We start from the raw sequence: 72089 nt of genomic DNA, 5'->3' as shown, positions 1-72089 counted from the left end.
AATTGATTTCAATTTATTTTTTAACCTAATACTCTCAAATTTTCCCTTTTAATTGCCAAATCCCTCTCCTTTTCTTCCAATGTTTGAGTTTTTTCTTTCTTCCTTGGCATGATGATGATTTAGACATAAAAAATAATTCAAACATATGAATTATAATGATTTCTAAACATAAAGTCATGGAAACATATGAATTACAATGATATCTATTAATATAATATATTATAACTTTTCAAATCAAAATAAAATTTGTCCCCATAGTTATAATATATATTTAAAAACTACTCCACTAACATCAAATATGATGCAATGCTTATTAATAGTTGAAATAGCATAGAAAATGGTTCAATTTGGTAATTCCAACACCATGAAACTCACATTTCTATCATAAAAATGGAATATAATAGATTGCAAAATGGATAATATGGGTTGTTGAGCTATCATTTCACACGATACTTAACGATAGTAATCCTTTCAAACTCCTCTCTTGAAAAGCTACTTTGGGATCAACTCCAAGGTTCCAGGTGATCTTGCGAGTTATTGGAATCTACTTAGTGGAAGATAAATGTGAGTGTTCACAAGGATGCCTTTGCTGGTTCTGACCAATTTCAAATAAAATGTTAAATCTACTTGCAATCTCAAAAAAAGTAGCCACATAAAGAAATATATTTTGTATTTTTCTATTTATAATGAATGCAATTTTAACTATGCAACTGTATGAATTCCTAAATTAACCAAGTCTTTGTAAAATAATATAACAAAGATAGGGTAATAAGAAGTTTAAGAAAATGACTTGAAAAGTAAATCCCTAATGAACATAAGCCACGAAAACAACATGTCTACAAGTTAAGCCTTTGAAAAGATTGGTAGGTAACCAATGAAAATGGAACAATGCTTCCTTAATTCCACTGATGCAATTGTTGATGGGAATTTAGTAACCATAAGATGTTTCACTTTTTATCAGATTGCAAGGCCACAAAAAGTGCACTCATGCAAGACAAAAAGTTATGTAGGAATAATATGTTGATCTCTTCTCCAAATGAGTATGTTAGTGGAATTTGCAAATGTGTAGTAAACACCAGAACTAAAAGATTGCTCAATCAAAATAACAAAACCAAACTATTGGCTCCATTACACTCCATGAACATACATTCACAAAATATACCACACTCAAGTAAGGATAACTACATTTCAAAAGAGAGAACCAATAGAATATATTATTGCATCAAAATAATGGCTTGGAATACATATTTAATTGCTCAATTTATAGGAAATTTTCTCCTCAATTTTTGTTGAGAGTGAGAGATTCCTTCATACAAATATATCCTTAAAACTAATAAAGCAAATCTAATTATGTACAAACTGACTCTCTAACTCATGTTAAGTGGGACTCCACCCTTATTTATATCAATTAATGGGTGCATGAGGCTTTACATATCTTCAAACAAAGAAAGAATGAGAAAATTAGAAGAAGAAAGCCATTAAATGATGTAGGAGTCTGTGGAGATGCCAAAAATAGAAGCTCAACCTTCTCTGGATGTTTGTAGGAGTTAAACTACCATCAGAAAGCATATTCGATGCATGGAAAGCTCTAAATTTAGAATTGGCAATTAACTGTCAGCACACCTTTGAGTTCTTCAAAAAGTTCTAGTGCACCTTTGGAGAAGTGCATCTTGCACACCTTGTGCACCTTGGGAGAAGTGCACCTTTGGAGATAGGTTCAAAAAATGCAAAATTTTACCAAGTGTAAAAACTAAAATTCTAACTTCTAGGTTTTGTTCCCCTTCATACCAGAGCTATGTCTAGGTATTTATTCTTGAATTTCTCTATAATTTCTATCACTTGGGTTACATCTAGAAAATCTAAAGCATCACATTTGTCCTTTACTTTTTATCGATAGTTGCCCACCTCTATGCAAGTCTCTACAAAATATCCCAATTTTACATCTAATTCTAGAAATGCCTCTTCAATCTTAAATTCTTTTCTAATATCCTCATCAATGGAAGCTTCTTCAAAAGTATTCTAAAAAATTTCAACAATTGATTGTATAGTCATGAGTCTATCCCTTGAATCATCTTCAAAAATGTCAAGGTGCAAGCATCACTGCAACATAATATTTCTCTACTTCTAAAATTTGCTCTTGGGTTTGATCCTTGAGCCGATGAATATCTGCATGTAATGTCTCCATTACTTTATTCCCATATGAAATCTTCTCTATCCAATCATCTATCTTATCCAACTAATCTGGAGTAGACACATCCATCAACATCTAATACCTCTGACCCTTTATTGATTGCAACACTTGTGAGTCTTTACCCCAAGTATGTATCTCATCCATCAACCCAAAATCTTGGTTCAATATAGCAACTAGCTTGTCTGCATTATCCTACATGTGGTGTAATAGCTTAGGATTTTCTTGTATGATATACACACCTTTTTCTTCAAAAATTTCTTGCCATTGTTGACAAGCCTTCAAAAAAGGATCTATTTATACGTTTTCCTTAACCCTCTTATCGAGTTCCACACCTAGAGTATCCTCAAGATTTTTAGGATCCAATAGACCATCTACTTCACTCAATCAACCTCTTAGGAGTTCATTCTACTTTTAGAGGCTTAACAATTCAGAATCATCCTATTCTAAGTGCCTAAACACTTCCTTGATTCTTGTAGTGAACATGAATTTGGCAGTATCCACAGTGAGCTTTCCAAGAAAGACCTCTTTGATTTGATAATCTTTTGGGGTCAAATCCTCAACATCTACATGTAGAGGAGGGATAACAACATGGGCAAACAAGTCCTAATTTTGATCACTCATTACGAAGGCCAATGTTCATGCATCACCCACAATTGGCTCAGGTTTCTTGAGAGCTTCAATTAATTTTCTCATTTCCTCTTCCTTAGTACAATACAAATTCCTTTTTTGTATAACCATCACCTATTTTCTCAACCATCTTGGAGTATCTTTGATCATAGACTTATTCTTAGATGAAGAGGGATCTTGTACCACTATGCCCTTTCCTTTATCACTCCTCTCTAGAGTCTTCTCCTTTTGTAAGAGATCCATATGAGGCATCTCTATGTCTATTGAGTCCATAGTCCTCACCTCTATATCTTGGGAAGTCTGTTGAGGTTCCTCATCTATTTTCCCTCCTCTAATACTTCATCAAAAAGTCTTTTTTGTTGCTTTTCTATCTGATTAGCTTGTACCTATTTTTCATTATCCAGAGGGAGAGGAGTAACTAAACCTTTATCCAAGAAAGATAAACCTTAACTTGGTGATGGTGGAGAAATTAAAGGTCCTTATGCCTAAGGAAAAAATTGAATCCAATCATCTTGTGGAGGTTGAGTATCCCTTATTCGATCTCCTACAAGTTCACTGCCTACATGCATGAAATAAAAATATGACATCTTGAAGACATCAGCCTCTTGGTCATCTTTCTCATCAATTCATTGTTGTAATTGATCCTCTAAATTTGTAACCCAAATAGGTTGTGTAGGAATGGATGGTGGTGCTATAGTGGAGCTCCGTCCCCATTTTACCTTAGTATCCCTAACAAGATGAGTCCTTTGACTCAAGGTAAAGTTATCTTGTTTTTCTTCATCATCTTGTTCTTCTTCCTCTAAAATAACTTCTAGGACTGATGGAAAAGGAATAACCTTTCTTATCACCTTTTGTCTCCTTGTCCTTTTAATTAGAGTTTTCATCTTTCTTTTCTTGGGGGCCGATGGAGAGGCTTCTTCATCTAGGGTAGGTGGAGACACTTCCTATTATTACGCATCAACTTCTTGCCCTTGTTCTAGCCATGGCATTGGCAGGTTATCCTGAGTCTGAGTAACTTCTACATTCTTTGCCTCCTATTTGGGCTCAGCTTGCTGAGGGGAAGTTCTTTTCCTTTTATTTATTACCTTCTATGCCTTGAAGTATCTAACTTCTCTTTCAATCTAATGCACTATTTACAACCTTATTGGAGACTAAGTTGTGAATATTGGCACTATTGCTTTTGCTCCTCTACCTTTCACTGGGTGGGCTATAGCTTAGAAAACTACTATTTGTGGAATCGGTTCCAGCTTGAATGGTCTCTTAATCCATTCCTTGGTTAACTAGATGATATGCCTCATCTTATGATTGATATCTACATTTTCTTCTCTATTAATCTCCACATTCATGATAGGTCAATCATATATCTTATCTTGGTTATATAATGGATCTAAGACTTCTTCAGTATCTTGCTACACAATCTTTAATGAGACTTTCATTTTCAAGGCACTCCTTTCCAAATAAAGAGTCATTCTACAATAATCCCTTATTCAAATCTTTTAGTCATCTACTACATTCATCCAATGATCCTCTATGGTGTCTTCATATTTTAATTGTTTTCTTTCCAAGAACTGAACTCTACCAATGTTGTCAAAACATGGACAAGGGGAGTTATAATCCTCCAAGGGATATTGATCCCATTCTAAATCAAATTTTTTGATATCCTACTTTTGTTTGACACCAAGTGGACCTATAGTGATGGGCCATACCTATGTCTTTTTATGTTTCTTCCTTACTCTGTCATATGAAGAAGAGAGTTGTCATGCAATCTCTAGCAATATGAGTCTATCACACAGATACCTAGGGAGCTTCTTTGGATTTATAGTTGTACCTACTACCCTTAAATTAGTGAATATCTTAAATTGGATGTAGTAGGCACTTATTTCTATAATCTTTGCTACTACCTCTTTTGACATCCTTTTTGCATAGTCTCCCTCAATGAACCAAATGACTACAAAAATGAAAACATCATTCACTATTTTGTATTCTTTTTTGTTATCGGAGAGCTGTTTCCACACCATCTTGAGGTATACCACATCAGGCCATGCCTCAACATCTTGCAAGTTGCCCCTTTTAAACAACCCTGGGTAGTTTATTGTTCTTGCTACTAAAAAATACACCAAATAAGATGTCATATAGAACCTGAGGTCATTTTTGACTACCACCAACTATTCATCTAAATTCTCACTGAGAATTGAGGCCCAGTCAATTGGCATCTTTGTCATTCTAATGGTTTCAATGAAGTGTACAATCCATATTTTTAAGTGTCCTATTACTAGTAATCCCATTATTCTTCTTAGGGGCACTATGGAATGTTTGATTTCATCTTTCATATAACCTTTTGTCATATCTACTTTCCCTACTTTTTGCAAAAGAGGAGTCCTATGAATGAGATATGAGGATTGAATAGTTTATGTGGCTTCTTGTTCATGCTCTCTATACCACCTTTCTACTTGATGGTATGTCATCCTAATTACTATTTTTCCCTTAGAAGATGGAAAAATTTCTATATATTCATAGGCCTCAGATCTAGAATGATCTCTTTAGTTAATGCTTTTTACCACTCTTTCCTTTGAAACATAATTCTCTGTGAATGCCATAACCAACTTAGAAGATTGTACTAAAATTGGGTGTGAAGCTGCATTTACTAACCCCAATCTTACAAGTGTAGATACCATTAGCATCCTGTCATTTGGTTTATTGCATAGGATAGAGAATGCATTCTAGTCAATGTGTCCTAACTAAGTGTCTCAGATCTCTAAATGAGTATCCTAAAAGTGTGACTTCGATAGAACACCTTCAAATTTGAAGACCACCTTTTTTGGAGCCATCTTTGCAGTGAGGGAGGATGAGGAGTAAGCCATTTTATCTACACAAAATAGGATTCCATTAGTCTAGAATGTTGAAAATAAAACCCTAAACAAACCCTAGTTATGATGTAAAAGAAACCCATAACCTAAAAATTATGTTGAAAATAAAACCCTAAACAAACCCTAGTTATGATGTAAAAGAAACCCAGAACCTAAAAATTATCACAAAACACCTAAAAACCTATTTTACATCTCTGATGGACTAAACTTTGACACACCTTAAGGGAGCGTTAGGTGCACAATTCCTAAGAAAAGACCCTCAAAACAATGGTGTGCACCATAGCACACCTTGTGGGGTGCACTATGTGCACACCCTTACTTTGGATGTGGTGGATGCTTTTCCTCTGAAAGGGGCACATGTGCACACCTTAGATAGGTGTGCACATGAACACCTTTCACTAAGGTAACTATTGTTATTTTTTTAGTTTTATTAAGTTGGTGCAAAAAAATATGCACACCTTGTGCATCTTGGATAGGTGCACACCTTTTCCTTAGTTGTTTTTAATGTATTTGTGTGTGTGCAAGTGTAGGAGATGAAGATTAGAAAACCTCACAAAGTGTGGAGGTGCGTTCATTAAAGTCTAGAAGGAGAAAGTAAATTAAGAAAGAGGGGTGGGGTCCTAGAATTTTTAGGTCTAGGATGGATTGCACCTTCCTAATGGAAATGCTCCCCACTAGTGAACTTAGCACACTAGCACACCTTGAAGGGTGTGCTAGGTGCACTAGGTGCACTAGTTGGTGCACACCTGATCACCAAAATTCACTTTTCCCTCAAAACCTCTAGTTTATGACAATTGGGATTTTCAAATAGTGAGATAGACTAGGATTATATGCCAAGTAGGATCCTAAAAAAGACTTGAACCCCAAACAAGGGGTCTAGAAAACTAAAAAATATGCTAGGGGGTCCCCATTTCTAGGAGAAATGGGGCATGCATTGTGAAATCACAACAAATAGTGCCGACAAAAGGAAATAAATGACAAAGCCATTTCTTCATCAGCAAACATTCCTTTAAGATGTATCAAACACCAACTAAATCTTGAATACTCTAAGCATATTTCAAGTTACTTCATAGTCAAACCCTTAGAATCTCAAATCTCCAAGTTCAATGTGTGTTCACTGTATCCATTTTCTTCAACATCTCAAAATGCAATCTATCAAAAGCTTCCAATAACTTGGAAAAAATCTTCACTGTGTTAGTTAATTCATTGAGAATCCTCACAAAATATTTTTGACAATCATTTGTTTGACCAGATGAGAGAATTAGTCCCACGGACTCTTAAATGGGTTATCACTTTTCATTTGAAGTCCTGGGTAATCCTCTGAATATTTGCTTCATGTAGCTCGCATGTCACCATTTGATTTCTTCAATGAATTATTTTTTTTGATACTGGATAGCCTATTTAGAGTGCGTATCTCTATAGTTAGATTACCTTTCTTAGATTTTGTAGAAACCTTCATTCTTAACACCATTTTTTCTTTTTTATTTTCTTTCTATAACTTGACCATTCTTAGACTGTGTGGCAAAGAAATTGGTGTCATTTCTCAGATTCAATCTTTAGTTAACATCCCTTGTGTTCCTATTTTAAGAACTTTATGGAAACTCTCAAACCAAAAATGATCTTAGTAATTCCTTTGAGAAGACCCTTTTGTTTGAACCAATAGGGTTTGGACTATCCCTCGCTATCATTGACCTTGGTTCAAAAACACCTATGATAATTGATCTTTTAAATTTGGAAAGTGTTGAAAACTTTTTGATCTGCAATTCTAAATTCAAGACAGAAAGTCCTCTAATACTGCAAGTAACATCTATTCCTCAGTTTCCAAAAGAAACAAAATTAATCAAATATTTGACAAAGAAATACCTTTTCCCAAAAGTCAAAACCAAAAAATGGTTTAAATGAGATATGTCAAGATAAACTCTTGAGTGCACCTAACCTAAGGAGTGACACAACTTTGAAAGTAAAAAAAAACTAAAAGAAAACACAAAACTGAAAGAAAACTCACTTGCACAAATAAACACACTTACAGGAAGAATTATTATTATTATTTATATGCTTTTAGGCCTCAAAGTAATGTTTTAGGAACTTCCCATTGATTGGAAATCGAACCAATTTCGCTTGTAAGGAACTCAACCTAAAAGTATTTTCTTCCAGAATTTCCATGATCTAATAAGGACTTATCCACAAGCATTGAAACTTAGTGTGGCTACTTGATTTTTCTTTTTCCTTATCTCATAGAAGAATAGGTTTGGATATTATGAAAGATTTTATCGTGGCCCACTTATCGAACCACCTCTTAATGATAGCATGATGTTTCACCATATGCCAAGAGATTAATCAATCTAATCTGAAACCTATCAGAATCTTCAACATACCCACTAATGAATTTCAAAACAAGAATCTCGAGGTTAAGTAGGAATACTAGCTCTTGTCTGTAGATGATCATATATGGAAATGTTCCCAAGGCATTCTTGACCATGACTTGGTCTATCCATAGCACATATTTGAGTTGAGTATGCCGATCTTAAGGATTTCCCTTTAACAAATGTCTTATTATCATAATCAATGTCTTATTTGTAGATTCAACCACACCATTTCCTTGTGGATATTAATTTGAAGAAATTTTGATTAAAACCTAATTTTCTAGTGCCCATTGGGTAAGGAATATTGATGCCAAAGTTGATCTATTATCACACACTAGAAAGAATGGCATCCCAAATCTAGTAACAATGTGTTCTTCCAAGAAGTCTATAACCACCTTTACTATACAATTTCTAAGGGTCTTAGCTTCTATCCATCCCCTATAGTAATCATTAGCTATGAGAAAAAAAGTGTGTCGACTTGACAATGGTGAGTTCACTGGACCAATGAAATCCAGCCCCCACTTTGGAAAGGGGCATACCTCAAACACTGGTTGTAATGACATTGCAAGATATCTTTCTTTGTTAGCACTAGTCTCAAAAATGTGTCAAGTATGCACATGTTTAAAAGTATCTTTGAAGATTGTACACCAAAAAAACCTTATCTTAAAATCATATGGGTAGTAGCCTTTGCTAAACCATGCCTTGTACCATATTTATCATGAAATTGTTTCAAAACTTCTTTTACTTCATCTCATCCTAGACACTTTAGATAAGTCCCTTCATAGTTGCTTTTGTATAATTTTCTATCATGTAGCATGTAGGATTCACACTTCATTTTGAGTTCCCTATGCTATGAACTATTCATCCAATTGGGGTACTAATTTTTAAAAAGATGGTAAACAATATCTTGGTACCAAACATCCATTATTATACCTTAGTCAATATCAACTTGAGATACTATAATCTTCTTTTGATCTTCCACATTTATCTCACCATCAAATCAGAATTTATTTTCATCCTCGATCTGGTTATCAACTATCATTTTTGATAATCCTTGTCCTCTTACCAACTTCATGGGTTTGAAACTCTAAATCAAACTCTTGAAGGATTTCCATCCATTTCCCTCACCTTTCACCCAATTTATTTTGCATCCACAATGATTTAACTATAGGATCAGGCATAATTGCATATACATTACTCCTTAGTATATAATGGAGGAATTTCTTTACCACTTTGATTAAAGAAAAAGATTGTTCATCAAGGTTAGAATAGTTTAACTCATCATTTTTCAGAGGGCAACTCATAAAAGAAATGGGCCTTTCATCTTCTTTTTCCTTCTTTTGCATAAGAATCCCAACACATGAATTTTCTAAAGAAAAAGAGTATATTTTGAAAGTCAGTCCATAATCCAGACTCACCATTACTAGGGCCATGGAAATTGCCACTTTGATATCCTCAAATAATTTCTTAATCTCTAGAACCCATTCAATTTTTGCTCCCTTTTTGAGTAAATCATTAAAGGGATGAACTATCTCTACAAATCCACTTATAAAATTTCACACAAAATTTATCTTCCTAAAGAAAGACTTAAGTTCCTTTTGACTATGTGGAGGTGACAATTTTAGGATGGCTTGAATCCTCTTAGGATCAATAGAGATTCCAAATTTAGAGATAAAGTGATCTAGAAGCTTTCCTTTAGTAACCCCAAATGAACACTTCTTGGGATAAGTGTTATGCCTTACGACATCTATTGAATACCTATCTTAAATTAGCAATGTGAGTGCTTTGATCCTTTGAAAAGAAAGTCAAGTCATCCACGTAGATGACTATACACTTGTTTATTAATCCTTTAAAAGCTTCATCCTCTATGCCTAAAATGTGAGCACACTTCTATGAATCATTATATTCAAGATTACTCAAGAATGAGGTCTCAAATGGAAACTCATAGCTCTCTAGTCATGGAGTGCAAGGGTTTTGCAATGGAGGCCTTCAGTTTGACCTAGTTCATGCCCATGCAAGTACAACATGAAATGAGAGATTCAAAGATCCAAAATGCATGCAAATGGAGATGAAAACTAATCTATATGATAACAATGCAAGAACAATGCAAAATCTAACCTATGAAAGCAAGATCTAATCTTATGAAAGAAAATATGACTCTAAACTAACATGCAAATGCAATGATAAAAGCCCATGATGAAATCCATGGGTGCAAGAGAGAATGAGACAAGAAGATAAAAGTTCTCCACAAAAAGCTTTAGCATTCAAAAACTCCTTCAAAAATTGCTCTCCAAACCTGCAACATAACAATAACATCATCCGAGTCTAAAATGAGGAGAGGGCTCTACCTTCTAAAGGAAATTATGGAGGTGAGAGGCTTCTCACAACCAATATGGGATAATAGAGTTTGATCCATGTGAGACGAAATTCCACCAATGAGAAAAGAGGAGTGGTTGAGAAGAAAGTGAAAAGATAAGTCCCACTTAGAAATATGTGCATTTAAGTGTAGAAATTAAATAAAAGAATTTATTTTATTTCCTTTTCATCAACAAGAGATATTTAAGTGGGATTTTTATTTAATTAAAAGGGAGCAAGTTCTTTTAATTAAATAGGAGATATTTAATTAAATTAAAAGAGGGGTTTTTCTCTTAATTAATTAAATGTGGATGAATTATTTAATTAAATGGGGACTTATTTTATTTAATTAAAAGAGGAGATTTTCTTTTAATTAAATAAGACTTAGGATAAAATGATCAACCTTAGAAATAAAATAATCAAATTTGATCAAGAAAATTGATTTGAATTGATTTAATAAAATATTGCAAACCATTGATTCAAGAAATTTGATAAATTGATAAATTGAATAATGGGGGCCCATAGTCTAGGCGACCATTTTAGGGTGTATACATTTGCCCCTCTTTGACTAATGTGTGATCGATTTGGGAACACATATAGTCAAAGAAAGAAATTGAATCAAAGATTGAAGTTAATAATTATTGCCCCCTCATGATCGAAATTGAAATGAGATAGAGGAGAGACAAAAAATTGATAAATTTGATCAAATCAAACAAAAGATAAGGTTCTTGATGTAAGATGAAAGATATAAGAATCATTGAACCAAGGTAGATCATCAAGCATGAAATATTATGCCCCAAAGGTGATTTTAGAAGAAAAGAAGTGGGGGATAAAGAAAATGGAAGATAGGAGTTTGAAAGATATGGAAAGAAAATAGAAAGAAGAAAAGAAAATGCCCCAAAATCAATCAACTGTTTAAGATAGAAATTTTGATTGAGATCATGAAATAAGATAAGGAAATGAAGATCAAAACATGACCACAGTTGATTAAAAGTCCACAATAAAGATGAAGGGAGAACCCTCTCAAGCTCATAATGCAGCCTAAAAATGCAAACTAACATGAAGTCTAATAATGCAAGCTACATGAAAATGCAATGGTGTACTTGCAAAAGAGAAACTATAACATAGGATTTTGTGTTCATCATTCATTAGAGAATGTAAAGAACTTATTTTCATCATTGGGCCATTATTAACGAACATCAAAAAACACACACAATCATCACTAGTCACAAGTGCAACTATGAAGATACCTTTCTCATTTAATTAAATAATTACATTTAATTAATCAAGATAGGTGTATTTATTAAAAGTGATTTAATTTAAGGATTGGTTCTGAAGTTGATGATACGAAGACCAATTGCTAAGCTTTTAAGGACTATCTCTAGAACAGAGCTTAATCCCAAGGAATCCAAGCAGAGCACCTAGATACCTAAGATTGAAAGCATTTTAGAAGATTATCTCCAGAATGGAGCTTAACCTTCAAGTATCTAGATAGAACACCTAGATACCTAAGATTGAAAGCATTTAGAAGATTATCTCCAGAACGGAGCTTAACCTTCAAGGATCCAGATAGAACACCTAGATACCTAAGATTGAAAACATTTAGAAGATTATCTCTAGAATGGAGCTTAACCTTCAAGGATCCAGATAGAATACCTAGATACCTGAGATTGAAAGCATTTAGAAGATTATCTCCAGAATGGAGCTTAACCTACAAGGATCCAGATAGAACACCTAGATACCTGAGATTGAAAGCATTTAGAAGATTATCTCCAGAATAGAGCTTAACCTTCAAGGATCTAGATAGAACACCTAGATACCTGAGATTGAAATCATTTAGAATATTATCTCCAGAATGGAGCTTAACCTTCAAGGATCTAGATAGAACACCTAGATACTTGAGATTGCAAGCATTTAGAAGATTATCTACAGAACGGAGCTTAACCTTCAAGGATCCAGATAGAACACCTAGATACCTGAGATTGAAATTATTTAGAAGATTATCTCTAGAACGGAGCTTAACCTTCAAGGATCCAGATAGAACACCTAGATACCTAAGATTGAAAGCATTTAGAAGATTATCTCCAGAATGGAGCTTAACCTTCAAGGATCCAGATAGAACACCTAGATACCTAAGATTGAAAGCATTTAGAAGATTATCTCTAGAATGGAGCTTAACCTTCAAAGATCCAAATAGAACACCTAGATACCTAAGATTGCTAAAAGATAACAAAGTCTAATCATGAGTCATAGAATCATCCCCAGAACGAGGCTTGATCCTCAGGAGTCAGGGTTTAGACTGTCCCAATACCTATCCATCAAACTCTAAGAGGAGCTATTATAAGGTTGATCAATTGATGAAAACATAAGATAGATAGCACAAATGCCAGATAGAAGGGAATAAGATGCTCGAGTGATGAGATGCCCCAAGTGATGAGGACATAAGATGGGAATGAGATGCCCTGAGCAATAAGTATTCAATGATGTAATCATCCTGCCCCCTCGGGAGTGAAATCAAAAGATGACACACCAAAAATATGATGTGAAGCAGTATATAAATTTTGAGATTCAATAGAATGTAGAAGAAATCAGAATGATCTAAAGAAAAGATGAGGAGATCAGAATGATCAGAAGAAATTAAAGAGATTAGAACGATCTGAAGAAATGTGGAAGTTGATCTGAAGTGATTTTGAGGTCCAAAAGTCCAAGTTTTATTTGAAAAGATTCCAAGAATCACAAAGTATCAAAAGAATTTGGATTGCCCAAAATTTTAAAATGAATTTTTGAGCCACTTAAGTGTGTCAGATTTTGAATTCGATTCCGAAAAAAAATGGGTTCTAAGCAGCCAAAGTAGCCAAAAGAGTGATTAATCGATCATTTGTGTAGTTGTGAAGAACACGATACTTTGAAGAGATCAACAATCCCTCATCAGAGAAGGTGAAAGTAGATTCACAATTGAATCGCATGCTTATACAAGTGAAGTATGCAATGTGAGACTATGTTAAATATAACCCTAGGTTTGATTACCAAGCCTCAATATTTAATCATCACCGGATATAGAATAAAGCTCATAGGTCATACAATTCCCACTGACATTGCAATCATTGAAATATGAATATAACATACCTTATTGGTTTGTCAGGAATAAATGTAAGCATTCGAGGCACAAGAAGCCAGAATGACTAGATTATTTGTCCCTTTTAATGTAGCAAGTTAACATAAGCATCAAAGCATAAATGCTAGGATGACCAGAATGTTGCTTGCATGATAGGCACACCAAACACACAGGAGATCCCTCTTATGCTAAGCATTTAGTATTCATTCTATCCACAACAACCCTTGCATTCGTAATCTGAGATAGAAGTGTGCTAGATATACTCGTAGTGACCCGTACGTTCACTTAGTAGGACGAGTATTAGTATTTACTATAGCATGAAGAGTTCACTCCAACAAATAAGGAGAAGCACCAACGTTATTGACATATTCTTATAAAAGGAGTCAAGGTACACACAGCCATCCAATACGAGATGGAGGCTCTTATAGTGGACACCTCTTTTATAGGAGTAGATCAACTTATTGGAACTAAACCACAAATAGCAAGCAAAGGAAAAGATCATGCCTCTAGTCATTACTTCTCTAGTCAAAGATGACATCATTGAGTTGCTCGAGGAGATATGATAAAGAAAAACAAAGAAAATAAAGAAAATGCTCAGCATATCCAAACAAGTACATCAGTTTTGAGTTCAATGTTTTGGGATTGATGTCAAGTGCTAATGTCCAGAATACATTCGAAAGAAATCTCTTTAGTAGAGTGACAACAGTAGGCAGACACAGTCAGAACGACTGGTGACTGATGTAAAAGAGGAATCTTCATGATGAAGAACCTAAAGAGGACTAGGCAACAATAGGCAGACACAGCCAGAACAACCAGTGACTGACGCAATAGAGATCTTCCATAAATGAAGCTGGAGATGTGACCTAAGCAACAGTAGGCAAACACAGCTGAAACAAATGGTGACTATTGTGAAAGAGATTCTATGAGGAAAATCTCAAAAAGTGTGACACTAGCGACAGTAGGCAGACGCAGTTTGAAACAACTAGTGATTGTCATGAAAGAGATTCTATGAGGAGAACCTCAAAAAGAGTGACACTAGCGATAGTAGGCAGACGCAGTTGAAACAACTAGTGACTATTGCAAAAGAGATTCTATGAGGAGAACCTCAAAAAGAGTGACACTAAGGGGGGATGCCCCAAGCTGTAACAAGACTCAATCCATGGATACATGAGCAGGAAAACCAAGAAAGCAAAAGCATGAAAGCGACTGTACAAAATAGCTAGAAGATGCGCTGCAAGATGGAGCATTGGGAACAAGAGGTGCTTGTTTACCAGGTTTTCACCTTCTTGGTAAGATTTTTTTTTTTTTTTTTTGCTACCATGATGCCTGTTTCTAGGTTTTCACCAATGGAACTTTTCTTATTTTTCAATTTTTTTGTATTTTTCTCTTTTTTTGATTTTTTTGTATTTTTGAGATTTTTCACTTTTTTTTGGTGTTACCAAGGTGCCTATTGCTAGGTTTTCACCAGGGTAACAATTTTTTCAGGACTTTTTTCTAATTTTTAGATTTTTTTAGAGATTACTAGCTCTCAAGAAGGATCACCTTGATTTTGTTCTAGTGTCTAGCAAGGTGTAAGATGAGATGTAGTAGCAAGCGAGTGGATAAGCAGAGATGTATGGACAAAGAATATGAAGCGGTGAATGTTACCCTCAAGGAAAGCCTTCACAAGATTACCCAAGCTAGGGAAAAGGATATAAGCTCATGGTGTAATGAAGGGAATCATGTAAGTAACCAAAGAAAATGACCATGTCAAGAGATTTCTAAGAACTGAGTTTTCTTCTTTCTTTCGTTGATCAAGACCAAAGGGTTAATTGAATAGGATAACAAAATTTGTTATGGAGGTTATGAGTGAATGACTTCAGGAATGAGGACATTTGAAGGATAAGCAAGATCATGATAGGATGTCATGGATGGAAGAATTATGCATGACGCCTATTTGCTAGGTTTTCATCATGGTACTTATCCAAGGTGCAACAAGAAGTGGTTTTCACCATAGGACGGATTTATTTTTCTTTACTTTTGCTACCAGGGTGCCACAAGAAGTGGTTTTCACCAAGGCACTTTTTCATTTTTTAAATTTTTTTTTTTTGGGATTTTTAGAGTTTTTGGAAAGAATTCAAGCCTTCTTCAATTTGAATAGTGCTCCTATAAGAAAGATAAGTTATGATAAGCCAAGACCATAGCAAGGTATGCTCAAAGATGCTGATAAGGTAATGGAGGGAGATAGGAAAATGAGAGGTAGATGGAGGATACAGTTGTTGGTTTTGGAAGACTGAAGCAAGCAAGGATGACAAGCAGGCATAAGATTTAGAGAATCTCATGAGGGTGGATGAGATATTAGGCAAGATCAACATTGACACACACCTTCAGGGGTAGTGGAATGATGGAGGAAATATGGATGAAATAGATTGAGGCTTAGATATATGAGGTAGAAAAGCCATTTTGGAGAGGGGTGGAGTAGAAGGTTTTGAAACCTTTTTAGGAAGATGTTGGGAAGAAGATGGAGTGGAAGCCTTTGGAAGCTTGAATGTCAACTTTGATTTGTTTTCAATATTCAAGTCCTTCAAAAGAGACTTGGGAATCCATATAGCTTTTGATTTTTCATTAGATGCTTTGGAATGCATTTCTTCAATAATAGATTTAAGAACCCATACTTTCTTTGGTTGAGCTCTTTGAATAGTGGACCTTTGCAGTCTCTTTTGCATATTTTCCTTCTTGACATTCACATGTCGATTAGGGGAGACATAGTGAACTTTTGAGGATGGATTCATGCACTTGTGTTTGAGTTGATCATCCAAATTGCTTCCAAAGGACTTAGGACTTGTGAATGAATGAGGCAAATATGACTGGTTTAGATGGAAAGATGAACGTGAAGAGTTCAAGTATGTGTATCTTTGTTGATCTTGTGGTAGGGTAGGAGGAATGTGTAATGAGCTGATAGTGGTAGTCAGAGATAGAGGAACATAAGGTCCCAATATGGATGGAAGACTTGAAGGTTTTAGCTTAGATGGGTAGGGACCAAGGATAGATTTAGAAGATGTGAATGGACCATGAGTATGGATATCAACATCTTTAGAGTGAGCAATATGACCAAAGTCATCAATAGATTTATGATTAACTATTATAGGAGCAATACCTTTGACAGGAGTATTTAAAGCTTGAGCATAGTTTGGAAGTGAATGTAGCGAGGTAGAATAAGAGAGTGAGGGAACACTTTTCTCTTCAAAAGGAATTTTGGGTAACATAGGAAAAGTATGCTTCTCTTGGTCTTTTATAATCTCCTCAAGGATGGTGGAAGGAATATCTTGATCTTGCTTAGTAGAGGTGCATGACATGGGAGATGGAGGACTATGTGGCTCTTGAGATGGAGGCACAAGATCTTGGAAGACTTGAAAGGGGATGAAAGAATCTTGGTCTTGATCAACACTTGTTTCTTCATCATTTAAGTGGCCCTCTTGACATGAAACCAAATACAAAGATGAGGGATTATCTGAATTTGTATTTAAATATATTTCTAGAGTCTCCATAATAGGATCTTGAAGGGACAATGGAGGAATAGTTGGATTGGGGATAATAGGAGGAGCAACACATGGAGGTTTTGGATCTTTGCTTTGTGTAGTATGGGAGAGGTTTGCAGCTAAGTCAAGATTAGCTTGAGTTTCCTTTAAAGGTAGTCCTTGAGGGTACACATAGTCAACTAGGGGAGTAGTGAATTCTTTTGGTGAGTATGTGTTGGAAAGATTGGACAATTTAGAAGGTTGATGTATGTTGGAGGAAGTAGTAGTTGCATTTGAACCATTACTAGACATGGTTTTATGAGGTTGATCCTTCTTGAGAGTAGAATCTTTAGTATATGAGAGCTTAGATTTTTGAATTATGCCATTGTCAAAGAGATCTTGGATCTTGTTTTTCAGCTCCTTAAAATGGGAAGTTTTATGTAAATTATGTCTATGATAGGCACAATAGTTACTCATAAAGGAAACTCCCACCAAAGTGAGCTTAGGTAAAGTAATGAATTTTTCTTCGAGAAGTTTTTCCAAGGTTAATTCATAAGATTTTCCCAAAGGGGTGAAATCATGCTTTGGTTTAGATTCCAAAGGTTTTTCTTCTAAGATATTCCTAGATTTCTTGGGTGTTTGTGAAGTGTTCTCAGATATCTTGGATTCAAGATCACAAGAATGTGATTTTTGATTGTCATAGGAGGAAGGGAAAATTTCTCTCAAGGAGAATTTGTTTGATGATGCATTTTCCTCTTCTTTTAGTCTTTGAAGTTGAGCACTTATCGTGTCAATTTGTTTTTTTCATGTTTGTAATCAGAATCCCTTCTTCCTCAATAGGAATATTGGATTTAGTGCATTTTTTGTTAGCCATTTTGATGTACTATGTTTCAAGTTGTGACAATCAATTTTTAGAACATAAGTCAAGTTGCCACAGTCATAGACAATGACAAAAAGAAAAAGTTTAGACAAGGACCACACTAGAACTTAGTCTCAATGGGACAAGATAAGAGTGTTGTATACTAAGGCATGAATAGTCTGATTTGAAGGCTAGAACAGCCAAAGATTATGACTATCATAACATGGAGTACAACAAGCACTAAAGGACAAGAGCAAGATAACTGAGAGACAAGACTAGTTAAAGTATGGATTAAAAGTCATTAGCTAAGTGAGATGCCACTGTTTGAGGAATGTTTGTAGACAGAAAAATAGTAAACCGATGTAAGAAATAGACTTGGTACAGAGCACAAATAGCTCTAACAGACTAACTTGATAGTTTAGACTCAAGATTTCACATGAAGATCCTCTAAGAAGCACATGAGAAAGTACACAGGGCCATATAAAGACTCAAGATAGCATAAAGATTTCACACGAGGATGTGATATAGGCCACGCAAAGTAGTGCAAGGTTAACTTGGATACCATAAAGATCTCGCATGGAGATGTGCAACTGTTTGCATGAGAACTTGGACAAAGCTACGTGAAGAAGTAGTAGGACAACAAGTATTCACACAAAAGTTTGCAAACTGTGTGTGAAAATGGAAAGCAGAGTGACAACTAAACTAGATTTTGAAAAGACTTTGAAGATTTCAGACAGTTTTGGAAAAATTGTTGATTTATTGCAGTAACCAGGCAGATAAACAGGCATGTAGAACAACAAGCAGGTGATTTCAAGCACGTCTGAAAACAATGAGCAAGGGCAAAAGCAACCTTGCACATGAACAATCAAGTGACTTAGTTTGTGCTAATCCCTAAGAGAGCTAATTGTGTATGTTTTTAAAGAGTTTCACAATCATTGCACACATTCCTAGAAAATGAAAAAGTTTGGGCTCTCTAAGGTTTTTAGTAATGGTTTGACTCTGCAACTTTTATGACTCATAGGGGTGACCTCCAATCCCAGCGCACCGAGGTTTTGACACAGTCCAAGAACTTAATCTTCAAGAGCTATTGGGGATATCTGACAATCCACAATGAACCACACCCATGGAGATTTCTTCCACAAGGACATTTATATAGCGGTTGTCACTACCATGGTAAAAATGGCTATTACTGCTTGAGGTTCCATCAATGCAGTTTGCCCTATAGAGGGATTGTCTGCTATAGTTAACCCTCTCTAAAGGTGACCGACTCACAATAGTGTACCACAAGGGGACTTAGCTTCTAGATCCAAGGTTTTGACACCTTTTCACTTTTAGCCCAATCAAAGCAGACAGATTAATCTGACATGCTAAACTAAGAGTATCTCTTAAAGATCTATGATATCAACTCCCAGTGATCTATCAACCTCTCCAGAGAAAGGATGCCTCAATCAACAAGTTGAAGATTCATCTATTTGCGAGATGCTAAAAGTATCCTCCCCACCTACAAGGAATTCGTCATAGAGAGGATTTTCACTAGGAACCCACTCTCTCAAGATCCACAAATAGTTTTCATGAGGCCTAATTACTATGTGTGTACAGATGTTAATTCTCGAAAGAAAATCTATCCAAAATCAACCAAAGAGCACAAGGTGGTACACTTAATGATTTAACTAATGTGAGGTGAGTCTAAAGATGTGGAACATTTAACCCCTCACACAAGCCAAAATGAGTCCACAACTCAGAAACTAGTGAGTTCTAAAAAGTACAAAAGGGTTGCCTAGTGGAACATTTAACGCTTCTATCTTGTAGACCCCTCTCCGTTTAACATGGTGTTGAGCTTGCAACCATAGGGTGAAACAAGGGGCCGAAATATTAGTGAGTCCAATAACCCAAGATAGCTAATTAGATCTATCACAAGTAACTAAGCCTGCTAAATGGAAACTAATGGAGATCACAACATAGTATCAAATTATGCATGTGTTGTAAAATAAGAACATGAAAGGAAATACACACACAAGCTTGACACAAGAGATGTTCATTTTAACTCCAAATGAAGTGTTATCAGTAAAAGAAAATTACCTGGTAATCCTTGCAACACGTTTTTTCTTTGTTGTACCTTTCGTTTACACTTTATCGCTCACTTGCGACGAACAAAGCAACAAACTCATGAATGCAATATATGTCAACTCATGCAAAATCAAGGTTAGATCTGAAAATCTAATTTTTAAGAGTGATGATAATCAGAAAATAACCCAAATGAAAGCCCACATTATGCATTGATTCATTGTAAAAATGAAATGCAAACTATTCATTCAATGCCTTTTTTTTTAAATTGATTTTTGACTTAGTCATAAAGATAGGATCTACATGATATGAATTTGGATCCAAAACTCAAAATACAGAAAAGTAACCCCTATCAAAAATTAGAGAGCTTTCCAAAAATGCAAAATTTTTGAAAAGATCTTTTAATTTGTGCCCTAGGGAGTTGTTTTGTCAAAACAGACCAGTTTTTGTAAATCGAATTATTAACCCATAATATGACCTCTAAAATTGAAACACAAAGAACCAAACCTATTTAAAATTCTAAGAGCTTTCCGAAACTGTAATTTTTTCTGAAAAATGTGCTGATTTATGCCTGAAAATGATTTTTTATGAAAAATGAAGAAAATATCATAAAAGCTCGAAAACATTTTAGAAAAGTCTGAAAATTTGATCAAAGCTTCTTAGATATATCACCGCCCTAAAAAAAAATTTCAGATCAAAATACACATCTGTTTGAAAGATATGAGAAAATCTTTCAAATCCAGGGTTTCTTTGAATCTACAAATAGATTTGCACAAAAACTAGCAAGCAAAGGTGGGTTGCCCCCATAGTGGGTGCCAAAAATGTATGCCTAAAATGTGAGCACACTTTTATGAATCATTATATTCAAGATTACTCAAGAATGAGGTCTCAAATGGTGACTCATAGCTCTCTAGTCATGGAGTGTAAGGGTTTTGCAATGGAGGCCTTCAGTTTGACCTAGTTCATGCCCATGCAAGTACACCATGAAATGAGAGATTCAAAGATCCAAAATTCATGCAAATGGAGATGAAAATTAATCTATATGATAACAATGCAAGAACAATGCAAAATCTAATCTATGAAAGAAAGATCTAATCTTATGAAAGCAAATATGACTCTAAACTAACATGCAAATGCAATGATAAAAGCCCATGATGAAAGCCATGGGTGCAAGAGAGAATGAGACAAGAAGATAAGAAGTTTTCCACAAAAAGCTTTAGCATTCAAAAACTCCTTCTTCAAAAATTGCTCTCCAAACCTGCAACATAACAATAACATCATCCGTGTCTAAAATGAGGAGAGGGCTCTCCCTTATAAAGGAAATTATGGAGGTGAGAGGCTTCTCACAACCAATATGGGATAATAGAGATTGATCCACGTGAGACGAAATTCCACCAATGAGAAAAGAGGAGTGGTGAGAAGAAAGTGAAAAGATAAGTCCCACTTAGAAACATGTGCATTTAAGTGTAGAAATTAAATAAAAGAATTTATTTTATTTCCCTTTCATCAACAAGAGATATTTAAGTGGGATTTTTATTTAATTAAAAGGGAGCAAGCTCTTTTAATTAAATAGGAGATATTTAATTAAATTTAAAAGAGGGGTTTTTCTCTTAATTAATTAAATGTGGATGGATTGTTTAATTAAAAGAGAGGTTTCCTTTTAATTAAATGGGGACTTATTTTATTTAATTAAAAGAGGAGATTTTCTTTTAATTAAATAAGACTTAGGATAAAATGATCAACCTTAGAAATAAAATAATCGAATTTGATCAAGGAAATTGATTTGAATTGATTTAATAAAATATTGCAAACCATTGATTCAAGAAATTTGATAAATTGATAAATTGAATAATGGGGGCCCATATTCTAGGCAACATTTTAGGGTGTATACACGGCCATGGCTCATTGAAATGTAGCCCCTGCATTAATCAGCCCAAAAGGCATTCTTTTGTAAGCAAAATTCCCCTATTTAGTCTTGAAGGTCATATGTAGCCTATCCTCTTCATCAACCATTGCTTGGTTATATCCCAACTATGCATCCAAGAAATATATCATCTTAGAACCATTGATAATTTGTAATACTTTATCTGATGAGGGCAAAGGTTGGTTGTCCTTTTGAGCTGCAAGGTTCAAATTATGAAAATCCACACAAAGATGAATCTCTCTAGTCTTTTTCTACATAGGAACCAAGTTATCCACCCACATAGAATGGAAAATCGGGAAGATAATCTTAGCATCAAGTAATTTCTTGACTTAATTCATTATCAAAGGTTCAATAATGGGATTAACAGGTCTTTGCCTTTGATGGAAGGGTTTGGCATCTAGTTTTAATGGAATGTCATGTGTAATGATTTTAGAATCATATGTTTTGAGCTCTTCATAGCTCCAAGCAGTGAAATCCTTGTATTCTATAATCAATTTGAGCACATCTTCCCTTTCTCGACCATTGTATGGCTTCCCAACCCTTACCATTTTATGATCTTTGCCAATACCCAAATTATATGAATCACATTCCTCAATCCCCTTTTCTTTGACCATTCATTTTTTAGGCTTTGATTTATCATGATTAAAAATGTATTCCAATTCAACCATCCCCTTAGGGATAGTGTTGGTCTTCAAGTTCAGGATCCCATCTTTACCTTCAAGTTCATCATCCTTGGGTTTTTCATGTAGAGTTTCATTGATCTCTTCCCCTTTAAAGTGGCCATTGCACATGATAAATATGAGTATATGTTAATCATCCTAAAAAACTTGGAAGTTTATAATATTGTTTTGGATAGACAAGGTAGCAACCAATTCTACTAAAAATATTTTCAATTTTTGTTCTCTCGATTGATTTTAATGTGCTACTTGAATGGTGAGGGCATCTACTACCATGTGTTTCCTCTTTAGAATTTACTTTATGTTCAAAGCCTCTAAGTCATCCATTAGGTTCCATACTCTCTTTCGATAAGTGAGAAACCTCCTATCATTGCAAGAGTATATCAATTTCACTTGTCTTATCACAACTGGGAGTCTCCTTCAATTATGAGAGCTATGCTCCCCTTCTCTAATGCAAAGAGAAGCCTTGAATCAAAGCTTCATACCCTGAAACATTATTAGTACATGTAAACTATAATCAATATGATTCATAGAAAGACCTACCTTTTGGGTTGATTAACTTAATACCTTGGCCAACTCCTAATTTGCACTTAGTGCCATTGAACTTGAGTGTCCAAATGGGTTCTTCCTTGGGCTTTCTAACCTTGTGCTTATTTGTCTGTATCTTTTCTTTTACTTGGACTTTAAAATGTTTTTTCTTTGGATCCCTTTGTAATATTTCATGAGGTGGACTTGATGATTTCCCATTGTTAGTCCTTGATACAAGGGGTGTATGTTTTTTTGGCTTATCCTAAATTTCCCCTATCAATTTTGTAATTTTGTTCAGTTTGGGTTTAGGATGAATGACTACTAAATTCCATCCTTGACCTTTTATGTAATGTTTCCTTCTTTTGACTTTGATCATTCCTAGTGGAGGAGAAGAAAAACCTCCACCATTTGAAGAGGTATCACTGTATGATGCATTTAGATCTTCAATTTCCTCTTTAACTTTTTCCACAGATTCAGATATGTTTGTAGAATTTTGACTTTTTGTGGGTTCATCTTTTAGGACTTGGTTGTCCTTTATTCCCATTACCTGTGTTAATACCTTAGTGACTACTTCATGGAAATATGAACATTTGAACTCTAAATGTCTAACTTTATGCAATCTACAAAATCTTGGGAGAAGTAAGACATTTGGATCTACTTATTCACCTAGGTATTGTACGTTTGCCACCATGCATTTGGATCTACTTCTTCACCTAGGTATTGTAAGTTTGCCACCATGATGTCTATAAATTGCATCATAGTTTCTTCCTTTGGAATGGGAATCATGGATCTTCGATTGTGATTAGTTGAAGTTATATCAAAAGCCATTACTTTATAAGAGCCCAAATCTAATTGTGCAACCTCATTTGGTGCATTATATTCTATAATCATTATTTCTAACTTTGGCTTTGCATCTATCTTGATCTGATTATTCAACCCTTTCCATGGTAACCAAAATTGAGTAAAATCCATAGAAAACCATCCTCTTAGGCATTTTTTCCATTCTCTACTTAGTAGCAATTTGTATATCTTAGGAATTTCTACCACATATATGTCAATGATGTCTTGAATTTGGGGATCAATGGTTAACTATATTCAAAAATATTTCAAGACACCAATGAATTTTACTTCCATTTTGTCCAATTATATCACTATTTGATTAGAGGGCCGAAGAGTGACTCCCAACATTTCTGCTATCAAAAGTTGCAAGACATTACAAGAAGCCCCTGAAATAATTAGGCAATTGTGAAGATTCTTCCTGTATATCTTGATACTAAACAAAAAGGGAGGCACCTCAACCTTGTCTTTATACATAGTTGGCATGGCCTTTGAAGCATTCACCTATTGAGATACTATATTTTGAGGAACAATATTCATATTATGGGGTGCCTTTGTATGATCAAGAGTTTTCATCAATGTTTCTTGTTGATTAGAAAAATTTTGTAGCATATCAAACATAGACATGTTAGCCTTTGTTCGTTTCAAATCTTCCACCACACTATACTTTTCAGTAGACCAGGTGGAATTTTTCAAGATTGTAGGCATATTTCCTTGATTCTAATTTTGTTATCCTCCATATGGGGGCCTGATTGGTAGTGGATTGTTACTTAGTCTCAGATTTAGAGGAGATGGTTGCAACGTTGGAGGAATCCCATCTATCATAGGTTCTTTTTTACTTCTCAGATTGTAAGTATTTCGGCTATCATTTCAAAAAGCAAGCATATCTTCTAGTTGCATATCTGTTTCTTGAGTAAATGGGAAAGAAAATTCTTTGCTCACTTGTGGCTCCACTTCCATGTTCTATATAGAATCATAAAATTCTAGTAGTATATCATTAAATTGCATGGGAGGCACATTACCATTTTCTTGTGAATTTTGATTCACTTCTTGATTTCCATTGTAATATGAACCATCATTATTAGGTGCATTTTGACTATTTTCATATTGATTGATGTTGACATACTGAGAATTATTGCTATTTTTATCTATAGGAATGCTTCAATTATTTAGATGAGTGTTCCATTGTCAAATCTCTCATTGGAAACTATTTTTGCAATCGGGAGGATTGAAATTGTTTCATCCATTATTGTTTCCTACGTAGTTGTTTCCAGTATTGTTATTTCCATTGAAATTCCTATTGTAGTTTTGACCATAATTGTTGTTGTTATAAGGACCAACATTATTTATTTGAAAGATTTTATTTTTTCCTTGCGACAACCTGAAGTAGGTTAGCTCATTATTCATTTAAGACACGGTCTTCTTCATTTGATCAAACTCAGAGGCAAAAAATTTGTCTACTTCAATTAAAATTGCTGCCTTTTGCTCAAAGAAGGCAACTTTTGGAGGTTCATATCCTAGGTATGTTATAGTTGGGGTTTACAGAGCAAGTTCCTATTGTAATGGAACTAGATTCATTGGTATGAATTGGCTAGGCATCACAAGTGCTCCAACAGAATATGTTGGCATCATTATAATAGCTTGAGCTGGAAGCATCAATCCTCCTCCATTAGAATTGGCTTTCTTAGTAAAGGTAATTTCTTCTAAGAAGACTTTGTCCAATGTGTCAATATCTATCGTAGGAAGTCTTCTTAGAATAACAATAGTGAGATGATCCATAGAATTAAGGTAAATCTAAATTGTGGCTTCAACTGATATAGTGTAAGACATCTCTAGCTTATAGTATGCCATATCAAAGTAATTATTAAAGTGAGACTATCTTTGATGGGTCCCCTTTGATTGATATGAATTGATGATGCATTATAGCTAGATTGATAAAAGTTTTGAATTATTCCAAGAACAATTTTTTGAAAGTGTCCCAGTCTTGAACACATCCAGGTGACAAATTAACATACCAATTAAAGGCAACTTTTCCCAAAGAGTAGGAAAATAAGTGAAGAACCACATTAACATTAGCAATCTGCTTCCAATTACAAATTTCTTTGAATATCTTGATATGATCTTCAGCTATTCTTGTCTCTCCATAGATGAACCTTGGGAGAAACTTCTCAGGATTCTTAGGAAGGTCATTGAGTACACTCATTAAGTTGATTGGTGAGTCTAAAAAATTTGTGAAAAAGGCCATTGGAGGATTTGGTGGAATAATAAGTTGTTGTTGTGGAGGTGGAACTAAGGAAGATGATGAAATGTTGAATAGAAATGGTAGAATTAAAGGTAATCCTTTGTCATTGTGAGGCTTGCAAAAGTGGCTAAGCTCATGGAGCTCATGCGTACCAAGGGAAGATCTCAAAGCTCATTGAAATGAAGATGATGGATTAGGATCTTCCGTTTTGTGTCCATTTCTGCAAAAATGCAGCTCTGCAGAAGCACACTTCTCCAAAAAGTGTACCTTGAAATAATGATGGCTCAAAAAAATTTCTAAACTTGTAAAAATTACAAAATTTTAAAATTGCAAGTTATTTTCTTCTATTCTGAATGGTTGGTAGCCCTCCTTCAAGTGTCACTTCTATTGAGCTACCATTTTTCATGATGCTTAATGATAGGAATCCTTTCAAACTCCTCTAGTGAAAAGCTAATCTAAGATCAACACCAATGTTCTAGGTGATCTTATGACCTATTGGAATATCATTAGTATAAGATAAATGTGAGTGTTCATGAGGAGGCCTTTGCTAGTTTTGACTAGTTTTGGATAAAATGTTGAATCTACTTGCTATCTCAAAAAAAGTAATCACACAACTTTAAAAAATGCAATTTTAACTATGCAACTATATGAATTCCTAAATTAAGCAAGTGTTTCTAAAAGAAAATAACAAAGATAGAGTAACAAGAAGTTTAAGAAAATGACTTGAAAAGTAAATCCCTAATAGACATAAGACACATAAACAAAATGTCTATTAGTTAAGCCTTTGAAACGGTCCAAAATTTTTTTTGAACTTGTAAAATTTTTAAAATTTTAAAATTTCAAGCTATTTTCTTCCATTTTGAATGGTTGGTAGCCCTCCTTCAAGTATCACTTCTGTTGAGATATCATTTTGCATGATGTTTAATGACAAGAATCCTTTCAAACTCCTCTCTTGAAAAGCTAATCTAGGATCAACTCCAATGTTCTAGGTGATCTTGTGACCTATTGGAATCTGATCAGTAGAAGATAAATGTGAGTGTTCATGAGGAGGCCTTTGTTGGTTCTGACCAATTTTAGATAAAATATTGAATCTACTTGCTATCTCAAAAAAATTAATCACACAACTTTAAAGAATGTAATTTTAACTATCCAACTATATGAATTCCTAAATTAAGCAAGTGTTTCTAAAAGAAAATAACAAAGATAGAGTAACAAGAAGTTTAATAAAATGACTTGAAAAGTAAATCCCTAATAGACATAAGCCATGAAAAAAACATGTTTGTGAGTTAAGAATTTGAAAATATTGGTAAGTAACCAATGAAAATAGGAGCAATGCTTCCTCAATTCCATTGATGCAATCATTGTAGTAATTGTAAGATATTTCACTTTTCATTAGATTGCAAGGCCACAAAAAGTGCACTCATGCAAGACAAAAAGTTATGTGGGAACAATATGGTGATCTCTTCTCCAACTAAGTATGTTAGTGGAATTTGAAAAAGTGTAGTAAACAGCAAAACTACAAGATTGCTCAATCAAAATAACACAACCAAACTATTGGCTCCATTACACTCCATGAACATACATTCACAAAATATACCACACTCAAGTATGGATAACTACATTTCAAAAGAGAGAACCAATAGCATATATTATTGCATCAAAATAATGGCCTAGAATACATATTTAATTCCTCAATTTATAGGAAATATTCTCCTCAATTTGTGTTGAGAGTGAGAGATTCCTTCATGCAAATATATGCTTCAAACTAATAAAACAAATCTAATTATGTACAAACTAACTCTCTAACTGATGCTAAGTAGGAATCCACCCTTATTTATATCAATTAATGGGTGCATGAGCCTTTACATGTCTTAAAACAAAGAAAGCATGAGAAAATAAGAAGAAAGACACTAGATGATGTAGGAGTCTCTAGAGATGCCAAAAATAGAAGCTCAACCTTCTCTAGATATTTGTAGGAGTTAAACTATCATTAGAATGCATTTCGATGCATGGAAAGCCCTAAATTTAGAAATGGAAGTTAACTATTGGTGCACCTCCAAGTTCTTCAAAAAATTCTAGTGCACCTTTGGAGACAGGCTCAAAAAATACAAAATTTTACCAAGTGTCAAAACTAAAATTCTAACTTTTGGGTTTTGTTCCCCTTCATATGAGAGCTATGTCAAAGTATTTGTTCTTGAATTTCTCTATAATCTTTGTCACTTGGTTTTCATCCTAAAAATCTAAAGTATCATATTTATCCTTTACTTTTTGTCTATAGTTGCCCACCTCTATGTGAGTCTCTACAAAATCTCCCACTTTCAAATCTAATTCTAGAAATGTCTCTTTGGTCTTAAATGCTTGTATAATATCCTCATCAGAGGAAGCTTCTTCAAAATTCTTCCAAAATTATTCAACAACTTCTTGCACAATCATGAGTTTATTCCTTGAATCATCTTTGAAAATGTTAGGGCAAGCATCATTGTGATATTTCTCTGCTTCCAAAATTTTCTCTTGGGTTTGATTCTTGAGCCTATGAATATCCACATGTAATGTCTCTATTAATTTATTCCCATCTAAAATCTTCAATATCCAACTCATCAGTAGTATATACATCCATCAACATCTGATACCTCTAACCCTTTATTGATTATAATGCTTGCAGGTCTTTACCCTAAGTATTTATCTCATCTATCAACCCAAAATCCTGGTTCAATATAACAACTAACTTGTTTGCATTATCCCACATGTGGTATAATAACTTAATATTTCCTTGTATTATTTGTACACCTTTTTCTTCAAAAATTTCCCACCGTTGATGAAAAGCCTTCAAAAATGGATTTATTTGTACATTCTCCTTATTTATGTTATTGAGTGCCCACCTAGAGTCTCCTCAAAACTTTAGGATCCAAAAGACCAACTACTTTGTGCAAGTAACCTCTTAGGAGTTCATTCTACTTCTAGAGGTTTAACAATTCAAACTCATCCTATTCTAAGTGCCTAAACACTTATTTGATTCTTGTAGTGACCATCAATTTGGCAATATCCACAGTGGGTTTTCCAAGCAAGACCTCTTTGATTTGATAATATTTTGAGGTCAAATCCTCAATATTTTCATGTAGAAGAGGGATAGAAACATGGGTGGAAAAGTCCTAATTTTGATCACTCATAATGATGGCCAATGTTTGTGCATCACCCGCGGGTGGCTTAGGTTTCTTGAGAGCTTTAATTAATTCTTTCATTTCCCCTTCCTCAAAACAATACAATAACCTATTGTGTCTAACCATCACCTCTTTCCTCAACCATCTTGGAGTATCTTCCATCAAAGACTTATTCTTAGATAAAGAGGGAGCTTTTACCTATGATAGACATAAATTTGGCGCATGTTACACACCTAAAGGGTGCGCTAGGTGCACCATTCCTAAGCAAAAACTCTCAAAAAAAGGGTGTGCACATAGCACACCTTGTGGGGTACGCTATGTGCACACACTTACTTTGGATGTGGGGAATGTCTTTCCTTTAAAAGGTGCACATGTGTGTACTTTGGGTAGGTGCACACATCCACACCTTTTACTAAGGTGATTATTGTTATTTTTAAAGTTTTATTAAGTTGGTGCAAAATGTGCAACATGTACACCTTTTCCTTAGTTGTTTTTAACCTGTTTATGTGTGTGCAGGTGTAGGAGATGAAGATTAGTGCACCTCACAAAGTGTGGAGGTGCATTCACTAGAGTGTAGAAGGAAGAAAGTGAAGTGGGAAAGAGGGGTTGGGTCCCATGCTTTATAGGCTTGGGATGGAGTGCAACTTTGGAGGTGCATGCCTACACATGTGTGTAGATGTGTACTTCTAAAGGGAAATTCTCTCCACTATTGGACTTAGTGCACTAGTGCACTTTAAAGGGTGTTCTAGATGTGCTAGGTGTGTTAGTGCACACCTAATCACCAAAATTCACTTTTCCCATGAAACCTATAGTTTATGACAATTGGGTTTTTCAAACAATGAGCCAGACTAGGCTTTTAGACACCAAGTAGGATCCTAAAAAAGATAGGCCCTAGACTAGGGGTTTGGAAAACTGAAAAATATACTAAGGGTCCCCATTTCTAGGAGAAATGGGTCATGCATTGTGAAACCACTACATGGGCCTATCTCAATAGTCGCATTAGTGTTTAAGCCATTTTTGTGTCTTCACATAGTGAAATCTTGTTATAGTATGAGTGAACTATATAGTGTAGTCGTGCTATGTAAATAAACATTTTTCTCCCTTTGTCTCCATCCTATCACTTATAGGTATTCCTACCCCCTTCTTTCCCCATCCTATCATGTCTTATCTCTCCCTCCATCCTAGCCCCTTCTCTACATCATATCCCCTACTCTCAATCTCACTCTTACAATAATATCCCCTCTCCTTCTTCTTATCTCTCTCTCTCTCCATCCTATCCTCTCTCTCTCTACCTATCTCTCCATCTTATTCATTCTCTCTCTCTCTCTCTCTCTCTCTCTCTCTCTCTCTCTCTCTCTCTCTCTCTCTCTCTCTCTCTCTCTCTCCATATCCTCTCTCTTACTATTTCCTCTATCATAGATACATGTGTACTCTCTCTCTTTCACTCTATTTGTTTCTCTCCATCATATCCTATCTCTACATCTCCTTATACTATTCATTTTCTACCTCTATTCCTATCACCTTCTTTACCTCCCTCCCTCCCTTCCTCTCTTTTCCCTATGTAAATTTCATTGGTAGTGCATATTCTCTATAGTGTGTCTGCACTATAGGGTGATTTCATTATTGTTTACATAGTGTGCATGTGCAATAGGGTGTATGCAATATAGTGCATACACAATTCATATTGCATTAAATTTTACCAAGCCTAAGGCTTGGATATACATTGGAGATCCAATCCATAGGTTTAGTCATTTCAAGCTGGTGCCAAACATGATTTAGAGCAAGCATAGCAAAAATGTTTGACTTTTCTTGTGCGCTCCATAAGGTTTCACCTTTCTTCAATATCGATAAAATAAAATTACATTATATTGTAGATCTTTGTGTTATCTATGTAACTATATAATTTATTTTCAATTATACCATTTTAATCCTTTCAACTATAATGTATTTTGAATGTATATCCATTTTCTATCTAAAATCAATGTGTATTATTTGGGGGTTAGATTATAGCTCCTTCGTCTGATTTTGTAGCGAGTTAGTTTTTAAGAAACCACACTACTCTACACACAATAGAAAAAAGTTTTAATTTTTTATTAGTTATTAATGATATTTAGGGGGAGCATATATATAGTTTACATTTTTGAGATTTGTTCACTTACAAAATCTGTAAAAATTACACACACACACACACGCGCGCGCGCGTGCGCACACACACACACACACACACACACACACACACACACACACACACACACACACACACACACACACACACACATAAAAAAATTACCCAAAAAAATGTGATAAACAACATGGTGGTAGCTAACATCTAAACCTAAGCGATTAAAGAATTTCCAAAAACAAAAAAAAAATTAGGGGAACCACGTATCTCACTATGTTATGTTTTTACTAATAAAACACTACCACTTTCTGTGGCCCCCTTTTTTGAGAGCCTCAAACTCTGCTATTTCAAAATATAATCTTAGTTTAGAAACTAGATTTAGAAGACTAAAAATTTTTTTTTAGTCATATGTAGAAATTTTTAGTGTAATTATCTTAAATTATCAATGAAGTTCATAAATTATTGATTTCAAAAAACAAAGTGGCATCTTATACCCCCTTTTGGTACCACAACTTTGTGCACTTTCCCATGATATCAAGTGTTTTATTTTACTCCTCTTCTCTATCTAGAGATGATTCAATTTCAATAGTTGTGAACCTAATGGTCTCATCAAATTTTTTTGAGTCATGATCTCCAATGACTTAATTCTATCTTTAGTAACTTGTGCATTGTTATGTGTAACTAGTGGTGTATTGTCCTTTTTTTATTGTCAACAGGTTGAATTTTTTGAAGTCTGATTGAAAAGATCATTATTGAAGAAGAGAGATTGTTGATAAAGAATGTTTTCAATCATTTTTTTGTCATTGATGTCAAACTTTCTATTTTCTGGAATGATAATTGCTTATAAGATTCAAGTATTATCACTTAATTGATTGATGAAGAGGATTTAATCAATAAGATGTAACAAAAGTACCTAAGGGAAAGGTTGAGTTATGATTTTGTAATGAAGTACAAGGATCAATTAAGACAATGGTAAAATGATGTATTGATAATACACTTGAAGATACAAAGGTTGGCCACACTTAGAAACTCTAGAAGAATAAGTTATAACAAGATTGTTTGCAAAGCCTGACTAAATTCATCAATGGGTGTCGAGAAAGTTAGTTCATGCCAAGCAGATTATCAGTAAGTGCTGAGCAAATATAAAATCTAGTGTGTGCCAAGTGAAATAGAAGGTTCTGAGCAAGTTTAGGTGCCGAGCTAGATAAAATACAATAGGTGTTGAGCATCAGTAAAACTTAGTTGATGCCGAGTGAATCCACAGTAGGTGTCAAGTAACACAATATGTGCCGAGCATTAGAAATTCAATAGTGCCAAGATACTACATTATTTGAAAAGTCAAAGGTTTGCCAAATCTGAGCTAATAAGTTTGTTACCTTGAATTTGTGAACCAAATGGAAGATAAGGATGTTGAGCTAGTGGTATAGAATTCTAGGTTAACCAATTTTAGGTGAATATAGGTGGACTCTACAAGATGTTTCTAGAAGAAACAAGATAAGGGGAAGAAACATCATATCTTACCTAATCCATTCAAACCAAAAATAAGAGCAGGAAGATTATAGTGGGAAAGGTATTCCAAACTCCTACTTAAGGAGTTATAGGTCAAGAAGCAAGGAGATAGGAGAGAGTGTGTGGTGTCAAGGAAAAGGCATAGAGAGGGAGGAACAGAGTACAAAGACTTTGCTTCAATAGGTGATCATAGAGGTGATTGCATTAGCACAATGAGTATGGAGACTCAAGGAGATAAAGCTTAAAAGGAGGACAAGTTGTCAAAGTTGTAGAGACTAAAAGCCAGGCAAATTTGTGAACTGAATTGAGATCTAAAATCTGCAAGTTATGTTGTGAGTTATATAAAATCAAAAGACCTTATTATTACTAACTAGCAATTGTATGAGTTAGGAAAAAATCCTATGGACTTAGGTTTGTTTAATAGCCATTTTGTAAATCCTTTAATAGGGTGACATTCTAATTGAATGTTCTAAAGTCCTTTAACCAGGGTCACTTCTAATAGGGTGGTTGAAATCCCTTAATTGGGTCACATTTAATAGTGTGTTTTGTAGCTTTTAATAGGGTGGGCCTTTCTTAGGGCATCACTTCAAAAGAGTGAAAAAGGAGTAGCATATTACTAGTGGTTTTTCCCAAATTGGATTTCACATAAATCACTGTGTTATGTGTAGATATTTCATGTCATATTCCTACATGTTGATTTATCAATAACTTGCTAAGAAGAATTTTTAGCTTGGATGCATGGTTAGTTTAAATGGGCTCTCTAAACTTAGTGAAAAATTTTTAGTAGGACATTTGGACCTTGAATAACTAATTCACCTGTCCTCTCTTAGTTATGCTAAAACATTTCTAACAATTGGTATCAGAACCATCTTTGGTTTAAAAGTACTAGAAATAGAAAGATCATCATGTCTAAGAGAGAAGTTCTGAAGCTTAACAGAAATATCTTTACTGCATGGAAAATTTTAATGAAGTTGCACCTTGGATCAATAGGTGATCATGCAAAAACCTCAATCGAAGTGGAACATGTTGATCCAGCTAGTGCCCCTACTGTAAAAGATATGAAAAAAAGGAGCACAATCAGTCAATGCTGGAGATTGCCTCTTATCTTAGCTATGCTGAATTTGATGACACCAAGGGATGTACCTCTACATTCAAGATATGGGAATCCCTAAAAAATATTTATGGAGAAGATCAAAACATCCAAAGAGAAAAAAGAGAACGCTTTAGAGGAAAGTTTGATGACATGAGAATGGAGGAAGGTGAGAACATTGCTTAGTATGCCTCTAGAATAAAGGAAGTAGTAAGTGCAATAAGAAGTTTTGCTGGTCATTTAGATGATGAAACTATTATTAGAAAATTCTTAAGAACATTGCTCCCCATCTATGCTATTAGAGTATCATCCATCCAAGAGTTGAGATCATACTAGGAAACAAACTAACTCTTGAAGGTATAGTGGGAAGACTTACTACATTTGATTTATCCAACTTTAATAACTACAGACTTGAGAATCTTGAATCCACTTTCAAGGCCAAGCTATTTTTGAAAGACACTAAAGAGGTGAAACCAAAGAAGAAGAAAAGAAAGATAAAATATGCATCCAATGAAAACAACACAAATGAAGAAGATGTGGAATAGTTGGAAGCATTGTTGGCTAGAAGATTTCACAGAGGCAAAGGAATTTGAAGGTAAGTTGCCTATCATTTGCTTTAATTGCATTGAAATAGGACATATTTCTACAAGGTGCACATAGAAAAAGAACTACAGGGAAGGCAACAACAACAAGAACATAAGAGAAGATGATAGCAGAGATTACAAAGACAAAGGCAAAAAGTGCTACATTGTTGAAGAAGAGAATTCTGATGAAAATGATGATGAGGTAGTCTATGCAGCCATGAAGAATGAGTTAGATGAAGATGAGGCAACACCATTGATAACTTGCGTAAACAAGAATGATAGATGGATCATAGATAGTGGGTGCTCACATCATATGAGAGGAGACAAAAGTAAGTTTGTTACCTTAAATCAACATGATGGAAATAGTGTTAGATTTGGAAAGGGTGCTCCATGCCTAATCAAAGGAAAAGGTTCCATTAAGCTTATAGAGAAAATTTCATGCAATAATGCATATTATGTTGAAGGATTGAACTACAATCTATTGAGTGTGTCATAGTTAGGCAATGTAGGATGCAAAGTAGAATTTGGAAACAAAATTACCAAAATCTGATAGGAAAAGGAGACCAAACTAGGAGTAATTAATTTTACCTAGATATATAGGATGTAACCTATCTTATTGTAAGATTTGGATAATCTGATTAGCACTAGCAAAATGAAGAAAGTCAAAGGTTTGCCTAAACTGAACAAGCCTGACAATACAATGTGCAAATAGAGTCAGTTAGGAAAGATGACCAAGTCAAGTTTCAAAAGAAAAACTTACACTTCCAAAGAAGTACTAGAGTTATTCCATACTAATTTATGTGGCTCAATAGAAGTGCAAAGCTACAAAGGAGATAGATATATAATGTTGTTTGTTGATGACTACTCTAGAATGATGACTGTCATGTTCTTAAAGAAAAAATCTGATGCATTTCAAATGTTTAAGTGGTATTTGGCCAAGATTGAGAAAGAAACAAGGAAGAGTCTAAAGTGCATAAGATCTAATAGAGGAGGAGAGTTAACATCAAAAGAATTTGAAACATTTTCTAATGATAAAGGAATTAAGAGACAAACATCAACACCTAGAACTCCCCAACAGAATGGAATTGCAAAGAGGAGGAATAGATTAGTGATGGATTGTGTCAGAACATTAATGATGGAGAAGAATGTTGCTCTAAAGTACTAGAGAGAAGTTGCAAGTACAAAAGCCTACAACCTAAATTGAGTACAAATCAAGAAAGGTACAAAAGCAACACCTTTTTGAATTATGATATGGTCACTCACCAAATGTAAAGCATTTCAAAGTGTTTGGTTGTAAGTGTTATATTCTTAAAGATTATAGAAATGGAAAGTTTGATGCAAAGAGTGATGAAGGTATATTTCTTGGATACTCCACTAGAAGTAAAGAATATAAGTGTTTAAATACTAACACTAAAAAAATTGTGGAGAGTGCAAATGTAAACTTTGATGAGCATACAAAAGTTCAAGTTGATGAATCCATCAAGAAACTAGAAGAGTACAGATCTTTTTCAAATGTCTATGAATGAATACTTGCTGAAAAAGAAGTTGCTAATCAAGTTAGGAATCAACAACAAGTTTTAGTATTTGCCAAGTCACAACCTGTGAATGCCGAGTTGCACTCAGAAGTCGAGTGGTAGAATGAAGAAAATGCACATTCTAATTTTGAAATTAGTACACATGAAAGAGATACTGAATTACCTAAAAGAGATGTGCACAATGACTCTAAAGCTAAAAGATCAAACATGGAATCAAGGACAAAACCAAGACTATCCAATTATGTAAGAAGAAATCATCCTGCTGAATAAATCATTGGTGAAAAGGAAGCCAAACCAATGACAAGGAACAGACTAAGAAATGAATCATGTCTGCTAAGCAAGACTGAACCCAAAATAGTGAAAGATGCACTACTAGATGATGATTGGTGTAAAGCTATGAAAGAGGAGATTGAGGAAATAGAGAAAAAAAAAATTGGTCTTTAGTTCCAAGACTAGCTGATAAGAATGTGATTGGTACCAAGTGGGTATTTAGGAAAAAGCTAGATGAGAATGGTAAGATCACAAGAAATAAGGCCAGACTAGTCTATAAAGGCTATGCTCAAGAAGAAGGACTGGACTATGGGGAAACATTTTTCCCTGTTGTAAGGATGGAAGGAGTAAGAACTCTACTTGCATATACTTTTCTGAATCGTATATTGGAAGAGGAAGTCTACATAGAACAACTAGAGGGATTTGTTGATGAAAACAACAAGGATATCATTTACAAATTATATAAAGAACTCTATGGTTTGAAACAAGCACCTAGAGCTTGGTATGAGAGGCTTCACAATTATCTTGTGAAGATAGGATTTGAGAGAATAGATGACAACATCAACCTGTATATCAAGGCAGAAAAAGGTAAAGACATTCTAATATCTAAAATCTTTGTTAATGATATAATATTTGGAGGAAAAGATGCATTATGCAAAGATTTTTCTAATAAGATGAAACATGAGTTTGAGATGTCAATGCTTGGGGAAATTAAATTCTTTTTTGGATTGCAAGTACATCAACTAAAACATGACATTGCATTATCTATTGTTATAGTGGCAAGATTTTCTACAAACCCAAGAGAAAATCATCTTATGGAAGTAAAAAGAATAATGAGGTACCTAAAAGGAATAGACAACTTTGGCTTATACTGCAAGAGGATGGAAAAGTTTGAGTTGAATGCTTACAATGATGTAGATTGGGGAGGTAATATAGATGAAAAAAAAAGTACCAGTGGAGGAGTGCTCTTCTTAGGTAAAAGATTAGTCACTTAGACTAACAAAAAGAAAAGTTGTACCTCGCAGTCCACAACTGAAGCTGAGTATGTTGTTGCTGCCATCAACTACACCAATATTGTATGGATCAAGCACCTGTTGAAAGGTATGAAGGAAGAGGTAACTAAACCTGTGATACTCTATTGTGATAACACAAGTACCATCAACATATCAAAAAATCCTATGATGCATACCAAAACAAAGCACATTGCAATTAAGTATCACTATGTAAGAGAATTGGTGGAAGACAAATAGGCGAAGATGGAATGTGTCAACTCAAAGGAAAAAATTGCTGACATATTCACAAAACCATTACCTAAAGTTTCATTTGAGTATCTTAAAAGTAAGTTAGGGGTGATACCCCTATCCAAGGCTATTTGAGTAATAGAAAGACTACTCTACATCAAATGAGTTGATTGCTCAAATGACATAAATTGATGTAGAAGATTCTTACTTTACGTTTTGCCTAAAGTAATTAAAATACTGAAATTCCAAATAAGTCACAAGCAAGGTGATAGAGGGAGAAATTGGAGATACTACAAATGCTACACTTGCATAATAAGATGCTGAAACAATATGTTTTTGCATTGTTGTCAAAGAGGGAGAAATAGCAGAAACTAATCAAATCTACAAGATCAAATGTGTAAAAGAATGAATAGCAAAAAGGAAGGAGAAGGGAAATAGTAGCTAAGAGAGAGAAAATAACATAGACAAGAATCAACCAAGATGACAAGATCAGAGAAGGAGTAGAACAAAAAGGAGAAGACAATGTATCAGCAAAAGAGATATCCCTAATACTTTGAAAGACTGAGATACTTATAAAATTCAGAGGGAGTCATAATAAATTCAAAGTTGCTAATAGAATGAATAATTTGGGATACAAAGTTTTCTTTTTGGCATTTGACTTATTGTTTTAACCTAGTTAGCATTTTGATAACTTGGTTGATTAGTTTGGTTTTCCATCAATGCCAAAGAGGGAGATTGTTGAAGTTTGATTGAAAAGATCATTATTGAAGAAGGGAGATTGTTGATAAAGAATATTTTCAATCATTGTTTTGTCATTGATGTCAAACCTTCTATTTTTTGGAATGAAAATTGCTTATAAGATCCAAGTACTATCACTAAGTTGATTGATGAAAAAGATTTAATCAATAAGATGTAACAAAAGTACCTAAGGGAAAGGTTGACTTATGATTTTGTAATGAAGTACAAGGATTAGTTAAGACAATGGTAAAATGATGTATTGATAATATAGTTGAAGATACAGAGGTTGGCCACACTTAGAAACTCTAGAAGAATAAGTTATAACAATATTGTCTACAAAGCTTGACTAAATTCATCAGTGGGTTCCAAGCAAGTTAGTTCATGCCGAGAAATTTTTTAGTAAGTTTCAAGAAAATGCAAAATCTAGTGTGTACCGAGTGAAACAGAAGGTGCCAAGAAAGTTCAAGTGCCGTGCTAGATAAAATACAATAGGTGTCAAGCATCAGTAAAACTTAGTTGATGCTGAATGAATCCACAATAGGTGCCAAGTAATATAGTATGTACCAAGCATCAGAAAGTCAATAGTGTCAAGCTACTACATTATTTGAAATGTCAAAGATTCACCAGATTTGATATGATAAGTTTGTTACCTTGAATTTTGTGAACCAGATGGAAGATAAGGATTTTGAGCTATTGGTACATAATTCTAGGTTAACCATTTTTAGGCAAATACAGGTGGACTCTACAAGATGTCTCTAGAAGAAACAAGATAAAGGGAAGACAGATCTTATCTTGCCTAATCCATTTGAAGCCAAAATAAGAGCAGGAAAGGTATTCTAAACTCCTACTTAAGGAGATATAGGTCAAGAAGCAAGGAGATTGGAGCGAGTGTGTGGTGTCAAGGAAAAGGCATCAAGAGGGAGGAATAGAGTACAAAGACTATGCTTCAATAGGTGACCACAAAGGTGATTGCATTGGCACAATGAGCATGGAGACTCAAGGTGATAAAGCTTGAAAGGAGGAAAAGTTGTCAGAGTTGTAGAGATTGAAAGCCAAGAAAATTTGTGAATAGAATTGAGATCTGAAATCTAAAAGTTATGTTGTGAGTTGTATCAAATCAAAAGCCCTTATTGTTACTGTCTAGCAATTGTATCAATTAGGCAAAAATCCTGTGGACTTAGGTTGGTTTAATAACCATTTTGTAAATCCTTTAATAGGGTGACATTCCAAGTGAATGCTCTAAAGCAGGCTCACTTCTAATAGGGTGGTTGAAATCCCTTAACTAGGTCACATTTAATAGTTTGTTTTATAGCCTTTAATAGGACATCACTTTAGAAGAGTGAAAAAGGAGTAGTATGTTACCGATTGTTTTTCCCAAATTGAGTTTTCACGTAAATCACTATGTTATGTGTTGATCTTTCATTTCATATTCCTGCATGTTGATTTATTAGTAACTTGCTAAGAAGAATGATTAGCTTGGATTCATGGTTAGTTTAAATGGGCTTGCTAAACTTAGTGAAAAAGTTTTATTAGGACATTTTTTATGAGGCTAGTTATTGTCTTTTTTTTATGATAGTTTTAAATACTTTGTTTTATTTGCACCAAAACATTTGTGAACCTATATTTGTTTGAACTAATGATTAACCTATGGGTAGATAGTATGTTATATTTTGCCAATATTATATATATAATTTAGTATTTCATATAACCATCAGAATGTGTGTTCTCATATTTGAATTTAATTTGATAATGCTTATTTGCAAATATCTTTGCATAATAATTAACCTAATTAACAAAGGGAGCTAAAGATGATCAGAAGCATTAAAAGGGAAACATTTAAGATAGCCAATGGCATTCAAGGAGAAAAGAAGTTAAGCCACGGTGGAAAGAGTAACAATGGTACGAAGGGACATGGCCACTAATATGGAAGAGCTATAAAGAACTATTATATTTCTCTACATTTATTGACAAAGCAGTTGTGAAGACTTTATTATTCCCACCTTGAGCTATTATCTTTTCTTCCTTTTTCTCTAGCAGATTAAAAGTTAGTTTGTATTTCTTTTATGTTTCCGAATAAGCATCAATCTTCTATTTATAGAGATCAAACCAATAGTGTTAGAGGGGAGAATAAGTTTATGACAAGAAACTATTGACTCTTCTAGTGAGATTTTTTTTTTATAGTTCCATGTATTGTTCTCATGTAAGGAATTTTTAGAACATAATGAAATAGCTCCTAGTTCACATTTTGTGTTAGTAGATTAGTAGAAGCCAACCAAGGGGGCCCACTTCGGAGGTGGATTAGATTAGAGTAGTATAGATTTGTTTTCAAGCATTTTTAGTATAGTAGGTAGAAGTTATTAGTTCCTTCCTACAACATCATACTTTGTGAAAGTTCCTACAGTATTTGTAAGAACAGTTATAGTAGATGAACTAAGTTGGAATATATGTTAGCATTCCATTGCATTTCTAGTATTTGTTTTAGTAAAGAGTTAAGTGTGTTAGTTTCCTACAGCACTAGTGTAAGTTCTTTCCTTGCATTTTACTTTCCTGCAGCATAAGGATAATCACTCATTAAGAAACCTAGTGCACATACTATGCCGACCATTTCAAGTATATGACCCTGGGTTGACAAAATTAAATGCACCACATAGTGGAAAAAATAGTCCTTAGATTGAATGCACTATTTGTAAGTATGGCTCTTGGCATGACTATTATACACCTATTGTGAGGTGGATGATTTTTGGCATCGTTGTCGGGGATGGTGTCAAGCTAGGAGCATTCTTGAGTCATAGTTCTTAGTTAAAGTTTTTTACAAATTTGTAGTCTTAAAGCTTTCTTCACCAGTGTGAAGAATTCAATTGCATGAATCAAAAAGGAAGAGGACAAGATGAATATGGCAGATTTCTTCCATGGGAGTCTGTTAATTTGAACAAAGAAATTGAAGAAAAGAAGTTGAGTTGCCTTTTGAAGACACAAGCCCTATTTTTCCTACAGAATCATCCTTAAGAGTAGAACCTATAGATATGAGTGATCTTCAACCTTTTGCTAAAATTTTGACTAGTTTCATTGATAATACTGCTCTAAATCCACCAATTGTTAATAATCCAATACCCAATGTTCCTTTTCAATAGTAACCTCATAATCTAATACCTCTAGTAATGGCACAACCTACTTTTCTATTTCCTCTCCCAAGCCTCATAAATATTGATAATCTCAAGAATATACCTGCAGGTACTCTTCCAAAATTCTATGCCCTTGCAACCAAAGACCCTGATACTTTCTTGTTTGAATTCAACATACTCTATCATATTTTTAGCTGCAACACTAATTCCCATAAGCTCAAATTATTTCCAGCAACATTGAAAGAGTTAGCTTTATGATGGTTCATGGGCTTAGGAGCCAATGCAATAGGAACTTGAGATGAAATGCAAACTCTATTTCTAGATAAATGTAAAGAGTATTTCAAAGCATCTGGCTCAAGAGGAGATAATGTCTCCAGGATATCACAAAAAGAGGAAGAAACATTGGAAGACTATGTTTCACATTTGTTGTATACACTATAGAAGAACCCTCAACATGTGTTATCTAAGGATTCTCGAATGCTAGTCTTTCGGAGAGGTGTGAATGATAACTATCTAGAAGCACTAGACCTAATGGCTAGTGGTGATTTATATCAAGATTCTTGGGAGGACCTCAAGAAGATCTAACAAAACTATTCAAGGTCAACTATGAAGAAAGGCCAAGGACCTCGTTCCACAATCACTAAAGGAATCAACCAAGGTATTTCAAAGCTCGAGATATCTAACCTATTGTCAAATTTCAAGCAATACCATCATAAATTATGTCACTACACATCTCAACACAATGACTACAAAGAAGAAGTATGCAAAAGCTGAGTTACAACTAGTTGAATACTGCCCTCATTGTTAGAAGAAAAATAAGGATTGCCAATGCAAATTGGTTGCTAGCATGGAGAACTAACATCTTCCAACTGAGTACATCAACGTAGATGGAGATGATAAGCAAGTATTCTTTGTTGCTCAACACTAGCCATGGGCCCAATGTTAAGGTATGCCTCAGGACCCCTTGCAAAATCCAAATTTATATGATAATCAATGGAAAATCCATAATCAATGGAAAAACCATAATCCCCCATAATCCCCAAGGCTCCCCACAAAATAATCAACCTAATTGGAGTAATGCTTGGAAAAATAACCAAAAAAACCAATGGAAAAACTAGTAGAACCAATGGAAGAACCAACAGAACCAATGGCAACCATCGTAAGGGAATTGATAGTCTACAAACCAATGGAGGGGACCTCAATAATGGGCTAACCAAAATAGTAGTACTCCACAATTACCACTCCTAGCTCAACAATTTCCATTAATACCACCACCTATGAATCCTAGACCTCAAAAGTAGACACAATTACCTGCACAACCTTAACCAAGTCCAAATAACTAGCAGCCACAATAACCCATGTATATTGTTGATGCTCAGTAATATCCTGCTTACGCTCTAAATGTTACAAACATACATCTAAGATCTGGTACAACTTTACCAACACCTAAACCACCTCTTATAACTAAAATACCAAATACTCCTACAACATCAGAACCCCTAGTCTCTAAAGAGGTTGACCCAACCAATGTCACTATCTCAGCCCAAGCTTAGCTAGCTGTGAAATCTTATTTTCTAGAGAAGCTTTACAAAGTAAATCTATACAAACAAAGGAACAATCTTTTGATATTGTTGATCAATTGAAAAATATGCATGCCCAAATACCCCTATTTCAAGCTATTAAAGATGTTCCTATCTATGGAAAAGCCATTAGAGAAGCCTACCTAAAGAAGACTGGGAGAAAGAAAAAAGATCCAACTGCAGTCCATGTTGTGGGACAATTGGCTGACATTATGTTAGGAAAATTAGTCACTCCAAAATATCTTGATCCAGGTAGTCCAGTTGTGAATGTGAGTATAAATGGTTAGTCTATTAAAAATGCTTTAATTGATCTTAGTTTTTCTATAAATGTCATGACTAAGGATACTATGAAGAAGTTTAAAATAGAAGGATTAAGGGCTACTCCAACAATTTTGCAACTCACAGATAGTTCTACTATCACCCCTAATGGAATGATAGAGAACATAATTGTAACTTTAGACTCTCTAGAGTATCCTATAGATTTCATGATTTTGTCTCCCAAAGTTAATCTATCTAGTTACCCTATCATCCTTAGATGACCCTGGTTAGCTACAATTGACGCAAACATAAGTTGTAGATCAGGAAATATGACCATATCAAATGGTCCAACAACAAAGAAATTTGATTTGTATTCTCTAGAACAACCATTACTAGATTTAAGCACATTTGTTTAGATAGATTGAGGGGATGAAGAAGAAGAATTAAATTATATAGCACAACTTATGATGTTACATAGACAATCCTTTCTAATGCTATAGGAATAGGATTTAGTACTTTAGTGTATTCTTACTAACAATTGTGTGGTAGAAGAAAGATGTATCTAAAAGTTTTGTGCTAGAATTAACCACATATGAGGAATGTGATGAGAATTGTACTTTTCTCAAAGAACCATACATTCTTCATCAAATTTTACCATGTGAATTAGATAGAAGTCCAATTTTTGAAGCTGCTATGATAGAGTCTACCACTACTATTGAGCTGTCCAAAGGTCATAATCTTCATGTTAACCCTAAACTAACATCCACACAAATGGAACAGTTAACAAAGTTGCTTCAAAAGAATGAAAAGGCTTTTGCATGGGATTATGGTTATATGAAAGGCTTGAGTCCTACATTATGCACACATAGAATATACATCAATGAAGGGTGTCTACCGCTCTGTCAACCCTAGAGAAGGATAAATTCCAACCTTAGAGAAATAGTTAAAACTAAATTGTAAAAATTGCTTAATGCTGGTTTTATTTATCCTATATCTAATTGTAGATGGGTGTCAACCCTGGTCATAATGCCTAAAAAGGGAGGGAAATGGTGGATTTGTGTAGAGTAAAGAGAATTGAACAAGGCCACCAAAAAGGATCACTTTCCTTTACCATTCATAGATCAAGTTCTAGACACTCTAGCTAGAAATAAGTATTTCTCTTTTCTAGATGGGTATAGTGATTATAATCAAATCAATATTGCTCCTAAATACCAAGATAAAATCACATTCACATGCCCATGGGGTACTTTTGCATACTCTATTTTGTCATTTGGTCTATGTAATGCTCTTGCAACATTTCAACGAGCTATTATTAGCATCTTTGCTGATATACAACATAATTGTATGGAAATATATATGGATGACTTCACAACATTTGGAGTCACCTTTGAAGAAGCAATGATGAATCTTGAAAAAGTTTTGATAAGATGTCAAGAACATAATCTAGCACTTAATAGTGAAAAATGTTTTATGCTCATGTAGGAAGGTGTGGTACTTGGTCATTTCATGTCAACTGCAGGAATACAAGTGGATCCAGCTAAGATAGAGGTAATTCAAACATTGCCCATACCCACAAAACCAAAAATGTAAGATCTTTTCTAGGTCATGTTGGATATTATAGACATTTCTTAAAAGACTTTAGAAAAATAGCTAGTCCCTTGTATACATTATTGACCAAAGAAGCTGAATTCATTTGGACATTAGAATGTAATGAAGCCTTCTTGTAGCTTAAGAAGTCTCTCTCCAAGGTCTCCATACAATGGACACCAGGTCATCAAGACATATCCTCCACTACTTAGTCTTACCTAGGTGGACCTAGGTAATATGCCCTCGATATCTGCAAATATAGGGCTCCATGGGCTCTCTGGCATCCTCAAAAATTGGTCTACATACAGGAAGATGCTCCTAGGCCTAGATCTGCAAAACATATACTCCGGTTTCCATGGTCTTCTTCTCGTGGAAGATGACCTCGTGCATCTCATAGAAAAGGTGGGCCAGCATGCACTGACCCCACCCAAAGATCTCAGGTGCCTCTAACATCCTGTAGAGCATGACTCCCCACCCGCACTCCAAACCATGCTATCCTCTGTCAGGACATAGGAAACAACTCAAAAATATAGCCAGCATAGCTACCAGCCTATGTGTTGGTCCATTAGTGTGCATAAGCTCATCCTAGCTGATGGCCCTACCCCTGGTAGCTCTCGCCCGAATACAATAGATAGTGCCTCTATCCCTGCTCAGGTCACTGTATCATAGACAACCCAAGCACCATGGAAAGGGATCCGCAAAATCCTCCATATGTCCTCTGGTGTGATGGTCATCTCACCCATCGGCAAGTGGAAGGTGTTCATCTCCAAATGGAAATGCTCAACCAATGTAGTGAGAAGGCCATGATTCACCATCACGGCTAGAATCCGGCAAAAATAAGACAAACCCAATTGGGCAATGTGTGCCCGATCAGTGTCATCGAGACTTTGCAGTAGCTCTCCATATGGTGGGAAATATGATCTAAATGCAACATCACCAAAAACCTCCTGCACGCACAACAAAAAGTGACACACAAAACAATCAGTATCAAGTCAAAATGATGCATCAAAACAAATTACAATGCAATTTTTTAGCATGAAAATAAAACTTTTAAACATGACTGTCACAAATTTTGAGCAAAATTCTATCAGTTTCACACAAAAACATTCTTTCTTCGTGCGAAGAATCATGCCATCGTGCGAAAAAAGAGCTATCCGCACGAGAAAAGAGTTGTTCACATGAGAAACAAATTGCCTCATGCGAAGAATCTAATTCTTCGCACGAAATATAATGTCTCCCATGCAAAGATCCTCCCTGCCATGCATGAAGAAATAGTGCACCCTATTTCTTTGCTCGAAGAAAGAAGATCTTCGCATGAAAGTCGATAGGTCTCGCACAAAGAGAGATTAGACCCCCTAAAAACATGCTAAAACATGCAATAAATGACATCAAAATGCATGAAAGTGAAGTATGAAGGAAGGGAATCAATGACTCACCGGTGGTCCATAGTCTACTGGGTGGCTGTGACGTTTGGAGTACTCAAATCAATGATGTCTCACGCTAACTGCCATGTCTCTCTCAGAGCTCAAATCAATAGAAGACAAAAAGCACAAATGAATTGAAAATGATCCCTCGGGTCCTTATATAGCTGTTGACCAAATTTTTCAAAGTTCTTGGATTTGCGTGAAAATCACACCTTTGGCTAATTTGACCATTCTGAATCCATTTTCGGGATCAAATTCAAAATTTGACACACCTAAGGGCCTCAAAAATGCATTTAAAATTTTGGGGACCAACACGATCAAACGCTTGTGCAACCAAAATCTTTTTGATACTTTGTGATTCTTGGAATTCTTTCAACTCTACATTCTCCATATTTTCAAAATCCATTTTGGAAATAGTCAACTCAAGTCAACTATGGCTAAATCTACTCAAATTTTGGTCAAACTTGGTCTTTGCAACTTTGCAATCATTTCAAATCAACTCTGAATCTTCTTTTGATCATTTTGATCTCTTCTCTTTTCTTTAGATTGTTCTGATCTCTTCTACATTCTGCTACATCTCAAATTTCTTCTGTATCTACTGCTATATTGCTTCACATCTATTTCTGGTGTGTCATCTTTCAATTTTTCTCCCAAGGGGGTAGGATGATTACATCATTGAATACTTATTGCTTGGGGCATCTCGTTCCCAACTTGGGGCATCTCATCACTCGGGGCATCTTGTTCTCTTCTATCTGGAATCTTTGCCATCTATCTTATCTTTCCATCAGTTGATCAACCTTATAACAACTCTTCTTAGAGTTTGATAGACATGTATTGCAATAGTCTAAACCCTGACTCCTAAGGATCAAGTCTCGTTTTGGGGATGATTCTATGGCTCATTATTGGATCTTGTTGTCTTTTATCAATCTTAGGTATCTAGGTGTTCTATCTGGATCCTTGAAGGTTATGCTCCATTCTAGAGATAATCTTCTAAATGCTTTCAATCTCAGGTATCTAGACATTCTATATGGATCCTTGAAGGCTATGTTCCACTCTAGAGATAATCTTCTAAATGCTTTCAATCTCAGGTATCTAGGTGTTCTATCTAGATCCTTGAAGGTTATACTCCATTCTAGAGATAATCTTCTAAATGCTTATCAATCTTAGGTTTCTAGGTGTTCTATCTAGATCCTTAAAGGTCAAACTTCATTCTGAAGAAACCTTTTAAATGCTAATCAATTTCAGGTATCTAGATGTTTTGTCTGGATCCTTAAAGATTATGCTCCATTCTAGAGATAGTCTTTTAAATGCTATCAATCTTAGGTATCTAGGCACTCTGCTTGGATCTCTTAGGATTAAGCTCTGTTCTAGAGATAGTCCTTAAAAGCTTATCAATTGGTCTTTGTGTCATCACCTTCAGAACCAATCTCATCTTCACATCACACTTTTTGATTTTTCTTTGAATTGAACGTGCTGCTCACACATTAATTCAAAGAGGGGCAAAATGTAATACCCCAAAATTGGCTCATTGCCCTCTCAACCATTTCTGGTCTATTTCCAATCGATTCTTAAGTCCTATGTCACTAGGCAAATTCTCATTCTGCTACTCGCTACTTGACTTAATTGTCAGATGCAGAAAACCCTAATCTGCATTCATCATGCTTATTATTTAATTCCTATAGTATTTACTCATATTAGTCACATTAAACCTATTGATTAATATTTAATTTAATTATTAATTATTTATACTTTAATTAAATTAAATTATATCCTAACTAAGGCTACTATGGAATTAAATCTATTTAATTTAAAAAATATACCTATTTTAATTAATTAAATAAAATTATTTAATTAAATGGAGAACTTACTTCTAATTAATTAAACAAAGTTATTTAATTAAATGGGAAGTCATTCCTAATTAATTAAATGAAGTTATTTAATTAAATAAGAAAAGTACCTCTAATTAATTAAATAAAATTATTTAATTAAATAGAAAAGGTAATTATGAGAGCATATCTCATTTTATTAAATTAAATAGCTCACCAAAATCTCTCTTTAGTTCAAAAAAGAAAATTCCCAGTTCACTATTGATCAAAAAGGAATTAAATCAGTTAACTCCCTTTAATTTGAGAATCTTCCTTTATGACTGAACTTCACCTTTAATCTTGACTGTTGATTGAAATCGATCTCAACCGTTGATGGATTCCAAGAAAGTCTATTTAAGAGACCCTCATCTCTTCATTTTTTAGAGGTTGAATGAGAATTTTCATTGAATTGTTGCTAGATTGTGCATTCATTTGAGCTCATTATTTTCATAAGATATTCATTTTCTAGTTTAATCTCATTTAGCATAATATGCATACATTTTAGCATAGCTTTCTTTTACATGTTCTTAGATTAAATGTGCATACTCCATTCTAGATTAATATGCATTCTCGTATAGATTAGTCTCATTTTCTTTCAAATCCTTTGTTTGTAGAGGTTCTAGTTGCTTAACACCTCAAATCTGAGGATATCTAACAAGCAATTTCCTTTAGATAGAAGGCAACAGGTTGCCTTGTCGACTGATTTTTGGATGAACAATCCAATGTTCATTCTAGGATGAATCTGCGAATAAGGACCATGTTGAAGTGTGTGTGTTAAACATAGGCCACATATTCACTCATACAATCATGCAGCAATTAAATATCTCATGAACAAACTTGCTATAATAGGCTGGTTAGCAAGATGGTTGCTATTGTTGCAAGAATTTGATATCGCCATTATTGATAAGCTTGGAAGAGCCATTGTGGTAGCTGATTATTTATCAAGAATCTATCATCATGAGAATGAAACTACTCTAGTAGATGATGCATTTCTAAATGAGCATTTATTTCATATTGATGTTCAAACTCTATGGTATACAGACATTGCTAACTACATTGCAGCTAATAAAATGCCAGAACATTTCTCTTATAAGGAAAAGAAGATGCTTGTAGAGAAAAGTTTCCATTTCTCTTGGATTGATAATATCTTATTTTACACTAGACCTGATCAAGTTATGAGAAGATGTGTGAGAGAGGATGAGACATATGAAATTCTACATGCATGTCATAATGAGCCATGTGGAGGGCACTTTGCAAAAAAAATAATAACCTTGAAAATTTTAATAACTGGTTACTATTGGCTTAAGCTTCACAAAGATGTTGCCAACTATACATGGAAGTGTGACAAGTGTCAAAGGATGGGGTGACCAACAAGAATAGATGAAATGCCTCTCAATCCACAACTGGCATTAACACCATTTGACAAATGGGGTATAGACTTCATTGGTCCAATTGATCCTCCATCTAATGGGAAATCATATATCCTTGTGTGTACTAACTACCTAACAAAATGGGTTGAAGTCACAAAGTTGCAAAATTTCTGTATGAAGAGATTTTTATTCGCTATGGTGTACCCAATGAACTAGTCACTAACCAAGGTGAAAAATTTAATTCTAATCTAATCATAGAATTGATGAAACAATATAATATCAAGCACCAAAAATCAAGTCCCTATCACCCTCAAACTAATGGACAAGAAAAAGTCACAAATCAAGAGATAGAGGCTATCTTAACAAAAATAGTTCATTTGCACTGTAGGGATTGGAATAGCAGATTACCAAAAATTATCTGGGCCTATAGAACAACATGGAAGATAACTAAGGGTTCACACCATTTGAGCTCCTATATGGGAAAATAACAATTCTCCCCATTGAATTTGAACATAAAATTTTAAGAACTACACTGGAGCTGAACATTGAACTACCTGTGGCATAGAGAGAATGTCTTCTACATCTTAATTCCTTGGATGAAATGCGCAAGGCTACTCTAGAATGCACTAAAATTATACAGAAGCAAAGAAAGCAATGACATGACACCCAGATTAGCAATAAAAAATTTCAAGTTGGTGACTGGGCACTACTATATGATTCCAAATTCAAAGATATGCCAGGCAAGCTACAAACAAGATGGCTAGGTCCATATGAAATTATCAATGTCTTTGAAAATGAAGCCGTCCAATTAACTACCATTGATCTAGTGCCTTTTAAATTATTAGTCAATGGTCATAAACTCAAGTTATATAAATAGCTCCAAACAAAAGAGGACTTCCTACAATAGTTTCAACAGCCAAATTCAAATGTACACCAGGTAACTCTTCCTATAGTAGAAGGTGTTGACCTCTTGCTTGTAGCCCTTCAATATTAATTTCTTTGTGCATGCCCATAATAAAAACTTTATGACAACATAAAGTTCCAAATTTCTCCATTCATCTTCTAATTCTTCTTTTCCAACTCATCTCACTTTACCTACCACCAACCTACCTTCCACGTCATCATTTTCCAATGCTTACAATAAACACTGCAAGTTTGTTGATGTATGTTGTCAATGCTGATGTACTTTCTACCACTTTTGGTACATGACAAAATCACAAGTATAAACTTTTCAAATCTTAATTCATTTATAGTATGTTGATTTTTTTGGTTATATATAATACTGCATTATTTATATTATGGTGGCGTTATGCTAGTTCCATACCCCGTACTAAGTTTGACAAGTGTGGACACTTGTCCATATTTCGTAGGGCATAGGGAAGGTTACTAAAACCCAATGACATTCCTATTTATTCATGAAGATTTTTTTCCAAATTTTTATACTTCCTTTATGAAACTCAATTTCTATAAGTATGCAAGTGTCTGGGTGTTGTACCCCTTATTCTTGAATGATTCCTTATTGTCAGGTTATTACATGACCCATATTTAATTTTCAAGTGATCTAAATTCCATTTTTGGATGATTTTCACATATCCATGATAAACCACATTATTGCTGCTCATAATTTTTTTTTCTAACATTAATTAGCTAAAAAAAAGTGAAGTATGAAAATAGGTCTGAAAGCCTGAATTCATAGAAGAGAAATAGTGCAAATCGAGCAGAGAGTGAAATTGTTAGGTAGAATGGGTGGACAATTGCACAGATGAGAACTAGTGGAGCATACTATTTTACTCTCATATGTAGAGGCAGTAAGGAGATTTAATTTATGTGGCTGGTTAGAGTATTTCCTAAGTTTAACTATGTTTGATGAAGAAGTAGTTGTGGAGTTTACAAGAATATTTAATGAAGGAGAAGCTATTGTATGGGGTTTAATAGTTGTTGCAGCTATAGAAGAGTGAATAGCTGAAGTAATTGGGTTACCAGCAATAGGAGAACATTATCCCAATATGCATGATGCAAGATTAGCCAAGGCTCAATTTGTTATACCAACTGATCCTCACTTGTATATTACTAAGCAAGGTTGCAAAAGGATGTCTCTTCTGTTGACATACAACAAGCTGGCTATGCACATTATCAGGTACCTCACCTGTGAAGGAATATTTTTGTATTTACATGCACATCATTTTAAGTTGCTTAGCTGTATAAAGCACAACTATCCAGTTAATGTTCCCAATTTCTTGTATAATATGTTATGCATTAGTGCTAAAGAAACCCAAAAGGGAAAGGACAATTTTGTCACCCATCATGCCCTAATTAAATTACTCATAGAAAGATCACTTAGGGATGCCTCTCCTATGACATGGGAAGAATTTTTCCAAGCTAAAACCCTACAACCCCAGGCTATCCTTAATGAATAGCCCAGTAAGGAGAATGTATTTCCCACTGATGAACCTACTAAGCAAAGCACTAAAGATGCTGAAGCTAAAAATGTGCAAGAAACATTGACTTTACCTATTCAAGAGACTCAAAAACCTACCTCTACCTGAGCAAAGAGAAAATAGAAATTACAGGAGGAGACCTTGGCTCCAATAGTAGAAAATCCAAACCCTATGGTTGTAAAACAAAAGAAAACTAAGATGGGTCCTACAACAGTTACTCCTACAGTAGAGACACCAAAAGGAAGGAGTAGGAAGAAGGCTATGTTACCAAAGGAGACCCCTATGAGAAGAAGTCCTTGAATGAGGAGATCAATTTCTAAATTGACAGTAGAAGCTCAGTCTACTTTGTCCAAACCATCTACTAAAGAATCCCCAATACAAATTGTTCCCGATAGTTCTCCATCTCACCCTGAAATTGCAAACATTCCTAAAAACCCTAATGAGGAATGTAGGGTTGAAGTAAATAAAAATTAAAATGATCCTCCAGTAGGCTAACAAATGGTTCCTATAATGAATGAGTCAATCTATTCAAACACTGGCCTAGTTCCCTATAAACCAACATGGCTTACATATTTCGTAAGGTAGTTATGGAAGGAATAGAAGAAGAGGAAAAGAAAATATGAAGAGGAAAACAATTCCATTACCTTGTAGAAACTTCTTTCCTAGTTGTTTGGACAACATATTTTTTCTATAGCCCTATGGGAAGAAGAGAGGAAGAAAATGAAGAAAGACACAGTGTCTCTAGGTGAGGAAATTACAGATTTGAAAGAGCAATTGGCAAACCAAAAATAAAGGATGGATCATACCCTAAAATTAGTTGATCAAGCACTTTCCTGTAGACCACCACCTCAGATTTATGATTTGTGTTTAAAGGAACAATTCCTTTTATTCCAACTTATGCTAACCCTCAAAAACATAAATGCAAAATTTAGATCATCTTAGGAATTCTATGGTTTATACTATAGACTCTGTCATCCTAGTAGCAGGACTTGCTCTATGAGTTATACGTGCACAATTTTATCATTCTAGCAGAAACTCAATGGAATCCCTTACTCTATATAGAGGATATACATCTAAGGGCTTTGCTGTCTTGGATGCATAATGAAGCTAATTATGAAAGACAATTGAATAATTATAGAGACAATGAAAGAATAGAGCCCCTACCATTAAGAGCTGAGAGCAGTAAACTGGAAGAAGTTCTTAAGGACTAGTTTAGATTAACTTATGGGGATAAGAACAAGGGAGTAAGGGATAGAATCTTCACTTCCAGAACCAAAGTGTACACAGAATATGATAACCTACCTTACTTTTCCTTTTAGAGAGCTATGGTTGGTGCTAGAAGTAGGTTGGCTAGATTACCTGAGACACTTAAAAGATTAGAGCCACACAATCCTATCAACTTAGAGGCTGCCCTTCAATAAGTTCCAAAGTATATAGAGTTAGGGAAACAAGATAGGCCAGAACTATGGTTCCCACTCACTATGCAACCTCTAATGCTCATGTGGCCCTTGTATGATATTAATGCTGACATATTTGACAAACTACAGGAGGACAATAGAAGGGAAGTGTGGGAAAGAACACAAGGATTCTACTACACCTTCAAGAGTAGCAAGAAAGGAAGGACTGAAGTTGGGGAGTTCAAGTCACTAACTAGGAAATGCAATGCTTGAGGACAAGCATTAGTTTACTATGGGGTAGATGATGAGGCTAATTATTGCCTCTATTTAATGATAGTTTTAAATACTCTATTTTATTTCCACCAAGATATTTCTGAACCTATATTTGCTTAAATTGATGATTAACCTATGGGTAGATAGTATGTTATATTTTTCAAATATTATATATATAATATAGTATTTCATATAACCATTAGAATGTGTGTTCTCGTATTTGAATTTAATCTGATAATGCTTATTTGCAAATATCTCTGCATAATAACTAACTTGATTAGAAAAGGGAGTTGAAGATTGTCAGAAGCATTAAAAGGTAAATGTTGAGGAGAAAAGATGTTAAGCCATGGTGGAAAGAGTCATAATGGTACCTGTGAACACTAATATATTAGCAAGAAACACTAATCTATTTAAAAACAAAAGCATTAACTAAAAAAACTAGTATAAACTTTAGATGAGACAAAGTGAGGTCTTCAAATGAGAATATGAGCCATGGATAGGCTCTCTTAATGAGGATGATCACTTGATTAGTAGATGTGTCCTTAGATATGGATTTGGGATGTATGCTCAAGCTTCAAAATGCTTCAATGGAGATGGATTTGGGATTTTTGGTGTGGATATGTGAAAATTGTATGAACTTGGCTTCTCAAACTGACATGATAACTTTAGCTTAAGGATTGTGATTGAAATGGCTTGGGAGGGGATCCAATTTATAGGCTAAGGGCTTAAGGGATGGAGGGGTAAGATTCAAGGATGGCAAGATGGTGAGGGAGGGCTAGGATGCACTCAAAGGGGAGCACATGGAATGTGCTTATTTAGCACCAATAGGGAGGTGACACTTGTCACAAGGAGTATGAGTGTGAGAGGATAGGAAATGGGTTGGTCAAAGGCTTGATGAGGGTGGTTGAGTATGTAAGAGTCATGAGTGAGGATGTAAGAGCCATTTATGGCTTTGTAAGAGCATTCATGGCTTGGTGGTTGGGATATTTTGAGGGGAGCCTTTGGTTTGGATTAGGAAAGTCTTAAGCTCATTTAAAATTGTGCAAATGATTAGGGGATGGGTTAGGCTTGGGTTAGGATTAGATTAGGGATGTTAGAGATGTGCAAGTGGATGGCATTAATGAGGGCGGGTGAGTTAGAGGCTAAGCTGTGTTAGTATGGGTGGATGGGGTGGATTAGGCTAAATGGAGGATTTAAGATAGTTTAGGGGCTATTAGATTTGAGGGTTTTTATATTTTTAAGTGAAATAAATAAATTTGGGATTTGGAATTAGATAGGAGAATAGGATTTAATTGATAAATGATGGGTTATTTGATTTATCAATTAGGACTAAGATGATTAATTAAATTAATCAGCTAGGGGATGGAAAAGGATTTAATTAAATAGGGATTTAATTAATGATGCCTTTAGAGATAGCTAAATAGGATTATCAAAGTGGTGTAATAAAATTTAGGTGTCTACAGTTTCAAGGGACACAACCACTAATATGGAGGAGTTATGAAGAACTATTATATTTATTTGCATTTATTATTGTGACAAAGTGGTTGTGCAGACTTTATTATTCCTGCCTTGAGCTGTTATTTTTTCTTCCTTTTTCTCCAACAGATTAAAAGTTAGTTTGTTTTACTTTTATGTTGCTGAAAAAGTGTCAATTTTATATTTATAGAGATCATACCAATATTGTTGGAGGGGAGAAAAAAATTTATGACAAGAAACTGTTGACTCTTGCAGTAATTTTTTTATTTACAGTTCCATGTATTGTTCTCATGTAAGGAATTTCTAGAACATAATGAAATAGCTTCTGGTTTACATTTTGTGTTAGTAGATTAGTAAAAGCCAACCAAGGGGGCCCACTTGGGAGGTGGATTAGATTAGAGTAGTATAGATTTTTTTTCAAGCATTTTTAGTATACCAGGTAGAAGTTATAAGTTCCTTCCTATAGCATCATACTTTGTGAATTTTCCTACAACATTTGTAAGAATAGTTATAGTAGATGATCTAAGTTGGAATATATGTTAACATTTCATTGCATTTCTAGTATAATAAGGATAATGACTCATTAAGAAACCTAGTGCACATACTATGCTGACCATTTCAAGTATATGTCCTTGGGTTGACAAAATTAGATGCACCTCATAGTGAGAAAAATAGTCCTTAGAATGAATATACTATTCCTAAGTATGGTCTTTGGCATGACTATTATAAACCTATTGTGAAGCGGATCAATTTGGACCTTGAATAAATGATTCACCCCCCCCTAGTTATTCTAAAGCATTTCTAATAGAATTCTAGGTGTACTTGACTATAATGAATGTTCTAGAGACTTCTTTTTAGTTTCTTTGGTTTCCTTTTGCATGCTTTCCACTTGTGGCTCTATCTCTCTTTGCTGACAAGGTATTTCTTCATTTTATCCTATCTCACATGTGTCTTCTCTAGTCTTGCACCTTGTTCTTCTATCCTTCCTTCTCTTTCTATATCTACTCCACTACTTCTTGATCCTGATAACTCTTTGTTTCCTTCTTGTCATTAGTTCTTCTATATATACTCATCTATTTCATGAGATACCTCATGCCAACATTTGGCTACATTTTCTTTAGCTTCATGTCAATATGAAAAATTAGTAAGAAGGAGAAAAGACCTACATAAGATTAAGAAGGATGTCAAAGGTCAAATTTTGAAGTTTTATTCAATATGAGTTTGCATACTCTTCTACCTCAAAGGAAAATTCCAAGGTTTCTCACTCTTTGAGTGGAGTAAGATCAATCAGTCACTTTGAAATCAATGAGTTATACAAGAATTTAGAATAAGTAATTCTATGTTGTGAGAATAGTTCAAGAACTTCAATCATGAATGGCTTGATGTGTTCCATAAGCTGAGCTGCTAGGAATGTAGTCTTTCTTGCATAACTAGTATATTTTGTACCCTATTACCATTACTAAAAATATTATATCTGAGTCTGGGATCTCCTTGACTATGTATGCCTTTATAGCTTGGGTCACATTCCCTTTTGTGATTCTTGTTTCTTGTCTTCTCAATATGACATTCATGAAAAAGCCAATTCCATTGGAACTGAATCCAATTAAATTTTGTATTAAAGGCTCTGTGATCTTGTAAGGATTATCTAACCATATGAATTTCTCATGCACTCAGCTCAATTAGAGTCTTACCCATTCCTCATGGAATAAACTAGGTATATCTACCACTCTTCTTAAGGTAGATTTATCCTACTTCCTATGTTCATCTTTGGAACTCCTTTCAAGTAGAATGAGTTGTATAACTTGTGAATTATTATATTTCCCACTTCTTGTATCTCAACATCTAGATATGCACTTACATCCTCTACAAGTATAGCTTCATTAGGTAAGGATGACAATCATGTTCCTTCTTCTACATCCTTTCCTTTTAGTAATGTGACCATGTATCCAAGAGTGTCTATTTCTTTGATATTGATCAATGATACCTTGTTCATCTCTTCAATGATTCTCCTATTGTACCTTACAATTTTCTTACTAATAATATTCCATAGATTCACTCATGGTGCTAGGGTTTCAAAATTTTAAAACCATGAGTGATTTAAATCTTGCAAAGTGTGTCAAAAATAAATTGATACAAGTATGAGAATGTGTTTCAATTATTATTTTGTCACCGATATCAAACTTGCTACTTGCTAGTAAGACAATTGTTTAGTTGATTTGAGTAATATCGTTAGTTTGATTAATGAAAAGGATTTGATAAAATGAGACAAAAAAGAACCTAGAGGAAAGGTTGAGTTATGGTAAGAAAAAAGAGTACAAAGATAAGTTAAGACAGTGACGATATAGTGCATTGTTTATCTACTTAAGGTTGAAAATGTTGGATACACTAATTAACTCAAGAAGAACAAGTAAGAAGAATCAATTCTATCAAGCTTGACTGAGTGGACAATACGTGTCAAGCAAAATTAGTGCAAGGCAAGCAAAAAATTAGTTGGATCTAAGCAAATTCAAATTTTAGTGTATGCTGAGTGATACAATGTAAGCCAAGTAAAGTTTAGTTGATGCCAAGCACCAGTAAACTTTTGTGTTTTCTGAGTTATCTAGTGGATGATGGGTGGAAGAACAATATGGAAGTCGAGTGATGACATATTGATGTTGAGTGCTAGTATTCATGTTAAATCATGGATTTGATGAATCTAAGCTGACTATTTTTTTTCTTGAATTTTGTGAAGGGTGTGGAAAATAACTATGATGAGTTGGTAGCATAGAATTCATGGTAAACCATTTTGAGGTTAATTCAAAGAGGATTAAAGGAGAATTTTCTAGAAAGGACTAAAATGAAAAGATGGGTAGATTCATTGAATCCTACCTAATCCTAACTAACCCTAAATTGGATGATAGAGGATGAATGACAAAAGATCTTAATTTTCTATTTATAGAGATGGATGGTTAGAAGAAAGGTTTGTCATTGTTTGAGAACCTAAGTTATACAAGAAATCTAAGGTATTGCATCATTTAGTGACTGAATAGAAGAGATTGTTATTGGAAAGCATAGCAAGAAGGATTAAGATTATGGATGCTTGAAGGGTGAACAAGCTATCAGAGTTGAAGTGTGTGAAAGCCAAGAAGGATGGAGGACTAAAACATAAATCTATAATTTGAAAAGTGAGTTGTAAGTTGTTATTAGAGAAAGCATTACTGTTACTTTCTAATCATTGTACTAGTCCAAGGAAAATCCTTTTGATTAAGGTTGACCTAATAGTCATTTGTAAATCCTTTAACTGCATGACATTCCAAGTGAATGAGCTAAAATCCTCTACCAAGGCTCACTCCTAACAAGGTGATTGAAATCTCCTAACTAGATCACATATAAAAGTGCCCATTGTAACCTTTAATAGGGTTGGCCTATCATAGAGCATCAATTTAGAAGAGTGAGAATGAGTAGCATGTTACTGGTGATTTTTCCAAAATTGGGTTTCCACATAAAATCATTGTATCAAACGTGTTATTGAATCTATTATGTTTCATGCTAACATTTCTACAAAGTTGATTTGATAGTAACCTATAAAGTTTAAGTGATTGCATGATCTAATGGATGCATGCATGAATATGTTTTATGGATATGGGTTCACTAAGCTGTAAAAAAATTTATTTGTACATTTGGACATTGGATAACTAATTCACCACCCTCTTAGCTATTCTAAACAATTCCAACAATCAATATTAGAGCCATCTTCTTAAGAGGACTAGTTTGAAGGTACAAGAAGCAAAAGATCAAGATGTCAAAAAGAGAGGTACCCAAGCTTAATAGGGACAACTTCCCTGCATGGAAAATTTTGATGAAGCTACATCTAGAAGGTCTTAAAGATCATTCACAATCTACCATTGCCAATAAAATTCTTGATCTTACTAGAGTCCTAACTGTTGAAGATCCAAAAAAGAAGAAAGTACACAATTAGGTAATGTTGGACATTGCCTCTAACCCTAAGTTATTCCAAGTTCAATGAAATCAAGGGTTGTGATAGTGAAAATAATATGTGTGATTCACTTCACATCATCTATTGAGGTGATGCAAATGTTTTGAGATTCAAATATGAAATTCTCAGAGGTAAATTTGATGCTATGAGAATCAAGAAGGTGAGAATGTTGCTCAATATTGCTCGAGGATAAAAGATGTTAATTATAAGAGGATCTACTGGTAAGATAGATGATGATATTATATTAAGAAAATTTTTGAGAAATTTATTTCCCATCTATTCTATTAGAGTTTTTGCAATACTAGAACTGAGATGTATACTAGATTCTAATCTGACTCTTGAAGGTTTGGTAGGTAGCTTCACTTCTTGTGAGCTATCCAATTTTGATAACTTCAAATCTAAAAATGTTGTATCTTCTTTCAAAGCTAATTTATCATTAAAGGAACCTAATGAGAAGAAGAAGAAGAAGGTAAAATATGTTTCTAGTAATAGTGATATAGACGAGAAAGATGTAGAACAACTTGAAGAACTACTAGTAAGGAGATTTCATAAAGGTAAAGGAAAATTCAAAGGTAAGTTACCTATCATGTCTTTTAATTGCAATGGGATTGGTCATATTGTTTTTTATTAAGTAAAATAGGTTTTATAGGGTCTTGAAACCCAAAATTTTATAGCATAACAGAAAGAAAATTAAAAAGTCCAGCTAACAAGAGACTGCTGCTAAAAGCCAAAAACTGACAAAAGGCCTGAGGCTAGGAGGCAAAGGCCAGAAACCAAAACAAAGAACAAAACCAAAAGTGAAGCAAACTATTGGTTTTCCTTCTCTAGGTCTTGTAGAGTTTTTGTAGCTTCATTGTCCTTCTGACTATCTGCTCCTTCCTAGTTCTTGTTCTGGGTCTCCACTTGGTCTGCCTTGTTCACCTGGTCCCTGGCTTCAGTTTGAGAAAATTCCACTTGCCCAAAATCCATCCCAGTCTTTTGTAAAATGTCCCTACCTAATTTGGCTCTCATTAGAGAGTCACCCAAGTTGACAATATTCTCATTCAAAGCCTGTAGGGTTTCCACAATTTGTTTAGTTAGCACCTGGTGGATGGATTTGAACTTCTAGACTTTCTGTTCAACCAAGGAGAGTTTGTCCTCTTGTTCATCCCTGGTGTCTTGGCCACCATGGATTTTTTGGTTGACAACTTGGGTATTATTCTTTCCTATGGTCTCCTGAACCCTGCAAGTATTCTGACTAGTGTCCTGGTTGTTCTTTTCCTTAAGGGCCTTAATTTCCTGAAACAACCATTTGATAGAATGAAAATTGTCTAACGAGAAATTCTTCACATTATTTAGGAAATTGAAGCCATTTTCCCACGTGTTGTTGATGTTGACCAACATAGCAGGGTCAATTAACTCATCATAGTGGGTTTTGCCCTCAAGGTCCTCCAACACCTAGATGTTCACCAGTTCTCTGACAATACCCAACCTAGTTGTGTCCATGTTAAAATTTCCCCAAGCCATCATCCTATTCTTCCTTACCACCTCCCCACTTCTTTCCAGCTTAAATGCATTCATCTCCTCAAGTGGGGATATGGGTGGGTTAGGGCCATGGGTTTTGGGAATCTGGGCTTCTTCCTGAATCAAGGCCTAGTCAGGCTTTTTTTTCCTAGGGTTACATGGAGGGGAAACAGGGGTAGCATCCTCCTTGTCGCTATACCTTACCTTCTCCACCTCACTCACATTGTCCTTCCCAAGCTCCTTGTCCTCTTCCTCTAAATTAGTATCCATCTCCTCCTCTTCCCCACTGGCAATTTTCTCCTCCTGAGGCTCAAGCTTGGGGGGAAGGGAGGGTTAGCTTCTAGGACTCTTTCTAGTAGGCATACTAGGGTTGTGAGAAATAGAGGTGGATTTTGTGGGGTTTTCCTCATCCTCTATTTTTAAAACTTGAACATCCTCTGAGTCTGAACTAGTAGTATCCTCTGATTCACTACTCGGGTCACCAAGGGATTTTCCTTTGGTTTGGGTTTTCAAAAACTTGTAAATCAGGAGAAGAAGGCCTCATGGAGGACGGGATTAGTAACAATTTTTTTCTTGAAACCCTCAATACCCATAGACATGGAAGTGTAAAGATAGAAGGGAAAATAAATTTTAACACTATGCCTAAAGTGGTTCAGCAAAACAAAATGGTGTGTTCTTATCCTATCAAACTTAGGATCAAGAGTGATGTACTCAATGAGGATTTTGAGAACATACCTCCATAATTTATTGATGGATTCAATATCATAGTAGGTGTTGATCTTGATGAGCTTGTCTCTCTCCTTGTCATCCTTGAAAAATTCATTTATAGCATTAGCCAACATATTTTTGTTCCTGTAAAATTTTATGTTGTCCAATGGGATTTTTGTCACCTCTGTGATTAAGCCCTTAGAGATTTGGTGGGTGACTCCATCAATTTTGACTCTCCCATTGCTCCAAGAATCCACCATGATCTTCATAACCCTAGCATCAAAACCATGCAGCTTCTCCATGAACCTGGTTATTCCACCTTTTTTGAGCTTACACCAAACCTTCTTCTTCTCCTTCCAACTCTCTAACTCCCCTGAAAGCTCTCTTCTGATCCTTTTACCCACCATGGTAGTCTTCGACTCAGCAAAATCTAAACTACTAGCAGTATTATTGAGCACAAAATTGCTTGGGATGCAAAAATTGAAAATGTTTTTATGATTTTTAGTGGTTTCGTTCGAGCCTACCTTCAAAGCATGCCTTCCATACACATAATTATATCTTCAAAAGGGCTTTGCATTACTTATTATTACTCTGCTTTTGAGGTGAAATTTTGAAAATCTTGTCATAATTAAAAAGGAATAATATTTGTGCCCTAGATTTGGTCCAATTGGAGTAACTCAGTCGCCAAAATCAAAAATTCGTCACTATTCCTCCACATCATCACCAAATTTCTTGTGACTGCATCATTGGCAAAGAAATTAGCAACTGGATTGGCCTCCCTAAAAATATGGCTAATGTAAGTCTTTTTGAACTTTCCCAGGTTGGATTTGATATCCTCAATGACATTGGCAATAGTCTAGGATGGCATGGTGAGACCTTTGATATAGTTGATGATGTTTAAGGAATCTCCCTCAAGCCAAAGATGCTCAATTCCATAAGCCAAAGCCAACATTACAATATGGTTGGTCACACTAGCTTTAGTGAAGTAGTTGGTTTGGTGACCAAGAGGGAAGGATATAGCAACAATTCCTCCATGCAAAGTATTTCTAATAATGCCTCCACTTTCAGTGGGACCGAGATTCCCTTTTGCTGCCCCATCAAAGTTGGCTTTGTGCTAGTCCTTAGGGGGAAAGGACCATCTAGCTTCATGTCTCCTCTTGTTCCTATCTTCCTTTCTATCTTTATAGTTCCCTCCTTCCTTGATGTTTCCACACTTGGTTATAGCATAGTTCTCCAAGGTGATACCTTCAATTTTCTCAGCAATTATGAATTCTAGAGATTCCCTTTCTCTGAATATTCTATTGTTGTGCTCTTTTTAGATTCCCTAGTAGAAGTGTGGGAGAATCCATAAGCTAAATAAATGTGAATTCATGCCAGAGTGGTGGCTTCTCCATTGGTTGAAGAAGTCTTGGAAACTAACTAGGGGGCACCAACTGAAACCAAGGTTCCTGGTTAGGAGGTTCTGCACCTTGGATAAGAAAGGGCAATGAATGAACAAATGATTAAACATTTCCAAGTCATGTTTATAGAGGCTACATCTATTGGGGATAATTTTGCCTCTCTTGGCTAAATTATCTAGGGTAAGGATTTTGTCTTGTAGGAGAAGCCAGAAGAAAATGTTGATTTTAGGAGTGAGACCTAAAATCTAGGCTTTAGCCCAAATTGGCTTCTCCATCCTATCCCATATGAAGAAATATCCTGAGGCAACAGAGTACTACCCACTCAAAGAATCCCCCCAAATGAGGGTATCCCTACTATTGTTGAGGAAATTGGCTTTCAGATAAATCATCAAAGAGTTAAGGTCCAAGGATAGCTCGGACAGGTCATGCCAATCATTTCTAGATCTATAATCTTTGACATATAGACCATATCTTTCTATGCTTTGTTCAACCCATCTACCAAAGCAAGGGTGATTGATTAGAGGTCCCTAACATGTCCAATTGTCATGCTAGAAAAGGATATTGTCTGCACTGCCAAATTTCCACCTGGCCTTAGATTTGGCCAAAGGCTTTGCCTTCAAAATCCCATTCCAAATTTAGGACCCCTAGGGAATCTCAAACCCATCTATCAGAGAGTTGAGGGACTATCTTCTCAGGTATTTCTCAATCAAGATATCCCTTCAGACACCTAAACTTTGAAAAATGCACCATATCTACTTAGCTAGGAAAGCATGGTTGAGATGCCTGATTTTTTTGATGCCAAGACCACCATAGCATTTGGGGAGACAAACAATATCCCAGGTGACAAGGTGGTATCTCTTATGGTCATCAGACCTTGACCAAAGAAATTCCCTTTGAATCTTCTCCATCCTATCAGCATGCTTGACTAGGATACCAAAAAGGCTTAAGGCATAAGTTGGGAGGTTCTAAAAGATGGATTTAAGCAAAGTGCACTTGCCAACTTGGCTTAGGGTGGCCCCTTTCTAGCCTGTGAGTTTCCTATTAAATCTATCTAGGATGTTGTTCCAGAAAGAATACAGGGGTTTGGTGCCCAAGGGCAAGTTGACATAGTTGGCAGGAAGAGACCCAATACTACTTCCCAAGATGTGGGCAGTCTTCCTCTATCTCTCCAAGGGGGTGTTGATGAAGAAGACTAAGCTCTTTTCCCAATTGATCACCTGGCCTAAGCCCCTTCTGTAGGTATTCAAGAGACCCTTATAAACTCTGGCCTCACTGATAGTGGATTCACCCCCCCAAAATGGTATCATCCACAAATTGTTGGTGGGTGAAGGTAGAGGGACCCAAAGAGGTATTTAGACCAAGCAAACTCCTATCCTGACATTTCCTCTAGATGAGTCTTCTCAAGCATTCAACCATAATGATGGAAAGAACAAGGGAAATGGAGTCACCCTATCTCAATCCTCTTGAAGGAAAGAGGAAAAGAGAAGGGGAACCATTAACCAAAATAGATAAAGAAGGAGAAGTAACAAGTTGAGAGATGAGCTTGCAAACTTGGGCATCAAAACCAAAAGCCTATAGGACTACCAAAAGGAAATTCTAGTCCACCTTGTCATAGGCTTTAGACATATCTAGTTTGAGCAAGAACCCTTCCTTCTTACAAGCCTCAAGAGAGTAGATGACCTCATGGACCATGATAATGGAGTCAAGAATCTATCTCCGAGGAACAAAGTTAGTCTACTGAGGGGAAATAATCAAAGGGAGGATGCTGAGGATTCTTGAGGTAAGAACCTTTGAAATGATTTTGTGCAAAGAGTTGCAAAGGCTTATGGGCCTAAATTTATCCATCGAGTTAGCTTTTGGTGTCTTAGGGATGAGAACTAGGAAGGTGGCATTTACTTCTTTCAGAAGATTTTTGGCACCAAAGAATTCTTGCACTACCTGAATAACATCCTTTTTGACCACTTCCCAAAAGAATTGGAAAAGAAATTTAGGAAGACATCTAGGCTAGGGGCTTTGTCTCCTAGGAGAGAATTGAGAGCTAGGAAGATTTCCTTCGGGTAGAGGATAGCTTTTAGCATCAAATTGTGGTGCGCTTGCAACAAGGATGGAATAGCAGACAAAATGTCAACTTGGTCAGGATCCAAGAGAGAATGATCCTTGGAAAGGAGGGAGGAGAAGAACTAAATAGATTTTTCTGCAATCTCATCATCCTTGGTTAAATGAGCCTAGCCCTTCTTAATGGAAGAGATCCTATTTTTTTCCTGATGTTTTAGGGTGGTCAGATGAAAGAACCTTGAGTTCTGGTCACCTTCTTTTAACCAATTAACTCTAGATCTTTGTTTCCAATAATTTTATTCCTTTGAAATGATGTTATGGAGATATAAGAGGATGGCCCTCTCTTCTAGCCTATTCTGATCATTGTAACTGATATGCTAAATTTCTTTCTGGATAGTGCTAAGGTGAGTAGTCTTCTCATCTTTATCCTGGAAAATATGGCCGAAGCTAGTTTATGATAAATTTTAATGTTTATTTTAACATTTTTGAATTTTTGGGCAACCCTATAGATGGCAATTCCTTTGATCTCAATGTTCCACCATGAAGAAATTTTAGGTTCCAAAACTGGGTGGGTTATCCACATTTTCTCGAAGCAAAAAGGAAAAGTCCTTTTGACAACAAGGGGGATAACAAAAAGAGAAATAGGGGAGTGATCTGAGCCAACTTGAGAGAGGAGGGATAGTCTATAGAAGTGAGTTTGAAGCCACCTGAGAGAGATGAGGGCTCTATCAAGACAAACTTGGATACATTCCCCTCCAACTCTTTTGTTAGACCAAGTAAAACTACCCCCTAGGAGATCCACATCCATAAAAGCAAGATTGTGGATGAAGTTGGTGAGGTCAAGCTTACTTTCCTAATCTGAGGTTAGCCCTCCACATTTTTCTTCATCAGTGAGAGGGGAGTTGAAATCCACTATGATGATTCCTTTTTTGGTGTTGATGTTGTTGATGACTACAATGGAACTATCCCAGAAGGCTTTCCTTTCCCTTTTAGAGTTAGGTGCATATAGGTTTAGGATGAACCAAGAATCATCACTATGGTGAAGGGAGACTTTGCAGAGGAGAGCATTATTTGCATAGAAAATGGTGGATAACTAGTACTTCTTGTTGTTGTAGAGAATCAACACCCCTCCAGAGGCTCCATCTAAATCAGTGGCTACACTTTTCATGAGTTTACTGAAAGATAACTTATTAACCAATTCCCTTTTCATCTTGGTCTCCTAGATCAACAAAAAATTGGGTCTTTGATCTTTGATCATATTATATACTAATTCTTGTTTATGGGCCCCATTAAGACCCCTTATATTCCAAGAAATGACCTTCATTTCTTACTTCCTGAGAATTCCTTGATGGTTCTTTGGCTCTCATCTGCTAGGTTCCTTTTGGTTTCTTCTTGCAAGAGTTGGTTAGTTTTCTTCTTGCTTGGTTACTTGGGAGTAATACCAACATTAGCCTTAACCTTTCTTCGAGTAGTTGTTGGGGACGGGGGGGGGGGTAATCTCGAGGTTGGTTCTTCTTTTTCTTTTTCATCATGTACCAGTTGTTTAGGTTGTCAAGAGAGCAACTATCAATCCATTCTTCCCAATGAGAGACCTGGTTAGGAAAGGAATTGTTGATGAGTTGTAGGAGTTTGGCCTCCAAACCCATGGGAGTAGATTGAGCCTTCCCTTGGCTTGAGATCAAGCTCGAAGGGTGAAGTAGGGAATCCTTGGGCCTAGGGGAAGGCCTCTGGTAGGAAGACTCCTTCCTTTGAGCATCTCTCTCTATATTAAGGGGAGAAACCTGCCTCAAGACGATCTACTCAGGCCCTTTTAGTGCAACTACATCCTCTACATCTGGGGCTTCCACTGGGGATGCAATAGCCACTGACTCCAAAGTAGGATCACTCTTCTTGGTATCATTATACCTAGGGGCACTCTTCTTGTCTTCCTTACTCTCCCTCAAATCTGAAGACTTGGCTAGTTTGTGCCTCTAGATTAGTTTCTTCTTCCCTTTGGATGAAGGGAAAGAAGGGAAGGATATCTTCTTAGCTTTTTTTGAGATATCAGGAGCCTTGGTCTTCTTCTTTTCAACCGTGGGACACTGATAAGCCTTGTGACTAGACTTTAGGCAGAGAAAGTATGCAAAAGGAATAGTTTCATATATTAGTTTTTTGATGTGCACTCTAAGCTTGGAATGAAAGGCCATAGACTTAGGCATATTTGTGCCTTCTCTAATGTTGATGTAGATACGAGTGAAGTTCAGGTAGCATTTGGAGGTAGTGATAGGTTTCGTAGAGAGGAGTTCACCAAAGGTCCTTGCAAGCCACACAAAAGCATCCTCATTTCAAAATTCTAAAGGCAACTTGGGTAATCTAACCTAGATAGGGGTTTGAACAAAAAAGGAGTCATTTAAGTTCAGATTGGAAGACCATTTTTGAAGCACTAGAGTGGAACATCCAATAGCCCACTATCCTTCACACAAAATGTTGGAAAGATCTTCCAAGCATGAAAAATTGAAAGACATAAATACCTTTGCCATTGCCATGACCGAAACTTGGCCTTTGAGAGCCCATTTCTTCTTGATAAAAGATCTAACATCATCTATGTTTGGTCTAGGCCCCAAAAACTTTCCAATCAGATTTGAAGGCATGGATTGAATGCTATGATCCATGATTTCATCGGGGATGGCAATAGCGTAGGAGCCTTTCTCCAAAACAAAAAGAGTTTTGACAGGTGGGAAAGAAGACTTACCTAAGGGTTTGATCCCAAAAAGGGAGGACCATTTTGTTGAGCCTAGCTGATCCACTTTGGGATCCAAAGGAATCTTGACCACTTCCTTGAGGGGGACATTTGGGTCCCCATCCATGATCTCTGACTAGTCCCTAGTACCAAAAACTGCTTGACTATCCCCTATCTGTGTCTCATGTTTTAGTCTAGGGGCTTGATCCCGACAGTCTAGAGGTGTCTCACCCATTCAAGAATTCAAATTTTGAAAACCATCACTCCCTTCACTTGCACTCAACATGTTACCACAAGTAGGGTTGGTCATATTGTTGATAGATGTCTAGAGAAGAATAACTATAGAGGTGGAGACAATTACAAATGTAGAAGAGATGAAGACAACAAATCTTACAAAGAAAAAGGCAAAAATTCTTTCTACATTACAGAAGAGGAAACCAAAGATGGATTTGATGATCATGATGATGAAGTGGTGTATGTTGCAATGAAGGATGATTCTGATTATAATGAGGCAACTTCACTAGTATCTTGTGTAAAAAGGAATGATATATGGATCATTAATAGTGGGTGCTCACATCACATGACTAGATTTAAAAGTAAGTTCATTACCATGAATTATTATGATGGAAATGCTGTAAGGTTTGGTAATTATGTACCTTGTCCAATAAAAGGAAAAGGTTCTATCAAACTCACATACAAGATTTTATATAACAATGCTTATTATGTTGAAGGACTTAACTAGAGACAATCTATTCTACCTTGATGTGGATGATGCTACTTGTCTAGTTGTAGAATTTGATGATTTGTGGTCATGGAACAAGAGGTTATGTCATGTTGATTTTAATAACTTGGTTAGTATTAGTAACATGAGAAGAGTTAGAGGTTTTCCTAAGTTGAAGAAACCTGACAATATAATTTTTAAACAATGTTAGTTAGGAAAAATGAAAAAGTCTAGTTTTATGAGTAAGACTCATATATATAAAGGAATTTTGGAAATTGTTCATACTAACTTGTGTGGACCAATTGATGTGCAAAGATACAAAGGTGATAAGTACATTATGCTATTTGTTGATGATTATTCTAGGATGATGATAGTTATGTCTCTAAAATAGAAATATGATGTTTTTCAAATGTTTAAGTGGTTCTTATTAAAAATTGAGAAGGAAATAGGTAAAATTCTGAAATGTTTGAGATCTAATAGAGGAGAAGAATTAACAATGAGTTTGAGATGTTTTTCAATGACACAGGAATCAAAAGATAGGCATCCGCCCCTAGGACCCCTCCACAAAATGGAATTGTTGAAAGGAGGAATAGATTTGTAATGGACTATACCAGGACACTCATGATGGAGAATAATGCTGCTTTGAAATACTAGAGAGAGGCTACAAGTATAAGTACTCATTCAACACCTTTTGAACTATGGTATGGATACTCACCCAATGTAAAATATTTGAAGGTATTGTGAAACAAGTGTTATATTGTCAAAGATTTCAGGAATGGTAAACAAGATGCAAAAAGTAAAGAAGGTATATTCATTAGTTATTTCATAAGAAGTAAAGCTTATAAGTTTTTAAATACTAACACTAACAAAGTTGTGGAAAGTGCAAATGTAAAATTTGTTGAATATACAAAAGTACATGAGCTTGAACCTATGAAGGAACCAGAGGAATACAAATTATTTGTGTACTTTTATGAAGGTATGCCTACTGATTAAGATTTTGTAAATCAAGTTGCAAATCAATAGCAAGTTTTAGTGACTGTCGAGTCACATACAATTAATGTCAAGCTACATTTAGAAATCAAGCTCCAGTCAGGTGCCAAGTTATAGAATGAAATTGAGCACATTTTGATTCTGAGATTAGTGTACATGAAAGAGCTGTTGAATTACCTTATAAAGAATGACATAGTGATTTAGAAGTTGATAGACCTAATGAGGAAAATAGAAAAGAACCAATATTGTCAAAGAATGTCAAAAGACATCACCTTATTGTACAAATTATTGGAGATAAAGATGTAAAATCAGTGACAAGGAACAAGTTGAGAAATGATACATGTTTTCTTAACATGCATGAACCTAAAATAGTGAAAAATGCCTTAGAAGATGTGGATTGGATTAAAGCCATGAAAGAAGAAATTGAATAAATTGATAAGAATAAGACATGCACTCTAGTTCCTAGACCAAAAGATAAAAATGTGATTGGCACCAAGTGGGTGTATAGAAACAAGTTAGATGAAAATGGTCAAGTCACAAGGAATAAGGCAAGATTAGTTTGCAAGGGGTATGCATCAGAAGAAGCGATAGACTACGGAGAAACATTTGCTCCTATTGCAAGATTCGAAGAAATAAAAACTCTTCTTGCTTACTTTGCATACAAAGGTTTCAAAGTTTATCAAATGAATATTAAATCTACATTTTTGAATGACATATTGGAAGTAGAGGTCTATATAGAACATCAAGAAGAATTTTTTGACGCTAACAAAAAAAACATTATATTTAGACTACACAAAGCTTTATATGGGTTGGAGCAAGCACCAAGAGCATGGTATGATTTAGGCTTCACAATTATCTTGTGAACATTAGATTTGAGAGGATTGATGATAATAGAAATTTGTACTTGAAGATAGAAAAAGGAAAAGGTATTTTACTATCTAAATTTTTTGTTGATGATATCATATTTAGAGGTTAGGATACTTTATCAAATAAAATGAAATGAACAAAGAATTTGAGATGTCTATGTTTGGAGAGATCAAGGTCTTTGTAGGTTTGCAAGTACATCAGATGAAATATGGTATATACATCACTTAGTCAAAATATGTAAAGGAGATACTAAAATGATTTTGGATTGGAAGATTTGAAGAAAGTAAGCACACCTATGGTGATAGGACACAAATTGTCAAATAATGATAATTTAGCTAAGATGAATCAAACATTGTATAGGTCTATTATTGGCAAATTACAATATGTAGGAAATAGCAGACGTGATATTGTATCATTTGTTGGGATAGTTGCAAGATTCTCTACTAATCCCAGGGAGAATCATTTGGTGGTTGTAGAGAATAATGAGATATCTAAAAAGAATAGAAGACTATGGTCTATACTACAAGAAAAATGAGAAGTCTGAGTTGAGAGCCTACACTGATGTTGATTGGGCTAGAAATATTGATGACAAAAAGAGCACTAGTGGAGAAGCATTTTTCTTAGGAAAAAGACTACTTACATGGAATAGCAAGAAAGACAAGTACATATCTCAATCTACTACTGAAGTTGAATATGTTGTTGATGTATTAAATTGTATAAACATTGTATGGATCAAACAACTACTCAAAGGTATGAAGGAGAAAATCACTAAACATGTGATACTTTATTGTGATAATACAACTGCTATAAATATATCAAAGAATCCTATGATGTACACAAAGACTAAGCACATTGCAATCAAGTATCATTACTTGAGAGAGTTAGTTCAAGATAAAGAGGTGAGGATGGAATATGTGAATACAAAAGAGAAAATAGCTGATATCTTCACAAAAGCATTACCTAAGGATGCTCATGATTATTCAAGAGGTAACCTAGGGGTGATACCCCTATCCAAGGCTATTTAAGAACAATGAGAAGTTCCTTGCATCAACTCAGATGATTGGCATATGTTACACATTGATGCAGTGGATCTTACTTTAGGAGCTACCTAAAGTAATCAAAGAGCTAGAGCTGAAGATCAGTCACAAGCTAGGTGATAGAGGGAGAAACTAAAAAATGTTCATATCTACATATTAAGATGACAAGTCTTCAGTATTGTTATCAAAGAGGGAAAAATATAGAAAGGAAGGAACATGGAATATCTACAAATAGAGACAAATACCAAAATATTAGAAAGAGGAAGTGATCAAGAGGGATTCATAAGGATGAGTTGATTGTCTATTGATCATAATAGAAATTTGTAACCTATATAGAAGATGAAAGTTACTGATAGAGGGAGAGATTTAAATAAAAGGAATTATTTTATTTTTGGTATTATTGTTGGTTGCATTGGTTGTACTACTTTTCCATTAATGCAAAAGAGGGAGATTACTGAAAACAAATTGATACAAGTATGAGAATGTGTTTCAATCATTGTTTTGTCATTGATGTCAAACCTACTACTGGTAAGAGAATTGTTTACTTGATTTGACTACTATAATTTGTTTGATTGATGAAGAGGATTTTAAGACAATGATGATATAGTGTATTGATTATCTACTTAAGGTTGCAAAGGTTGGATACACTGATTAAGTCTAGAAGAACAAGTAAGAAGTGTTGGTGTTTAAAAATGTTGTAGGTTTCTAACTACCCCGATGAGAACTAGACATATCTAGGGGTAGCTAACTCCCATTTTTTACATATCTTTTTAGACACTGGGCCAACTATAAGCCTAGATGCTTCTTCCACTTCAGGCTCTGTAAAACCAAGGTAGGTGGACCTCAGATTCAATCAAAATGGGACCAGTAGTGCAAAAACATATCCCTAAATCTATTAAGTAGATAAAAGCCCTTATATCTCCTAATGAC

Source organism: Cupressus sempervirens, chromosome 8 (genome assembly GCF_028749045.1).
Source record: "Cupressus sempervirens isolate cs-2001-9-10 chromosome 8, ASM2874904v1, whole genome shotgun sequence".
Lineage (NCBI taxonomy): Eukaryota > Viridiplantae > Streptophyta > Pinopsida > Cupressales > Cupressaceae > Cupressus > Cupressus sempervirens.
This window is presented reverse-complemented; position numbering follows the sequence as displayed.